This window comes from Colias eurytheme, chromosome 11 (assembly GCF_061535395.1).
Source record: "Colias eurytheme isolate Ceu_HAF_F1 chromosome 11, ilColEury1 Martin Lab GWU primary, whole genome shotgun sequence".
Taxonomy (NCBI): domain Eukaryota; kingdom Metazoa; phylum Arthropoda; class Insecta; order Lepidoptera; family Pieridae; genus Colias; species Colias eurytheme.
Window position 1 is genome coordinate 9853381 of NC_142990.1, and position 72089 is coordinate 9925469.

Here is a 72089-nt window from a genome sequence, read left to right on the forward strand (position 1 = left end):
TACCAACTGATTAAATTATTGTTACTAACAAACGACTGGAACGAAGCTAGAATACCAAATCCCATTACGAAAAATCAGATTTTTAAACAAAAAAGATTTTATTTCCATAGGGAAATAGAAAACGCATTCACATTTTGATCAATGTTTGATTTAGGGCTTTCATGATACACGAAAAATGGCATCCATTTAAAATAGTATCACTGTATTTTGACGACTTTTCAAATAGGTATTGATGATTTAACTATTGGTTCGGTAGAAAAAGTTTTCATATCTATCGAAATATCAACAAAATTATGCTTATTTGGTAATGCACTTAGAATAAATAAAAGAGCAAAAAGAGATTTATAGCGTTTGAAATAGAAACACAGAGATAAACTATATCATTCAGGCTGGCATTCCAAAAAGGTAAGAGAGTATTTCATGATGAAAATAAGAGCATCGAGTATTCACACAATTTTTAAGCTATTGCATAGCTTCTATCGCGGGCCTTGAGCGTGGGGACCGAATCCAGAAATTCCGTAACGGAAAAACCTCACGCTCCCCACTCCGACGCACACGGAGGCTTGAGGAGGAGGCGGAAGCCACAGCTTGAAGGCATGCTATGCAATAGCTTAACCGCGGCAGTCCCCGAGTGCCACACGTCTTTTTTAATTATAGAAGGAACAGATATATTATGATAATGATATTATCTACCACTTTACTAGAGATAGTGGCCCTTCAAGAATAATTTATTACATTAACAGTTTTGACCATCACACTATTTATATGTATTGTTTTTTTAACTTCCTTATCTTCTGTTCGTTATGCTCCTAACGTATATAGCCACAATCCCACAAATCGTGGATTTGTCAAACATCTACATAGATAGTATATAGTCTAAATAAATGATCATTATCCATCAGCCGTACACAAGTCAGACATAGCTCGAATCGTTCATCTGCAAACCCGTGTCCATAAACAAGGCACCACTCTGCTCTGTCAAACGGGACCCGATGACGTCATATAACTCACTTGTGACGTTGAAATATCGGTGTTTACATTCGCAGGTAACACCGGTTGTGATTTAGAACCAATTGCGAACGTTTGGCTATTAGATGTAAGACTGTGTTTATTGAAACTTGACTTACGGCCTTTTTCCCGAAGGCTGAAGGTATGCAAGAGCATTCTCCACTTTCAAAAATTGTGTTTATAATATAAAAATGTGCGTGTATGTTTCTATGATAAAGTAGGCTAGTGTAGCCAATAGACAGATGTACATGCAATGGTAAAGATTTTGTCGATCAAAATCGTGTAAATAGGCTATACTTCCTACCAGCGCTTCCGTTGGTAAAGATTATGTCATTGGATCTACGATTAGAAGAAGTAAAATTAGTGGGATACTCAAACACATGTGTTTTTATAACTTTTAATCAATACCAGGATCTTATTATTTTGTTAGTAAAAATATAGAGTTTCTTCATAGAGATAAACAAACAATTCAAAATATCGTCGCCATTTTGCAAATCAAACAATGTGTCTTTATTTTACATGCCAAAGATCTGTTGACAGGTATATAATACAATTTACCTTCACCTTTGACCTTTTTTCTATAAATAGTCACAATTCAGTGTGAAACAGCATTTGTATTTTTTGTTTTCATTACCTATGTTATTATGCCTCGCGAGTTTTTAGCCCGCAAATCAACAAAGCAGTGAGTATATAAAAACCGAATATACATAAAAGAGCTAAATCTTAGATTAAGGATTGGTCTCCGCGCGCGCGCTACGACTAGATACCGCCCCACCTAAAAACAATAGCTCTGTGAGTGCGGCAACTCATTTCTGTAGTGTGTGTTAGGCAATTTGTAAAGACGCTAGTGTGTGTGAAGAATTGGGCTGCCAGCTACATAAATTTTACCTCATAAATGGGAAATCTGCCACCTTGGAAAGAAGTTTGAAAAATATTTTTTTTCATCCTGACCTGGCCGGGAATCGAATCCATGAACGATTTGAGTCGCATGACTCAAATCCACTTGCGACGCTACTATACTATAGTCACAAACTCACAAAGGTTGTTTAAAAGTAAAAAAGCGGAAATAAAAAAATAACATATTATATGAGTCAGTTAAACATGGTTAAACAGAAATAAATTATTGTTATTATACTTTTTTATACATATTGTGTTAGTAATAGTATTGAAAAAAAAAGTTCAAATTATTGCTAAAAGATTTCCTCAACCACGTGTAATTTTTTGGATATGCAGTACGGCAACACCGAATGGCGTCGTATTTTCGTAGAAAAAATTTTCGAAGTAAAGGAGAAATTTCGAATAATACGATACTTAGTGATGGTACGTGATCCCTGTGTCTTTCTTATTTTTTGTTGTATTATTTTTAAATAGTTTTATGACACAAATAGGCATTTTACTTCAGATTTTGTTCAAAATCTTTATAAACTATCGGTTCGCCCTCTCCACACAATGCTTGTGACACGACTGGCTTGGGTACGCCGAATTCGGCGTACTATTAGTTGCCGCATTTTTCAAGTACGCCGGCGGTATCTAGTCGTAGCGCGCGCGCGGAGACCAATCCTTAATCTAAGAGCTAAATGATAAACATACATATATAATTACATAGATGCTGGATTTTGGACACAAGTTTATGAAACAGTGTTGGATACAATGCGGCTTTACGTTTGTATTGAGAGATTGATTAGAATTAAGTAAAAACATATATTTATAGAGCTATATTAATAGCCAATTTATAGACTATACCAATATTTTTGTATACAGTATACTACTAAGGTGAATAAAATTGTAATAAGACCTCTTTTATTGGAAGAATGAGTATCATATGCAAATGAATCCACAAACATTCACACCAACAAACCAATCAAATATCACCAATCATCACCATCAACCACCATCCATCACCATCACAATATTTTACCATTTTCCCATAGCAATTCAATAACGTAGAAATAAAAACAACAAAAGTATTTCACAATCATTATATTGTATACACAAAACAGTACATAATATAACTGTCAACAATAATACAATCATGTAACAATATCACTCTGGAACCTCCGATAGAATATCACAAACAAGATATCAATAAAGAATATGAGATTACAATATATCAGTTTCCTGTATATGTATCAAAGTTTACTTACATCACTCCAACAATATCTGTTTTATTTTAAACTAGCGGTCCGCCCCGGCTTCGCCCGTGGTACATGTTTACGTTTTCTCTACATAAGAACCATCCTCGTACTTCAAGGAATATAATAAAAAAAGAATTATCGAAATCGGTTCAGCCGTTCTCGAGTTATGCGCTTACCAACACATTTTGCGATTCATTTTTATATATAAGAAGACTAGCTTACCGCCCGTGGCTTCGCCCGCTTTGTCTAAAACCCAATAAATTATATGTACCCAAACCTTCCTCATGAATCACTCTATCTATTAAAAAAACCGCATCCAAATCCGTTGCGTAGTTTTAAAGATTTAAGCATACAAAGGGACATAGGGACAGAGAAAGCGATTTTGTTTTATACTATGTAGTGATTTAAATATACACGTGACAAATACCATCTTATGTTATCAATACTTTTCAATTACATTTATTTACATATTTTTAACTATGAAAAATGTGCATCTACGTGAAAGAATGCATATTTAAACGTAAAGAAGACGAGTTTTTATAATGAAAATGTTAACTATAACAATCACTATTTTGTGCATTAGTCATAGTGTTTAATAATTAAACTACATTTACGTATAATAATGAGATTTATTTAGAAAAATTAGCAATATGTCTATACTTGTTCAGTTTTTAAAGTGAAACTTTTATTACATCGTCTCAAACTTTTTGGTCTGTGTAGCGCATGTCGCGTGACGGTCGGCTGCCGAGTAGGTATAAAGCAGTGTTCGGAAAGTTTCACTTTTACCGTGGTTTCATAAAACCACACAACATTTTTTTTTGTCATGGCGTAAAATACGCAACTATGAGTATGTATTTTAAACAAATTTAAATCCGTTATTTTCCACAATTCAGTCATGTCTAATTGAATGGATACAATTTTAAAGCAGTGATAATATTAAAATTTATTATCACTGAGAAGTTTTTCCCACTTACAGATAATAATTTGTATGAATCTGTCGATTTATTTTTTGAAGCTTTATGAGACAGATTAATCAGTATGAACCAGGTTACTATACATAAATTCGATCTATTTAAATAGCTATTTGATAGCATAGACAACTTAAAAACCAATAGTTTCTTTTCCTTATTCCCTTGAAATAAAATTAAATCTACGTAGTAACGACTTCAGGTGCAGTGGGCGGTGGCGCTGACGGTACGTTGGGAACTTCGAGTCGTTTTTGCTTTGCGTCCTCTTTGTGTTGGTGGTAGAACCATCTGGAATATAATATGAACCATTAATATGATTGTTCTTAACTGTTTGTAAATTTAAAACTATTACCTACTTACTACCTACTTGCTTAGATCGATTGGTTACTGATATTTGACTTTTTCATTCGATATTTATACATCACAAAGGGTAAATAAACTATAAAATATATACAAGAATATGAGCGATCTCGACTTAAAGACAAATATTTCCTTTAACACCCCGTATGATTAAAATAATTATTTTTAATAGTTAAATAAAATAATATTCATCCCATTGTTGAAAGATTCATCCATTTCAGGAAGCCCCTTTGGCTGCATCTTTTTAATTACTCAAGCTGTTCAATTTAACCTATTATAGACATATACCATATACGCAACTAATATTAGATGCTCCCAAATATCCTACAGTATTGTTAACTTAGTCAATAATAAGGAAAAAGGCGGAAGAAAACAGGAAAACATTAACGTCTTACCCTTGTGTTTTAGACATGTTTAATCATGTCTCCAAATGGACATAAGAGCAGACTTAGGTAAGGGAATTACACCTTTATGCCCTTTACATATAGGTTATAATTAAGTATGCATTTTCTACGAGAAGCAGATGGTAAATGACAAACACAGATTAACGGCGATTCTGGAAGTGTTATCACTTCCTGAATTTCAGTAATAGTTCTAAAATGCTGACTAGATTATATTAACATTGTATATGCATAATTTGCTACCTATTTTTCTATACATGTCTGGGATACATGGATGAAAAATGTCAAAAAATATATAGCTAATAAACTAAAAAACGCCCTTTAACCCAAAGGAGTCGGTTATATACAAACATACAAGTGAAGATAATAAAAGCGTTTTTATAAAAGACAACGTCTGAACCAGATTCTACATCATGTCAAAATATGAATTCAATTGACGGATATTTTTTTTACGATTTCCCATAAATAAAGATGTATACAACTTTCAGTAAATTACGCCATTGAAACTTACCCAAATATACATAATGCGGGTATAGTAGCCAGCACGCTTAAAAGAAACACGGCTCCGGGCAGAACATGCAACGTCATGATGTAGACCCGGGAGTATAAAGGAGCAAATATAAGTGGCATCATTGTTTCTGCTACACCGAAGAGCGAAAATACTTTGCCTGTAAAGGAAAACATGATTAATTTACATGTAATACATAATGATTCAACTTTCGAATTTAATTAAACATGAAGACAGGTTAAATATTATACATTTATAGGCCAATCTCTACCAATATTACATTTTTGTTGAATGAATTTTCTTGGCTTTTTACCACTGATACCCTAAATCTTGAAACTTTAAACTTTTAAAGAGTAGATTAAAACTTGCGCCTCGGTTATCCTGCTTCTTCAGTGCTACATTTTTTGCGCAGAATTCATAATTAGTGCTCTAAAAAGGCTGAATATTTACCCAATTCTTGGTGAGAGACCAGCTTCGACGCTATCGACCTCAGAGCGATGGTTGTCGTCCCATTTAATATCTCAACGAGCGGAGCTAGAGACAAACAAAATAATAAGAATTTATGTTCGACAACTTCACAGATAATTTTAATTACAAACTAACTTGGAAACTACTTTGGCAAAGATCAAACGATCGTTACGTTTCTTTGATAAATTTTCTAGCATTTCTTTTAATTGACGCGAAGTTTGTTAAGATAATAAATTGGAGGCAAACTTGTTTTCTATTTATGGGTGCTCTTTTTATTCAATATTTTGATAAGTGTCACTGATTTGACTGGATTAGCTGAAATTAACTTTTTGTTATTTTTGGATGGAGGTTCAAAATAGAGTGTTGTGAAGGAAAACGCAAAAATAATTTTGTGACAATATTTAACATCCATTTATGATCCTCCTACGCAGTTAAGCCGCTGTCGTTTTAAATTATATCTATTCACCTCTGAAGTAATTTCAAGAAAAATTCAACATAATATATAAAATGTTTGTCTCTTAACATAATCGTAACGTAACCGTAAATATCATAGGTGGGTATGATACAACAAATCTTTGAAATCAAAATATTATAATATTAAATTTCAAGTTACAAACAAAAGGACATAAGAGCATCCGATTGATAACATAATATTGTCTCACCAACAATCAATACTATTTTCATTAAAATCCGTTCAGTCGTTTCAGCGTGATTGAGTAACGAACTTCCAAAGTTTTGCATGTATAATATTACCACATTAAACCTCAAACCTAATGGTCTGGCGGCTGGCTGATGACACTGCTGTAATCTTACTCATGTAGATAGTTCTTATTACTGCATTCGGACATAGTTGATATATTACGTTCCACGCATGAACTTGCGCTTAACTTCAGCCCATCCAAAAATATTTAAGAGTACAAATAAAGTCCATACATACCTACATACACCTCGTAATCATTTCTAGCAAAAGCCAATACCAGCGCTCCAGCTATTTTGCTAGAAGTCGATATCATCCCCAATACTGAATCATCAGCTCTTAACTTCTTGCTGAATATCGTTATAGAGAACATTGTACCTGGTAAAAAGAAAATACATTAAAAAATAAAATATAATAATTTGAATACTGAGAATTTTTCAGTTGGAATTCTACATAACCCAGGGCCCTAGGGCACGGAATGGCTTGGTATGTGTAAACTCATTTAAAATTCGTGAAAACATAACTATCACAGTGCATTTACATCAAACGAGCAAATGCTCATTCTAACCCTCCCATGACAAATTATTTTAGTGTAAAGAGGCGTAGAGCATTCTTTCGTTATTCTTAGTGCGTTCAAAAAGATTCTATACAATGTTCTAAAACTTAACAACACTGAATACGAGTTTTCGTTTACACTAATAGATCACAAAAGCTCTTTATTTGATGTAAATGCACCGTTTAAACAAATGTTCAATATTTTATTCAATATAGTGTGACTCACAAACATAGTTATTTGAATGGTTCTCGAACATTCTCAACTGTCACTTGTAATACAAGTTAATTTCGAAAATTTTCATAAACACGCAAACCAAGGCGCAGAATTAAACCTGAATAGGTATTATATAAGTCATAAACAATCACATTTTAATTAACTTTATGATAGTTCAGAAGCGCGCTTTTATAAATTTATCTTTAGCTACTAGCATAGTGGTATGTTATCTATTCTCTAGCTATGTTTGAGTCAAATGTAATAGCTACCTAACTTCTAACCTCATAGGTATCTCTAGTAACAATCTGACCAAATGCAATCTTCCGAATAACCCAATGAAACAATGACCGAGCTGAGTACGACAACAAAGACATACAGTTGTATTTTGGCACACCACATAGAAGAGGTTTTCAAAACGGTATGTAGACATGAATATTCCGAATAGGAAGTTGCTATTTACTACAATAATTAGTAAATAGCAACTTAATAGATAGATTTATCTCAATAGATAGATTGACTTCATCTACCTACACGTTAATTATAAAAATACAATTTAAAATGATGGTATATTTAGCAAACAGCAAAGGTACTGCTATTTAAAGATCCAATAAAACTGGTTTACTTTTTAAAAACGGATAATTTGAATACTGATTTTATTATTAATATTATTCCAGTCCCCACTTTTTTATTGCTTATTTATTACTGTTTACAAAAAAAAAATGCTGCATCATATTATGCAATGTTCTACGTTATAGATTTTGCCAGAAAAATACATTAGTGGAAACAACCTAACATGCTACTGTTTTATAAACAAAGTCGATGTAAAACCATCCACACTTCAAGTGTTTACTAACTCACAAATAGTGTTTTAAAATTGATCAACGAACACAATGATGAAAAGAGTAAATATTTTCATACTTGTCCGGTTTTGATGAGTCATCATTATCACGTGTTATTTAAATTTTTCATTAAAAACTACAATGTGATTTTAAATAATTGCCGTTTTTGTGTGACGGTTCTAAATATTATATGGTCTTTATTCCTAATTTCCTTGTATTTATTAAATTTATTTTTAATAGGTTATTTGTGGTTGAAGATAAACCACTCATAGTGCTGTAACATTATTGTTCGTTTTATTTAATGAAGGCATTTAGAAACTATCTAAGGAAGTTTCATATAAAATTCACATATCTATGTCTCTACATAACAGAGAACCCAAAAGGAAGGGTTCAAATCACACACTACCTATATAGGTTAAAAAGAATTCACCAAATTACCATATTTATCTTTTATTATGAGTCCATCTAAGAAAAGGTCAAAGAGCTAGATTTAAAATGCAAATGCACTTTGTTTATCTTGATAATATTATGCTAGAAAAATCTGAAATACGCAAGGATTAAGTATTTTATAACAACAACAATAATAATTTAAGATTTCTTGAGAAATAAGGCCGTCAAAATATACATAGCTTTAGCTCTAGAAATTTCTCTATCGAAATTAAAAATAATCATGGAAATTGATTAAAAACCATGGAGCAATCAATGTTACACTTTTAAAAATATTACGAGTAGAGAATCTTCCGCTTTTTCAAGGCACTTCTTTTACTCATTAAAAAAGTTCTATATTATATTATTTTGTTGAATTTTAGCAATCGTTAATCATTATAGTTAATAAATAATAAATACATACCAATAGAATGTGTGACAAGACTGTACGTGGAGTAAATACTGTATTTCACTTCGTCCCAGTTGAAGCGGTATCGTGCGAATATGTACATTATACTCAGCTCCCCTGAAATAAAATACATATTAAATATTTCCTTTGCATATTATACTAATTTATATTAATACTGAAAATCACCACAGTTGTAAAGTATAATGTAATGAACTTTGTATGGTTCTAGCGGATAATCTTCAGAAGTACAGATTTGACGATGAAAATTAGTTCACAAACAGCAATTGTCACTATTCAGGAGTAACATAAAAAAACAGGCTATTTATGGGGTAGTTATATAGGTATGTATAATATGAACTACCTACTTCTGAATGCTTTTGGATACGGTTCGGCATTCACAAAAATAGAAGCTCAAAATATCCCCATATCCCCATAACATTAACCCTTTACAGATTAGGAAAAAAATATACGGAAAAACATTATTACAAATTAGGTGTTTTGTTGATGTAACAGGTATTGAAACCGGATGCGTCGTTCAACTTCAGTGCTTCTATAATCATGATCAGAAGCTATATAATATCACATAGACTATACAATATGTGACTTCAACCAGATCCTTATCCGCCATAAACTAACCAAAACCTATTTTACATATATGGAAGAGAGTTTAGGAAAGACTCTATCTTCGTCTTATTTATATCTGTCATGGATAATTGGCTAAATATAACTTCTTTTGTATACGCTAGAGCCTTATGATAAACTTTATGAAAAATCTTCGTACTACAAACCTCTTTAATTTTCAATTTAAATCCAACTATAGTAGTGCTCCAATTTTGATTGAATATTACGTCAATGTACATGATATTATGTTATTGTACTTGTTTCATCTTCTGACATAATAATATGAACACAAATATATTAATAAAATAATAAGGAGGTAAGTCAATATAAAATGTTATAGCCATGTCAACGGATACACGGTCACAGCACTCTAAAATGCATTATAACCCTTCAACGATATAACTTATCTGTTTATCTATTTCGCAATACAAACAATTCAAATTACATAACCGTGGTTATGTCCGCTGCCACTTGTCAAGTTTACTTGACAAGCAATAATGGACTTAATGCACTCGCATTTTGGACTAATTTATAGTGACACAAATTCAATAGCCAGTTTGTTACATAACTGTATTTTAAAGGGAAAGTTATTTGCATTTTACTGGCGTTTTCTCAAACACAATGCGTAATATTTCACAGTGCATTTAAATTTATAGTGACACCGTATAAAAACTATTTAGGGTAATCGCTTTTGTAATCATAATCACTTCAAACATTCATTTAATCAGTCTTCTATTAGAAGCTCTTCCGTCTACATAACTATTTATCATGTAATTATGACCTACACGGTCTATATATACGAACTCTTGTACGAAATATGAATGAAATCATTAATGATTGATATACTATTTTTGACCAATAACTTTGCATGCATACCTTACAAAATTACATGTCTTGACTGTTTTACAAACAAAATAATAGAGCTACAATATTTATGTACTTGTATCGGTTATCTTGAAGCCTTGATCGGTAGTCAGGCAAAGTATAGATTTCTAGGAACGTCTCGAATAGCAGGCTTTATTGTACATATATCCTCACTAAAGCATAAATATTGAGAAAATATATTACCAAAGAATAATGATATTTGAAGTATGCTCTTATATTAAAAATCTACTCTTTTAAACCACTACGCTACCGAAAATTTGTAAGAAACTATCTTTCCGCCCGCCATTTCACCTGCGTTGCCTAAAACCTCATTAATTATATGCTAAAATCTTCCTCAATAATTACTTTATGTATTTAAATAGAACATAGAGACAGACAGACAGCGACAGCGACTTTGTTTTATAGGTACTATGGGTGTGATTAATTGTTTACACGTGCCTACATCTTAATAACGATTTTTGATATTAGATATATCAATGGAATGAGTAGACGTACTTTAAAATGTTATAAAACTACTCTTATGATGAGAGTCTGTCTCGACAAATATTAGGCTTAACAAATGGTGAATGATACAGCTGGTAGATCGATCAAATTATTATCAAATTTACAAGCTAAATAAACTAATAATTTATTATTATTTAACATAAGTTTTCCTAATAAACGGGTAGACTTCTTTATATCTTATTCTTTTTTCTTTATCTTCTTACGAGAGCTTTGGCAATGATAAATTCTCACGCAAGCGGAACGCATTGTTGCTACTTAGTGACTTTTTAACAACTCTTTAGGAAATGTTAGTTTGTATTTTTTATGTACCTATTGAATTATAGCATGCAATAGCAATAATTATAGCATATATATAAGCACGATTGAACATATTATATAAATTTTGTAAGTTTGGTCTCGATTTTCAAGCTTTCGTGGAAATAAGGTAGTCCAAACATTATAGCAACCAATGTTCAATATTATCTTAAAATATTAAAAATATCATGTAAGACTTAAAAAAATAAGCCCAAAATTCAATCTACAATCTTTTAATGAATAATAAATGTATTCAGAAGTTATGTTTTATTTTACTCCATTCTACAAAAAACAAAAATAGCCTTCAACGTGTAGATCAAAATCTGCTTCATAGTCGTGACAAAGCGAAACATAATGATTGTTGATAATATTTATTATTTCATTTCAATAGCCTAGTTTTAAAACTCGATGTGTCTACGCGGCATTAAGCCTTTTTAACTAATTTATTTTAATATATTTTATATAATTTAAAGCTTTAGCATGTCAATGTCTACAACCCGTAAATTTTACACCTACATAAATAACTCAACATTTATATGAATAAAGTGAGAAGTTTTCGTTTAAGAAAATCTTCTTATATATATAAAATTCTCGTGTCACAATGTTAGTCTGCATACTCCTCCGAAACGGGTGGACCGATTCTCATGAAATTTTCTGTGCATATCGGGTAAGTCTGAGAATCGGCCAACATCTATTTTTCATATTATGTACCACGGGCGAAGCCGGGGCGGACCGCTAGTCTTTTATATTAGTATCAAATGTACATTCAAAAGTAACAGAATAAATCACATACCAAGTAATGTACCTAAAGATGCATATTATTTTTTTCTAAATGTATATCTTGAACAAAAATGTTAGAATTTTCGATGAAAACACTAGAATCATAATTCTATTAATAACAATGATATTTTATGTATAGATACGTTATATACTCACAATATATCCAAAAAAAATGCTTCATATGCAGTGTCAGGCACACACAAATACAATTTTCATTTTACTTAATTTATTACATTGACAGACTGTATAAGAGAGATGGCTCTAATAAAATGATATAAACAAAAAAGACAAAGATAGTTTGTCACTTCCGCGCAGGTGTAAGCAAAAGTCATAAGAATTCACCAATTAAATATAAATAAACAAATAGTTGCCATGGTAATTGGCATAGATTAACGACACAGAAGGTTCAATGTTAAAGATGTTAGGTTTCCTGCACAAGTAAATAAATGTGACAATTTCATTTACTATTTTATGATTATTATGGTGTCGTATTAAAATGAAAAAAAAATAAAAAACTTTTTTGGAGATATAACTGTATTAAGTATTTATTACTAGCTGTGGTGTTCGTTTTCGGTCATCATCATTTCACCCGATAATCACCCACTGCTGAGCATACTGCATATAGTCCTCCTTATGAACTCCATAAGGACCGATCTTACGCTATTCGTTTCAAGGCAGTTCCCGAAACCCGTACAAGGTCATCACTCCAACTTGTAGGATAATTATAATAATAGTGGTGCCTAGATGAAAAAAAAGGATGAAATAAAAGAAAGGATGAAGTATACTTAAGCCTTTTTTATCTAAAACACAAATAAAATTTATGTTCAATAGCTATTTACAGAAAAGCAAATAGCATTTTTCGTCAGTAGCGATAATCTTTTCTTCAATGTAACTATACGTATATTCAACATCATTTTTAAAAACAAACATTTTAGCCATCACGATTTCATTGTATATAATCTTATATATAAAAATGAATCCCAAAATGTGTTGGTAAGCGCATAACTTGAGAACGGCAGAACCGATTTCGTTAATTCTTTTTTTATTATATTCCTTGAAGTACGAGGATGGTTTTTATGTAGAGAAAACGTAAATATGTACCACGGGCGAAGCCGGGGCGGACTGCTAGTAAATAGATATATTTGTTAATTATATGCACTCCTCCTTAAGTTGATCGTATCCACATGATAATCTTTGAACACAGTGTACGGCTAGCTTTGTCATACTAGTGATTGAAGCAATGTTTTATCCCTTTCATTATTTCAATACACGTGTCAAGCAAGTGTCATTAATAAAGAATTGTAAATTGTTATTTTTACTCTTAAACTGTAATAATTTAATATATTTTGCTGTGATATGATATTCCTTTATCTTTCTTTATTTTTTTGCACGAATACGTGCACTTTCTGAACACACAGGAAGGCATTTTCGACAACTTTAATGTACCTATCGGCACATGCGCTCACTGGGACCGGTGACAATCTGACTGATTGCATTGGTCCCAAATAGGACCAATTCACGGAATCAGTTTTGGTGCGTTGATGACGTATCTACCTCTTGTTTCTATATATAATATCATTGATTAATAATTAATTATTGTCCTAACATTAATTAAAGGTCAACGAACTTTTGAATACGTCACACTTTTATTTATTTCTATAATCCTTACTTTATCCTTCCTGATACAAATAATAAATGAGAATATGTTTATTAGTCCTTCTTTCACGTCGCAACGGATCGATTTTATTATATGATTGCTTAGTCTGAAGATACTTAGGTGGCTAGAGAGCAATATGGGCCACTTTTTTACTTCACTAACACATCTTATTCCCATATTAATATCACGAGCAAAGCCGTGGGTGGAAAGCTAGTTAATTATAATAGATGGGTTCTAAATAAATTTACGGTTGTTAAAAAACCGCGTAGCAGGACTAACAATGGCCCTAATACATTGGCTTAACCTCAATTGTGGTAGGGCATTCAAAACCGTATTGTTAAAAAATTCAATTCAAACATTTTTATAATATTTTTGCACGTCACTGCGTAGGAGGGAAGATTACGCTGAATTATTGCAATCTGTTGTTGTAAAAACATTGTTCATACTGTTTACTTAATATACTTCCGTAAATTGATAGTCTACAATTGATATCTAATATCGTGTTCTGATATGTATACTAATATTATAAAGCTGAAGAGTTAGTTTGTTTGTTTGAACGCACTTATCTCGGGAACGACTGGTCCGATTTGAAAAATTCTTTCGGTGTTAGATAGCCCATTTATCGAACAAGGCTATAGTCTTTATATCATCTCGCTGAGTCCAACAGGAGCGGAGCACTGCGGGTAAAACCGCGGAGCACAGCTAGAGTATTACACATAAAGTTTTCTTAAAAGGTAGAAGTTGCTAACGGGCGACATGAAGCAGCAGCAGATGACGCGACGTGTCGCAGCGACACTACGAGTTTCTAAGTATTTCTTTGAAATATTATTTTGTCCTAATCTTGATTGAGTCTTTAAAACTTCCTTCCGAACCGATGGTACCTACTTGTATTATGGGAATACAAAAGTTCTTTCAAATAAGCTGAGTTACACATAATATAATAAAGAGTTACTCAATATTACATAACAATAAAGACTGGTTTAGAAAGCAGTTTCGACACAGAGAAATCTCCAATTTTTATTATTCAAGGTAGTTATATTAAAAAGGTATAAAAAAAAGGTAATAAAACCCTTAAGTACACAACATCGTTCCAACGGGCAAGGACAATGTAAAAAACACTGTATGCAAATATTGTTAACTACTGTATGCAAATATTGTAAACAATATTTTAACTAACTTTACAAAACACATTTTGTTCAGAATCTAATATTTTGTACAGAACAAAGTACTCAATCATTAATCTTGTTTGAGGCATAAGTAGACGGGTAGCTTTAACAACGTAAATTGAAAAATTGCCCATTAAATTGACGATAAGACAGATTTCGTTCATTCGAAGTGGGAGGTAGTAACTATAAGTATTTAGTAATCTGCGATTTCCCTAAGATAATGTTCTTGTGGTATTTCTTATCTATACTCTAATGAACTAAATAGTGCAATGGTTGAGACTGACTTTAGCCCAGAGGCTATGAATTTCGTTCGTCAATGCGTTATAAAATACTTTTTACATTCAAAAAGAAGTAAATAAGGATAAATATTGAAATAACATAATAATATATCGTTTTAGATACAATTATTAAATGAAATGTAACTTCTTTGCTATATTTTTTTTTTATCGCCAGAGTTAAAAGACTTGTTAGAGTTGAAACTATATAAAAAAATCAACGCAATTTTTTATAATAGATCTCTATAATTCGATCGATTTCTTTAAATTTTATTTATTTACTGGGTTTAGCTTCTAGAGCCCTATTTAGCTTTTTAAAATTTCAAAAAAAAAATGTTTAAAATCAATTCAAAAGGCAGTATCAAGTTCGAAATAGTACAAGATAGTACGTTTGAATGTATTTTGCATGTAACAGTTTATTCTGGCAACTTCTATCGGATATTGGGCGAATTTCTGCACGCAACTGAATAATGCAACTAACACTTAGAATCGGCCAGATGTCCGAATATTTGCTCTTTCTCTATACAAATATAGTACTTATAGTGAAATATAAGTACTATATAATATAAGTATATGTTAAGTTGCTAGTGACTTTTGATTTATTATAATAAATTTATTTTATTATTTTCAGCTTTAAAGAACAATCTCTCAAGCATTGTGATTTTGCAGTTGATTATTATTGAAATAGATTGTTCGTATTGTTTCTTACACATAGTTCTCACATGAAGAAGCCTATACTTAAGCCGGGATGAGAGCAAAAATAAAGAAAGAAAATTATTTCTTATGTTGGAAACAGAGTAAAGTTTTTAAAATAAAATAAATTGATGCATTTTACGAAATGTATTCAAAATATATATATTTTGCTATAATATTATGTATTCTAGAAAAAGCAAAGTCCCTCGCATCTATTAAAAGTGGGGATAACATACTGACTGACGGGGTCACTAACTTCTTCAATCTCCGTCATCCAATTCTATGACTCGAAACTTTATTCATTGCAACTGCATAAATTAGCTTTTTATTCAACAACCAAATTCAACGTATCTCCCACGATCCTATCTTCCTTCATGATTAGAATAATTTGCTTCTCTATCTAAAGGAGATATATTTATCTACCAGAAATTAATTTTCCTATGTAAGAAAATGCTGCCAATGCAAAATCAAGTCAAATCACATACATTACAAAATCCTTCACTCTACTTTGAGGAAAGAACAATGTTTTGTGTGAGTTGAATGTTATAAATTATGTAGCTATATTGATGTTTTTTAAATATTTAAAAATCTAATAGAACAAAAGATTGGCTTCAATCATACATCAACAAATGATTTGTTGTCCGTAGCCGACTCAAATAAGTAATGGCTGTGGTAATTACCATATCTATCTCCTGAATCTTTATCAATTCACATTGTATTGTTTAAAATATAAAGTTACAAAGAATTTACTTACCCCATAGTGGTCCAAAACTCAAGCATACAACGGTAAGAATGAGGCAGATTCTCAGTCTCCTCTTATTTGGTCCAGCCTTGAACGCGATCTGAATAGTTTCCTTTAAACTGTGGAAATCGAAGAACTCCAAGAAGAATCCACTACAGCCAGTCCGTAGTGTCTAAAATATAATAAATATTAATTTTTCTTCTATCTTAATATAATATAAATTTCGTGTCACAATGTTTGTCCTCAATGGACTCCTAAACCACTTAACCGATTGTAATAAAACTAGCTTACCGCCCGCGGCTTCGCGCGCTTGGTCTAAAACCTAATAAATTATATACTAAAACCTTCCTCTTAAATCACTCTATCTATTAAGAAAAACCGCATCAAAATCCGTTGCGTAGTTTTAAAGATTTAAGCATACAAATGGACATAAGGAAATAGCGACAGAGAAAGCGACTTTGTTTTATACTATGTAGTGATTCGCACACCATGTGCAGTTCGATCCAACTTGAGAGATAGGATAGTATAAACATGTAGGTACCACGGGCGAAGCCGGGGCGTACCGCTAGTATCTTATGCTACTTTCTTTCTTAATCTCTCTTCTAACATCTTAATTTATTTTTTAACAAAATTTAAAATTGTTAGAACGAAACCAAATTTAAATAGACCAATAGGAAGGAATGAGCTTTCAAATAAATCATGAGACTCATCAAAAACGGTTCACCCAGTCGAAAGTTTCGACGTATCAAACGGAAAAAAATATTATTTGAGAACCTCCTTTTTATGAAGTCAGTCAAGAATAAATCTAAATATCTTCAAGCTATTATTATAATTTATTCATAACGTGATAAAATGCAAAATAGTTGTCTATGAATGAGTTCAAACACGTATTTATTTTATGGACATAACCGCGTTTGTTTTTGATTTTATTATTCATTTATTTTTTAATTATTAGATACGCTTTCACAGACAATTATTAAATTATCTATTTTACCATATTATGGGGTCGTATGCCATATTATATAAATACCTAATTGATATTTTAATTTAGTATAAATAAACAATTTTAAATTGCATTCGCAAATCAAATTAAATTTAATGTGTATTAATAGGTAAGTAATTATCTGTAAAATTATTTTATAGTTAACTGACTCTTTAAAATAATATAAGTTGTAAACAGATCAAATCAGAGACTTTACAGTTATGGTTTGATCTCCTTTTGAAAATATTAAAGTTGGTATTACCGGACCGGTATATCTAGATTCTAGAGGTTTTTTTAAGAATGATCTGGAAATCCGAGGAAGCATGTTCTGTACCTATGGAGTATGCATTGATCTTAATTTTACTATATAATTCACAATTTAGAAACATTTTTGACTATTGTTAGAATGCAACTCCTAAATGTAGTATTAGTACACAATTAAATTATAATAATAATTAATTAGGTAATTAAAATAATACGATTATTACTTAAATTCTCTAAAATGGAAATCAAAACACCTTCGCTTCTAAAATTAAACCCAATCCATAATAATATGAGATACATAAACCATCAAAATATAATTTGTAACTCACGGAGTTATCGACTATCGTTGTTTGTAAACATTATTAAGTAGGTAATGTAATATTAGAAAAAGCGTTGCCATTTGGAAACCACGTCTTTGAACGTCGCTAAAAAGTGCATTTATTTTACTTTAAACTTGAAACCCTTGTAACTACGTTAATTTTAATTTTTTATTAATTCTTTACTTTTTCGAATTAAAAATTTTGTCAGTTGTGCCAACAATTAAGCGACCCTATTATAAAAGTGAACAAATCTAATACTTTTATCGTATAATAATTAATTTGATTATCTAGAAAAACTCTACATAAAACAAAAATATGTATATTTACTTATGAATTTCTCTTTCATCCACCAAACAAACTTTAATTAAAATCAGAATACGTTTATTGTTAATCATTGCGTAATTACCAAAGTTGTTAGAAAGATATCATAACATAAACAAATGCATTGATATCGATTTAAATTAATAAACGCAGTCGTCGTAGGTAGCTAGGTTAGGTAAATTTGTTTATTCGTGGTTAAATTAGATAAGTCGTGGCTATTTGATAATAATAATTTACTAAATAATATGTTGAAATATTGAACTAATAATTACACGATACTAACATAAATAGACAAATAAGAATGAAACAAACATGAATAAAATGTGAACTTGCCTTTTCTTTATTTTCGAGCCATCTGTGGTCGTCAATAGCGATCCAAACGTATGAGAAATTTATAAACTGGAACAACGCGGACGCACTGAAAACACCATAGTAACCCGCGTAACGCAATAGTACACCGCTCAGTCCCATTCCCACAGGGAAACCCACAGTCATGCACAAACTAAGTATCCCCATGCGGAAAGTCCTCGTTTCTTTAGACGTTATGTCCCCTAAGTAGCTAAACGCACCGAGAAACATCGTGTACCATCCGCCTGTCAGCGCTGGGAATATGACCTCCATAAATACAGTCAACTCCACAGGGACTTGATAGAAAAAGTATGTATTGATCATGTTAAGAATACAAGTCATGAATTCCCCGAAGATCGGCATCAACATGCAGATTTTCCGTCTCCCGGTTTTGTCGCTCCATGCGCCGATAAATAACATTAGGAGCGTCGGAACGGCCGTGTGGATTACACTTTTCCATCCCTGTACGGATGCGATAAGTTTCTGCACTTCATCCTCTTCAAATGTGTGGTTTGCTCGGTTTCTCAACCTCAGATCTGAGCACACTGTATCACTGAACTCCAGGTTGACTCTACAGGCCTTATCTAAGTTCAAATTCTGCGTCGCCAGCATTGCCAAAACACTAGGCATCACGAACAACGCCAGCACTGGTTCCACTGTTATATTTGATTTGATATATTTCAATCTCTCGAAAAAACCCATGTCCGAAAAGTCAATTATCACTTCCGACTTCAGCGGCAACTCCTCTATCTTCTCCGCAACTTTCGGCACTGCTTTTTCGACCGTCATTTTGATGTTGAATTGAATAAAAAGACACAATGCACTATAGAGGCCGGAAAACACGCGCGAACTATGTGTAATGTCCAATTACATTGTTATTGACTACGCTGGGAGATGAATAGGGCCTGTAATACGTTGAGCGTCAACGCTGCTACGCTGCTCGCGGACAATTGTTCGGGTATATGTAAGCAAACTCTTATGTTGCCATACCAGTATTTAATCCGTTCACAAATATTGGCCGCGGACAGAGATCGCATCGACTGTAGAATCAAACATTGACATTTCCTTTTGAGTCAATGGCAGATAATTAACCACCTGATGATTGTGCATCGTTTGCATAGACAGTGCATTGTGAGAGCATCTTATTTAATTACAAGTTCGTTAACTGCTTTATTTACTTGTAAGTACTTAGACACTAATGAACATTGTTTCGTATATTATATGACTATTTCTTGGTAAGTCTTTTATAAAGAAAACCGTATATAAACAAATGCAAGTGTAAAATTAATCTGGATGGCACAGAAAGGTCTAGTACGTTCTATTTGCCATTAAAATGGCAACGGTTTGCATACAAGGATAGAAAGGTTTATTTTTAGATAGGTACTTTACTCGTAAAATTTGCGTTATCTCAGCGTCACTTAGAATATTATAATTAGTAATGTGGGGACAATTTACATTTCTCTATTTTTAATCGATTACAAAGGCCTTGGCAAAGTATAGCTGAACGATTGTAAAAGAATCCTTTAAAAAATACTTTAAATTATTCAATAAATGTGCAAAAACTTAAAGGTAATGGAAAGTATCGGATTTTTTATACATATATAGGAACGGAACAGGTTTTAAGAGCATACAACATTTACTTAATATTTTACATGTATTTTTATTTAATTCACTATTAATACTATATACACGACAACATAATATAAGCTTGTATCCTGTATTTCCCCGGGTTGGTTATGTTATTAGTTACTTCCATGGAATTCAAACTCTCTTGCATCCTGGCCTCTGCCCGGATTACGAGCCCATATCACATGGGATTTAAACATAATCATTAAATTAGTAGATATATTTCACATAGAGCACATTTAAAAACAGTGATAGTTTTTCGAATTTGATTGCTAAATTCGAAGAAAAAAATAATCTATACATAAAAATGAAACCCGTATCGCGTTGTCACGGCATCACGTGTGAACGGCTGAACCGATTTGGATAATTCTTTTTTTATTATATTCCTTGAAGTACAAGGATGGTTCTTATGGAGAGAAAACGTAAATATGTACCGGACCGCTAGTAATTTATAATTTCGTAACATACATAACAATTTTAGGGTATATTGTAATACAAGCGTAAAACCAAACACAAAAAAATACAAATATTGGGGTATCAAAGTCAGACCTCTTATTATGAGGCTGGAAGGTGTAGAAGCCATTCTGGGACTACAGCGATCCTACAAAAAAAATGAGATTTGGTCTGTGGTAGTTACTGTATCTAGTAGGTAGTATGTACATTGTACATAAGAATTTCGTTAATACACGAAAAAAACAAATAAAAACGATAGAAATCAAGTAGGATGAAGTAAAAATGTGACTGCTATTAAATTGGTTACAAAATTTAACTCATTTATAGACTTAAACGTTTACGATGTACCAATTAAAATGTCTTCAGTTTATATTGAACTAATGGAGCAGCCAATGTTATTTGCTTTGAGTTTATATTTCGACTCTCTCATTCCCAATATACTTTGAGAGATAAACATTTCCGCGAAAAAACTAAAATTAAAGCTCAAAGTCTTTATTCGTTTTTGACGTACGTATGTTTTATATGTTGTAACAAATATTAAAGTAGCCATATCTTAAATAATATTTCATACTTATGAGTTATATTATTAATTATATTCCCTACAAATTTTTCATCTAAGGGTCGAATTTTCAATCCTTGGTTAAAACTTATCCGTCCAATAAAGTATAACACGATAATATTAAAATGTTACTTTTTAACTGTCAAATACGGACAATTAGAATACATTTTTGAAATGGTAATTTAATACGTTATTGAACGAATAAGTTTTCACCAAGGATTGGAAAATCTGCCCTAACGCCCGTAGCACACCTCCGCTGCGAAACCATGACCGCGGAACCGCTAGATGAATTCCGCTGTGATCAAGTGTAGTTTGAGTAGCGGAACCGGCATCGGCGAAACCTCATGCGAGTTAATATAATTTTCTCTACAAAGCTATATCTCTACAAATCTAGATGTAATTTAACATGATATTTCGATAACCATTCTTGATCCAGGCATTTAAAAGGTTTCACTCTTGTATAATAACTATTGAGTTACATTGAATATTATATTCATCAAGATACCAATCCTAGAGACAATAACATCTTATTAAATAAACCATTCTAATTGTCTGTAGGTACCATTAGCAATCATAACTAATTACCCAGAAGGTAATTACTCAGACATTATCGAGAATTACCTTAAAGATTAACTGTTAATGGACATTCTATAGATAAGCAGTTAAAATAAGTAATATTTCATTTATTTCATAGATTTAATGAAAAAGTCCTTTATGTGAAACTAGCTGTGTCCCGCGGTTATACCCGCATTGCTCCGCTCCTGTTGGTCTTAAGCGTGATAAAGGCTATATATTATCACGTCAATAAATAGCCTTCCTCGATAAATGAGCTATCTAACACCGAAAAAAATTTTCAAATCGGACCAGTAGTTCCTGAAATTAGCGCGTTCAAACGAACACACTCTTCAGCTTTATAATATTAGAATAGATTAAACAAAATCACCAATTAAGAGATAATTAAGGATAAAAAGAAAACAACAACACGAGATAATTAAATGTATTTATAAAGATACATTTTAGAATAAAAAGGAAACATTAAGTCAACTAAACTTCTTTATTTACACTTTCTTGTTCTTCGGCTTGTTTATTGTCTTCGCGTTGCTCGAAATACATCCACCTGCAAATAAACAAGAATTAAAGATAAAATAAATAAAAGAAAATAATAAGAAGTAATGAGTTTTAGTATAAATTCATCCCGCCTTTGTCTTAATTGCAATTGATTTTTTATTTCAAAGTTAAATTTAATTTATCAATTCCGTTTATGACTTTGGCTATTTAAATTGTAGCTAATAAAATAATATGAACGATTTGAAAGTTAATAATATGTTTTGAAAATAGGATCTAGTTGTTTTAGATGTTTGACATAACTTAATATTTAAGTAGCATACTATAATTATATACAGGCTGTCCTACTATTGGTATACTAAGTGCGAACTGGCTTGTAGTACCTATTGCATATACTAATCACGTAAAAAATTTTTTGCAAATTTTTCCTCAAAATCCATGCTTTCTTCTCTAGCTTTGCGCAGCCGGCATATATGGCTTCGCTAATGTGAGCATTTTGTCTATGAAAACATAATCTTAAACGATAGCTCACGTGCGGGTGGCAAAATTGGGCGGGTTGCTTGTTAGGGGTGTACACAGAGAGTTTCAAGAATTCATTTATTTGAAAAAAAATGCGTTTGGAATTTTATAAGCGTTTTTTACGTACTCCGCATATGAAAACTATAACCTCCTTTGAGCTTAGTATACCGACGCGACGGTGGGACACCCTGTACAGCAATTTAGGCCTTTCTTAACTCCTTTATAAGAAGTATTGTATAATTTATTTCCCATCAACTCTACAAAATATAAACGCTTCACAACTTCGTTAATCGTGTACAACCTGAATAAAAATAAATAAATTAAGTTTAATCGCGATTCTAAAAAAAGCTACAGTTCAAATATAAAACTAATTGAATACGTCACATCTTTTTTAAACGTGCAAAAAATGGCTTCAAATATTTTAACTTCTTTTGCACGTAGGTCATCGTTCAAGATCAAGTGAGCGGATAATTTGAGACAGGATTTAAATTGCAATGTACAATTGAATATGTTATTTATATATACAAAATATTCGGGCCGAATAAAGGCCAATATCGTGAAACAGACAGGGCCATATGTTTGACTATTTATAAAAAAAATATAGGTAATAAATAATAATATCGAGTTAAATAATTATAAATAAAAGATTTAATATTTTTTTTTAAAAATTAACTGAGAAACACAGAAAAACAATTCAGGCTGAGATTTTTGTCTAAAAAAAATTAGGAGTATAATTTATCCTGTCATCATCAAGTCATCATATATTAACTGTTGCAATTGAATTTAAGAATGAATTTAATTAATTAATTTGAATTTAAGGTCATGACAGAAAGTCTGAGACTTTTGCAGTAATTATAAAAAAATATAGAACGTACGTCTCTGAAGTCAACTTCTTATTAGTTATTAGATAAAATAGAAAGTTCAATACGGAAACGCCTGTACAGATGAAAACGTTGCAACTAATCAAAGTGGACAAAATAATTGTTTACACTTTACACATAACCTATAAATAAGGTTCTTAGTATTCACACATTTTGCGCAAACAAATTGTGCAAATGCTTTGTCATATTATGTTGAAGTGCTAAATTTTTCTCCGCTTTGTTTTTTTTAATTTTTTTAACATTATTCCAGGATCTTATTTAAGTGATAACAGAAATATCAATGATGATTATTAAGAAATATTGACACAGTATAAATTTACAAAAGATTTATAAATACCTTTAGGTATGTAAAATTTTCAACTATATTTAGATACCATATTAGTTTCTAAAGAAGAAATAATATAACTAGGTTAAAAACAATGGACTATTTAGCTGTTCAATAGATTCGAACTAATTCATTGTACAAGTACAAGATAAATACGTGCACTTATTAAACTTTTAGGAAATATTTACTGATTATTACAATTCCATAAATTTAAAATACATCGAGAAGCAAGAAAATTAAATTCAAATTCAAATTTAAAAACTTTGCTGGTGTATTGTGAAATTCTAAAATAGTGATGATGAATGACGTATTTAAGACGTTAGTAAATAGTTGCTTGCCATTTTACAATATTTAGAACTAAGTATTTATTTTAACATACATAATATTAAATAACATCCAAGAACGAGCAATATATCTACTACGTATGTGACATCAAATAGGTCAATATCATAGCTCAAAGCTAACAAAAATATATTGATTATTTACTTTACTCTATAACGTAACATACCTGATAGGTGCTAGTACAAATTAGTAGATCAGAAATTAAATAAAACAACATTATTTCTTCTTTGTAATGGTTCTATCTACTTCATTCTATTCAATCATTGAAACGGCTATGCATCGACACATGCAATCTCCCGACAGCCTTGGCACAAAATCACACGAGTTACAACATAATATTAGTAGCTTGATTCCTAGTAATTACCAAATGACATAAAGTCCTGCAATTATGTAGAGCAATCAACATTGCATTTGGACCACTTATATAACAAAATTCAATCTGCATAGGTTTTGTGTTATATAATAAATTATTTATAGTAGACCAAGGAAAATATCAGAGAAGAAAATAGCGTATAGAAATATTGAACAAAAAGTGGTCATCACTAACAGGATATCTCTACCAAATATAAGTACAGTCAGTCCCTCCCCTTTTTAAGACAGATGCGACTCATAATTTTTCTTAAGAGTTAGTAGGTGATCAGCCAAAAGGCATTCTTGCTCTGACAGATCGAGACTTCTTTACTTATCATCATCAGCCATCGAACACAGAACCCATTCGGTTCATCAATCATCCATTAACATACACGTCTGTATAAACTTTCTCCACACCACGACAAACGAAAGGTATGTCACCATTTTTTGTTTGAAATTTATCTATAAAGTACAATGGAATCGTTGGACGATTCCATTGTACTTTATAGAGTAAATTTCAAAACATTGTTATCGAAACCAAACTTCCGCAGGTCATTGTCCTGTTGAACTAATTGTTTCAGGGACAATAGATTTTAGTGTGATAATATTTCTATCGATAACATTGAATATTGACAGAACTTAACTTATTAGGTCGCCTTATGACCGGTTTTCACGGATAGTACTCGCTTAAATTTGGTGATTTACAAGATAATAATTACGTAATAATATTCTAATTATTCTTAATACGATAGATAAGATATTGTTGTAACAAACAATGCATATTATGCATAATTTTGTCCAAGTTTCTAATTGGTGGCAATTGGCAAATAATAAAATCACTATATATGTATAGTTTTTTCTTTAGTCGTCATGAATATGAAGCTATTCAATTTCAATTGTTTGGAATCCAAAAAAGATAGAATGACCTTATTAGCATGTACATTTTTTTTTTTAATTCGGATAGGTAGACATTTGACCACAGTCCCACCTGATGGAAAGCGGTGACGCGGTCTATGGTGGTAAATCATGTCTACCTAGAAAATGCCTATTTATTCGCCTCTTGAAGGAACCATTACATTGCACATACATGATATTTTAAAGATACAATTAAACGTAGTCTCTATAAATGTAGTTTTTACATTATTACATATTAAATACTTCTTATTTAACAACACAATTTTTTATGTAACTGTGGAATTTATATTAATAAAATATTTCTATATGTGAATTTAAATGTACGTCATTAATCCTATTTTACATCCATTTATAATCATTTTAAAATGTACATCTCAAGCAGTTATTTCTCATAAAATACATTAAATAGTTACTGACCTATTACAAGAAATCCATTAGTACATATTTTGAAATCGAGATGAAAATTTAATACAATCATGAAGTTAATAATTAGTCTTCTAAGTAATAGTATGGGAGATGATTAAAATTGTCTACATAATGTTGGTATAGAAATATGTGCGCACACGACTTTATAAAACACACGTCATATGAACACGTGATTACATTTGAAGAATTTACAATATGTTATATTTATTTATATTATATATGTGATAAGTATGTGATATGTTGAGAGCTTAGCCAAGTTTATGTTATTGTAAAAATGTACTCCTTTTGTTGTTCTTTAAACGAAAGAAATAATTATGATAATATTATATAGGTTTAATGTTGATAGACCGTTTTTAGTACTATAATGCGTAATGAAATATATAGGAGGTATGTTTAATTTCAACATCACATGACTCCATAACTCCGCTAATCTTTGCAAAAGAAGTGGTAAATATTTGCATTATTTAACACTCATAGTATTACTGATAAATGTTTTTATAAGCTTACATTGACTAAGATATATAAGATTTTCTAAATGTATTGGGAAAGAAGGTTTGGAATTTATTTTATGGAAAAGGATTGGTGTAGAAAAAGATTTATGCATTATAGTCAAAGCCACCGTCGCTGTCTGTATTGTCTTTAAAATTACGCAACGGATTTTGATGTGATTATTTTTCATAGATAGAGTGATCTTTTATAAAGATACTAGATTTCCGCCCGCGGCTTCGCCCGCGTTTTCAAAGGAAAACCCGCATAGTTCCCGTTCCCGTGGGATTTCCGAGATATAACCTATCCAATGTGTTATTCTGATGTATAAGCTATATTGTGGTAAAGTTTCATTCAAATCCATTCAGTAGTTTTTACGTGAAAGAGTAACAAACATCCATACATCCATACATCCATACTTACAAACTTTCGCCTTTATAATAGTAGTAGGATATAAGTAAACAAAATAAAGATATAATTTTGTTAACATTTCTACAAAGCGGGCGAAGCTACACGCGGAAAGCTAGTTGATTATCAAGCAACTCAGGTTCCCAAGACACAAGTATTTCACTTAGTTTGGGACCCACTGTCGTACATTGATTGTAAAAGATAAAATGGACCAATCAAGTTATTTCATTTCATTTCAATTATTAACATTACCCAAATATAGCGACAGCAGGCACAGTCATGGCAGCTCCTAGCAGGAACACAGCGCCAGGCAGCACGTTCAGGGTCGCCATGTACACCCTGGAGTACAGAGGACCGTACACCAGCGGCATCATAGCTTCAGCCAGACCGAAGAGAGAGTTCACTTTACCTGGTAACAATTAAATGTATGAAAAAGTGTGGTGAGAATTAGATGTGAAATGTTTGTATAGCTATTGGATATCGTGATTTGATAATATCATTGTAGTGTACACAAAAAAGTACACACATCGTGTGTACTTTTTTGCAACACGTTTATAAAATAAAATTATGAGAAAATATTGTATCGTTTTAAGAAGAAAGAACAGTACCTATAGGTTGTAGAAGTGATTTAGAAATCACAGATATAACAACAAATTAAGAATCTGATTATTCACTAGTCACTACCTATATCATGCTTTGTCCAATTAACAACGATTATAACACTTCAAAATCTTTCTTTCATATTATACGTCTGAATGTTTGTGCGAATTTATCGCCATTTGAGAAAGTTCGACACCTACAGAGCACATTTTTTTTTTGGTTCACTTTCATTGCAAATATTGCCATACATCTTAAATTTTATGGAAAGAATTTGGCGTCATCAATTTGGAAACACGTTAAGATAAAAGATAAAGAATGTAAGTGAACCCCTTACGGGTTCACTGGCATTGAGTACGACGACAGAATCTTCCAGAAACTTAAAAAAGTACGGTAGTACATACACAGCTTATGATATGCCTTTTGTTATACATATAAATAAAATTCAACACAGTCGTGAATTACCTTAATTAAAAATTATGTAGTTTATAAAATACTAGCAATGCCCTGCGGTTTCACCCGCATAGATAGCGATATCGTTACAGTGAAAAGTCTACTATAGGTCGGACTATAGGTTTAATTTTTAATCACATGAAAATCACCTTTACCCCGTCCCGCACTACGGCCTTTTTTTTTGTTTTAGTGGGGAAATCTTTCATAGATACCCTCGGCCTCCGGGGGAGGGGCCGTGGGTTTTGTCGGATTCCTACCGACCAAAACCCCACTGTGTTCCGTCAAGACGCATATTGGTAGAATTCCTCCGTGACCCCCGCACTACGGCCTGCAGGAACAGTATACCTACTATTTTCTGTAGAATGACACTTTAAAAAATTCGTTATATCTTTTGAATGGAATATCCAATTCTTTTCATTTAAAAAGTATTTTGCTGGTATTGAAACGGTCTATAGTAAAACATCATTTAATGGGATAAGGATTAATATAATATGTGTATGGATATCATGGTTTGATTACTGTCGGCACTTCTATTAACTTTGAAAACGTAAAAAAGTTGTTGTTAGTAACTTAACTACTGAAGATGGACACATGGTATCGCGGACTTTCTTGTAGATATTGATTCATTCTATAATACCGTAGAACATTTTTTTGTTCTATCTTCAATAGATTCCGCAGCGCACGCGATGACAGAAGTTTTATTGAGGATTTTTTTACACCTTGGGTTACATTATTGCATTTTTGGTAAGGATCTCTAATTTTTTTGAAAATGCAATATAGCCTATGTTGCTCAGTAAAGATGCAGCTTTCTAATGGTGAAAGAATTTTTGAAATCGGTCCAGTAGTTTATGCGTGAAAACCATACATACATACATACTTACATACATACTTACAAACTTTTCCTCTTTATAATATTAGTATAGATGACTATCTCAAACAGGGTTCAATGTATTTTGATTGATATAATATTAACTGCGGAACATGATATGAAAAGAGTGCAAGTCTTCACTTTTTGCTCTTATTATTACAATTATTATTTGATCTTGATTATCTCCTTTGTGCGATCGCGGTACAGCATATGTATTGATATTTAAGTTTTTTGCTTTCTTGTTTTTGTAATGTTATCATTGAAAACTGACATGTGCCGTTAATTTAACCAGTTTTAAAATCCTTTCTACATTATACGATGAATCATAAATTATGCTAAGTTAATATATTTATTTATTCTATGATACCATGTGATTTATCGGTCATTCAAAAAAATTACAAAAATATTTGGTATCAAATAATAATACAATGGCCCAATCTGAAGTCAACATAAACGCAAAATAAAATTAAATGCTATATAAAAATCAAAGCAATTACTAAAAATGGTCGAGTAATATGCTTAAAAAATTACTGTTTGTTTCACGCAAATAATGTAAAAAATTATATAAATAAAACCATATTATACAAAAATTGATATAAAATATATATATATAATTGATATATATAATGATAAAATTCAATGTATAGGAATACAATGTTTACGATGCTCTAGTTATCTGAAAGATTATCAAGCTCAGTAAATACATAATAATTTACTGAGCTTGATAATCTTTCAGATAACTATTACAAGTGCTATTGAGAAAATCTATTGAAGACGATAAAAAAAGAATAATATTAAGATTATGGTTGAATATAACAATAAAAACAAATGACTTGTAATCAAATCATTCATTGATATTTGTTCTTAGAATTCATTCGTTCAATTAACTTTTTATTAATTTCTCGCTCTCGAATAAAAATATTTGTTAAAAGACAATAATAATGCACCAATTTAACCTAAAGTAACATTTTGGAGCTGAGATAATAATATGATTTCATAATTGCAAACTTAGTAAAATATGACCAGAACTTTCTGTATTCACTAGATTAGATTAGTTTTCAAATATTTATAATTTTTGTGTAGTAATAAATGATTTTTTGCTCACCCACCTCAATCAAAATCTCTCCTTACGCATATACATACGGTAGCCTGGAAGAGATCGCTACCTAGCGATAAGGCCGCCGTTTGTACTGTATATATCTTTCTCTATTTTATATTCTTTCCTAGTATTCTGTATTTGTACTTTCTTATGTGTGTGCAATAAAGTATATAATAAATAAATAATAAATTATTACAATTTTAAAAATCAAGCGAACCGAATTGTTCAATTTACCTTAAAACTTTATTTTAGTGGGGTTAAATAAAAAAAAATCAGCTCGTGTTCCCGAGTCTTGGTGCAACATTTTGCGGGAGTTTACAAACAATAATTGCTCCTGTATTCCCTATTTTATGTGCCTGTAATATACCGTTAAGACTGTCCTTTATTAATATTAGAAGGATATTATGAAGAAACAATAAAGCCTACAATTATTTCATTACACGTCACACACACACACACAAATCGTCTGTTAGTCACATGATTAAAGATTCAAGTTGAAGGTATTACTTTATTGTCTACACAGATTGTCTAAGTGGCACAGATAATGAAAAATTAAAATAGATTCGATAGGAACTCATTGACTATGTAAGTGGGATGTTTGAGCTTCTTATCTATACTAATATTAAAAAGCTGAAGAGTTTATTTGTTTGAACGCGCTAATCTCGGGAACTACTGGTCCGATTTGTAAAATTCTTTTCGGTTTCGATAGCTCATTTATCGAGGAAGGCTATTATATATAATATCATCTCGGTGAGAATGCACTGCGGGTAAAACTGCGGAGCTCAGCTAGTCTTGTAAATATAACCATTACTACACGGTAGCTTATTTATCATATTTAATCGTCTTGTTAGTAAGTACGAAAAAAATGTCAGTACATAACAAGTCTCGGCCGGCCGAGAGCAATCCTTTTTCTCTTTTTCATGACCTTGGTATTGTAGTAGTGTCATTACCTTTTTACATATTTATTTTTCTTTTATATCCATCGATCCTTGTGAGTGTAAATAGTGTGTGTTTGTGTGTGAATGTATGTGCATATACTAGCTGTGCCAATGAAAAAATACTATTCTTATATCCTTCAAAAATACTTCTTAATATGGCTAGGTAAACATTGTATTTACGTCTCATTTACTATTTACTTTGGCCATTAAATATTTACTTATAATTCGTCTTCATAAAACCCACGAACTATGGGAATCCCCTGAAATCCGCGTGTTGTGATTATATTAAGGTTATGATATAAAAAACGTCCTTGTATTACAGGATTTAATATTAAAAAAAGATGGCAAACTAAAGATGTGTTTTTTGTGGTTGAAATATCAGGTATGTGCGAATGATGATAATCTTTAATAATTATTAATTACATTTTTATCAAATTATACTAATGAGGGAAGTCATATTACAGGATCTTAAACTGGTCGATATTTAAAAATAAAGTTGCGTTTTATTTTAGTTTAAGACTGATATGTAACTGGTAAGCGTGTGAATAGCCTTGATCCATTGCAATCCTTTATTTACAAAAATTGTATGAGTAAAAACAAGCAACTCATTAAAAAATAACTAATTGTATTAACCATAGTAATTACAGTAGTGATTACAGTTTAAATTATGCTTATCCATACATACACACATCGACACTAAAAATATCATTAAAGTGCGAGTAAATCTCGCGACACTGAGTGTTCCGTACAAATAAGCTAATGGGCCCATCATGCCCATGCCCATCAGCAAAAAACATTCACCCATTTAATTTATGAACGTGCCAAACTTTACCCCATTGAATCAGCATATGTTGTTATAGCAGCAACATCAATACATCATCACAATTTTTTTTCAGACAAAATGAATTTATCCTTTGCTTACGGAACCCAAAAGAGCCTACACAATCAACAAGAGCATCTATTAAGAAAACCTCATACTTGTAACACTGCACTTATCTGAACAGTTTGAGCACTCAGCTGCTAAGACCGTGTAAACTCCCTTAATACCCGATCCACACGTACCACCTTACCTGCACGTTCACTCGTACAAAGTTTACACAGAAGTACCGTTTGTACTACAAAGCTTGCAATTGAGATTTCTTATAGATTGATGAAGAATGAAGATCGTTTAAGATTTCTTATATTAGTGACTAGCTGTGCTCCGCTCCTGTTGGTCTAAGCGTGATAATATTATAGCCTCTAGCCTTCCTCGATAAATGGGCTATCGAACACTGAAAGAATTTTTCAAATCAGACCAGTAGTTCCTGAGATTAGCGCGTTCAAACAAACAAACTCTTCAGCTTTATAATATTAGTATATAGATTTTGATTTATTTTAGACAGACATATGCGTCGACCCCTTTGTGTCGCATATAGATTTCTTGGTGTCAATCTAATATAGATATTTTTTTAACAATTAATTTAGGTGTTTCGTATTAAAATAATTAGGTGCTCTATGTGATCAGCCAATACAGTTATTTAGAACTATAATACTTGTTATATATGATGCTTTTTACACAATCCTGTCGATGATATATACCTACATAAAATGATTTACAAGCTTCATCATGAACATTTTCATAGTATTAAACTGTTAGTAATATTAGTTATACAAATGTTTTAAAACTTACCCAATTCCTCGCTAGTCACAAGTTTCGAAGCAATCGATCGCATTGCTATGAAGGAGGTCCCGTTGAATATTTCCACTAAAGGAGCTGTAAGTAAAATATTTAATTATTTATGTTTTCCATGAGTTAAATTTCAGAAGTTGTAATTTCTAGTAAACAGTCTGACTTGGAATAAATGTCTAGGTAATTTGATTAGTGACTAAAATCCTAATCGATTCTTATAGTATTTTTTCCGTGCTTAATTATTCTGTATCTATATTCTATAACATGTAATCTTATAATCATAATTATGAAAGAAGCGGAAGCATCTTGCTTTGCTTCGCAATAAGTGGCAATAATCAATAAACCGTAGTTAGTTCTATAGATAGAATTGTTATAACAATGCATCACGTAACCAAGAAGTCGTGAGATGTTACAAAAGTTATGCAATACATAACGACTTCAAATAGTTTGATACAATAGGAACCTATGAGAACACTTCTAAACTGATTAAATGAAGCTTAGTGTTTCCAAATTTTAGTAAATAATGAACATTTGATAAAAATGGATAACGGTAAAATAAAAAGTAATAATAAAGACATTTTCCCAATCTATTCGGATTGTCTTATTTGCAATAGAATTGCAAATGCAAATGTCTTACTAAGTCGATTGAAAATCATAATAACAAACAACAGATTACGTAAAATGTTACATAATAAATAACCACTGAAACCACAAAGGTAATAAAGTGATTATGTTGTATGTATTATGTAACTTAAAGCTTATTTTCTGTTTTTAACACCTTTTTCAATTTATAAAAAATATTTTTTTCTAAAACCGGGAAGCGCAGTTAAAACCGGCTACTCGCGTACCTGCCGCAGGGGCAATATTAGAACAATCTCGGTTGCACAGCGGTCGGAGCTATTTCAGTTGTTCTCTAAATTGCCCCTACTTGCCTATACACATCAAAATTAAGGAGCCAATCAAGGGTGCAATTCCAATATTGCCCCCGCTGCAGGTGGGTGAGTAGACGAATTTATTCTACTTTAACTAAATAAATTAACTTTAGAAGGGAATGAATAACGAAGAGGATTTAAATTTTAATGTCAATACCTCTGATTACTTAAGACAAGATGACTTGCTATTCTAAATGAAACACATTCCTTTAATTGCTAAGAGGATATACATTCTTTGTTATTGCTATTTATATATTATAGATAACTATATGACTGATCTAAAATTGAAAAGCTCAGAAACTGTTGCGTCGAATGGAAAAATTCGTAATAATATGTTGATTATTGGATAGTCCACTTAGGAAGCCGATAGGGTGATATAAATATAATATAACATCAAGCTACGAAAAATGTACGAGAAATATTGCAAAAACGGATAAATATATCGATTGAGAGTAGACGACATTGTGTAGGTGAACTAGTAACATAGCTGCTAAGACATAGAAAAAACATACCCAGGTAAATTTCTGTGGTAGTGGTGGCGAAGGCAAAAATAAACGAGGCAAGTATCTTGCTGGTGCAAGAGATGATGCCAACTACTGAATCATCCAGCTTCATGAAGTCGCTGAAGATGCTTATTGAGAAGAGGGTACCTGGTAAAAATGTATATTGTTAGAATTTTTTATTGGATTAACATTTTGGTAGAAGAAAATCGCGTGAAATTTAAATTTAACTAAAAAAGCAGTCATAGGAATTATTAAATTGAGTGACTCTATCAATAGTTCTTATAACTGCTTGCTTTTTTATATAATTATTATTGTGGTTTCCTCTTTAACTGCGTTTAGCGACTTTTGCGTCGTATATTACCAAACTATGTAGTTATTGAGAAACTGTGGTTAAGAGCCAGTAAAAAGCATAACCCAATGCATAAAATACCGTGCATTGAAGATAAATATGAACATATATATTTAACACGTATTTCTTAACAGTAATTACCGACTGTTCATTTAAAACAGCATAAATCACTAAAGCACGAAAAAGCTAATCATACTTTCTAGTTGCAAAGTTTCGGCCCATCAGTTTTTAAGCTGTGAGCAATTTTAAAACACTAATTGCATTAATTTCCAAGTTAAATTTTCAGTTCGGTAGTCGCAATAAAGTTTTAAGTGTCATTTTTTACTCTATTTCATAACTACCCGCGTAAAATTGTATATGCAAAATAAGCTTTGATAAAGCTGTTCCATTTTTGAAATTTTATAAACGTATGTGAAATTTTTAACTGCCAAAATTGAAAATATTTTCTTCATTACTGGTTAAGTTGATTTAAAAAATAAAGTTTTCCACAACGGCGACATTTGGCGACATTACAGTAGAGCAGTGATTACATTTTGTTTCGTTTAACGTAATGAAAAAGTCAGTAAATACAATGGAAATAAAACTTAGTAATGCGTATTGCGATGTTCTTTTATTTTTACCAACCAACAGTCGGGATTCGGGAATCATATTATTTTGACTTGTCTAACCTTGTATAATAAAAAAATAATATATTCTTTCAACAATCAAAACCACTTCACTTAACTATTTGTAATATGGTTATGCTCATTGTTATACTTAATCTTTATTTAATTTATTTATTTTGCAAGATAATCGGTTTTGCATTATCATGAGATAATCAAACGCCACAAGAATAGATTGTATTTTATTAAGGCTTAAATTATTAGGTATACCAAAGCTTACTCAAGATGATTACAGAAGTAGCCTTATTGTTTATTACTTACCGACTAAATTAGTGATAATGCTGTAGGTGCAAAACATACTAAATTGTACTTCATCCCAGTTGAATCTGTACCTCATAAACAGATACAGTACATTCATCTCACCTGTAAACAAACATAACAAATTGGACAAACAACTCTTGCTAAAAACCTTTTTATAAACATTGCCCTTTTTCCATAAAAAATAACGTATGGGCTGTAAAATGAACCATTTAAAAGAGGGTTCATTATAAAAATAATCATTAGTCAAATTGCAACCTATAATAATTACAAGAAAAGTTATAACGGTATATTTTTAAAAGGCAGTTTGACGTTACTACTACGTTACTTACTCCTCATCAAACCTTTAAATTCTGCATCAATAACTTTAACTTACAGTATTCTTAAAACTGTTTTAATATATCAACATAATATTATATAATAATAATAATATTTTTTTAAGAAGAAAGAATTATTAGACTGGGACCAGTTTTATCGTTTTAGAATGGCTGCCAATCTTCTAAATACTGTATTAATAAAACTGCCTAATATTTATCAAATTTGCCACTTAGAAATGACTACCAGAGCTAGGTAAAGGACGGGAAGAGAAATCTTCTCATTTATTAGGTTAAGGACATAACAAGTGGTATGTTCCGCACTCCACACTCCAGCTAGACTTCCAGTGGCCTAATAAGATTAAATCGTCCTCATTTTTCAATTTTACGACTTTACCACCATAAGTCTTCTTGTTAACTGTTTAACAATTCAACCCTGTTGTGGGCTGTGAATTACGATGTTCGTGATGATGTGTGCTAGGTATATTTTTCGTGAGATTGCAGTATGAACATAATTTAAAATGAATTTTATCGTGTTTGATTGTACATTATACATAGAAATTAAAGATTTTTTAACTGATTTTTAACACGATTTCTGCATTATATTATTAACCCGATGTTACTTTAAAACGCTTAAAAATAACAAAACTTTTAACGGAATATAAACTGAAAAACAACTTCGGGAACGAAAATGAAGTTAATTTTTCGAATCAACCTTGAGTCATGTTTAAGACAACTCTGAACAGTTTACAAAACGTCCGATTACCCAATTTACTGGATAAGTCATGTTTTAAGTATTTAATTCCTAACTGCGTCTTATTTTTTTCAACAAGTCATCTTGCAAGGACCTTTATTTGTCATTCCACCACCGTTGAGTGTTATTTTATTTATTTACGTATTCATAAATTCTTTTCATCTAACCATTGTCAGGCAGATCATTTGTTGCATAACTATCAACACACAACACCTATTGTTGTGAAGCGTTTGTGGAATTATAATCTGTGTCACGTGTAAAAGTATATAATTAAATAGATCACATAGCAATTACGTGTTGTTAATGTGTTTGTCGATAACTAAGTGCTTGAAGCATATTGTGTTTGATCTTCTCTTGATCTCTAGGAACGAAAAGCTTCATTTCTAGTGAAATAATGCTCCCAAAGCTCCACTTCCCTTGAGTTTTAATAAAGATTTATACAAAATTGAATTCATTATATTTTTCACATCAACACTACACATGAAATTAGGAACAGGCCAATAACGCTCTTATTAATAACCAAATGTAAGGCAAAAGTCATAATTTCTCGATCTTACTTAATTTTAAAGTAGATTCATTTAATTAACTTGGTCGACATAGACATCGTACACTGGAGAAGTAAAAACTAAAAATAATTAATATGTAACATAGCTCTCGTCAACGCATAACGAGAGCATTTCTCTGCTTCTAAGCTCTAAAAGAGTAACCATACTAACCATGCAAAGGTCCGAATATAACGCAAACAACAACAATAAGCAAGGACACCCGGAGCCTCCGCCGCCGTGGCCCGCTTCTGAAGGCCACTGTGAGGGTCTCTCGCACGTGACCCGTATCGAAGAACGAGCAGATCCATCCCTTGCAGCCTACCGGTTGATGCTGAAAGCATTTATTGATTAATTTTATAATAAAAAGCCTTTTAGAAAGCCTTCTGAAGAGCCAATAAAAAGGTTCGTACAGTGCCCGACAATGTGTACGCTCATGGGCGACAAACTTTCAGAAAGTGAGGCGCCTACTGTTGTTGGTAACATAAAAAAAATAATACTTAGTGCAACAGTCTTTAAATATACATGTACATTAGAAAGTGTATGTGTTTGTTTATTTATCTTTCTGTCATGTCGCAATCGAGCGATTTTATGGTATGATATATGCATATGGGTACGGTATAGGCTACTTTTTATCGCAGTGAATCATCTCATTCCCATGGGAATGTCCTTTGGCTACGCAAAGCCGCGGAAAACATAACATAATATGAGTTATATTATGAAACTGCCCCTCGCCAACTTCAGCTTCGTTGCAGCGTCTATATGACTGTTTTTCTCTTGAATATATGGCTAATTTAACATCAAGTTAGTATGAAGACTCTTTTTAATATTTAAAATATTTTTTCTATTGTAGTCGACAAAAAATACTCCTGCGTAGTTCCATTACACACCATAAGCTGCGTATTTCCATCCCTTCTTCAAAGTAATAATAACAAAATTCTACTTCTTATTCTTCTTTCACAAAATATTGACTTATAAAATGTTAATACCTATTGATAAAACAACTAAACGGTGAGCTTACATAACAAATTGTTGGGGGAAATGCGCATAATCCGCATTCAACCTCCACTTTTCTATTTCGGCTGTCCTATAGCATTTCAATCGAATATAAATATAAGAAAACTTATCTTGGGTAATTATTATTATTATTAGAATTATTTGAGAAATATTAATATTTCCGGATGTTTTGTCAAGCTACAACTCTTAAAACATAGTTTGAATATTTTTATCTTAACTGATTATAATCTATTTTTAATTTAGTTATAAGTAGGTACTAAACCTAAACATATTGTATAATAACTAATATTAATACTTCCTGAAATCATTATTCACATTCAAGTAATAATGTATATAAAAAACCTTAGTAAAAATTGTCTCTTATTAAAAATCATTCCAAATATTATTATTCATAATTAACGTGAACACCATTCAGAAAATTTATCGCTAAATATTTGAACAAACGATAATTTGGCTTTAATCGCAGGCGATATTCAATTAAGGATCAATTTATTATCAACTCTTACATTCCGCCAATATTTATATCATTCATGTTATTTACATTTAATTAATGTGAAAATTTTCACTTCATATAATTTATTAATATCTCTTGTAATAACTTACTCAGGCCCCGGAATCACAGACACAATAGAAAATCTTGTGTCGTGGACCGATCGGGCCGTTCGGGGCTCAATGGGATATACGTTAAAAATAGAAAGAATGAAAAATTTATCTTAATCATAATATCAACAAAACAACTATCAACAGTATATTGTTATTGATATCAGAAGTATAAGAATGTTACGTAAGCATAACACAGTACACTCCACCCTACATAAGATCATTTTAAATCAGTTCTTCCCACAGCAGAATCAAGTTAGCAAGGATGTTCGCATAATGATATGCCAATCAAATCGGATAAGACATTACAAATGCAGACACCTATCTGAGCCTCGTGTCAAACCGATGCTACTCTCCCCTTCAATTTTGCGTAGTGTGCGAGCAATTTATCACTTAGACGTAGGACCGGGAGTGTAAGCGAATGATGAACGACCTCAAATGCTGTACCTAAGTCTACCGGTAACCCTAAGCTTCCTATTAACATTGTCTCACGATTGATTCCGTGTCAGTTTACTGACATACCTTGTTTAATGTTCAACAGTTATGGCGGCGGCGTCCTTGTTGTAGATTTGACCTTAACACTTTAAATTGTAACTGGCTTTCCGCCCGCAGCTTCGCCCGCGAAGTCAAAGGTAATTCCCATGAGAACGAGATATTTCAGCGCGGTAATAAGAAGTCCCTATTTAGCCTCCTAACATTGCAAACTCTCAAAATCATAGCATAAAATCGCTCCGTTGAGACGTCAAATGAGAACACACAAGCACAAAAACAAACAAACACAATTTCGAAAAACAACGGAAATTCGTACATACAGTTTACAATTCAATGTTTACATGTAGGTTTCTTCGGTTGACTTTGAGAATAAATTTACAGAAATTATCGTACTTTTAAATTAATGAACAGAAAATTTCTTAATTGTGGTAAATGTGGTTTGCGGTTAATTAAATAAAAAACATTTAAAAATTTACATTTAAAAATTACAAAAGGCGACCTAGCCGCTATTTAGCGATTTATGCCAGATAATAAATGGTAAGAAAACTAATCGGATAGAAAACTTTGTAGCTTTTTTGGAATGGGATTGATCATGGGACTAATTTAAAATATTACAAAAATCAGAATAGATAAATTTTCCTATATTTAATATATTCCTATATCTAATAATATTATTGTAACGCATGCTTAGAAGGTGTAATTATCATAAGAATATAAGAAGGAAAATATTCTTCATGATTTTAAGTATAAACATAGGTAACTAAACATAGCACTTTGGATCAAAGCACTATCGTATTCTTTTATTGATAAATAAACTTACACGTTGTCGCTCTGCAGATATTTCCGGATCTTTCAGTCGAATGTATCCATATATGAGACTTATTAGATACAAAAGATTAGATATCATGAAGATGCCATAGTATCCTATTTGCTGTAACAATATACCACTGAGTGACATTCCAATAGGAATTCCAAGCGACATGCATAAATTCGCTACTCCTACTCTAAATGTTCTCATCTCTTTAGTCGTCACATCGCCAATATAACTGAACACTCCGACGAAAACTGTTATCCAACCTCCGGTTAGTGACGGAAACAAATCAGATAGAGCTGTGACTTCCAGAGGCAATTCGTAGAAGAAATAGGTGTTTAGCATGAAACATGTACAACATAAAACCTCTCCAAATATCGGGAGAAGTATGCAAGCTTTGCGTTTGCCAGTTTTGTCGCTCCATGATCCCACAAACAACACTAAGATACAAGGGAATGCCGTCTGAACTATGTTTTTCCAAGCTTGTACTGATGCAGTCAACTTCTGCACCTCTGACTCTTCTGTGGTATAGTTTTCTGTCTGCCGCCTGTTCAACGCTGAACACACTTCATCACTGTAACCTAAATTTACTCGACATGCCTTTTCCAAATTTAAATTTTGAACAGCTAACCCCGAAAAGACACTGGACATAATATAACATGCAATGATCGGTTCTACTGTTATATTTGATCTTATTTGCAGGAGTTTTTCTTTGATACTCGACGCATTAAACTTTCTCTCCTTAACTTCTACTTCTATTGCAGGTTTATCAGCGTTAACACAATTTCCATTCATGATGGCAGTTTTAGGCGGCCGACAGTTTTAATCGGGGGTGCCTTCGATGTGTTTTGTTATTTTAGTATTATCCATGTTTAGTATGTCACTGCCTTAAATTATCCACAACATTTAAGCACTGTTTCTAGTTGAATCAAGTTTATATATGCAAACAAGCTGCGAACTTCCCTAAGCCAGAACACCGAGTAAATCTTCTTTTCTTAAGTTGATTGAACGGATACGCGTTCGAGTGGTGCCATTTACCAATTTGTTGATATAGTGTCAGCAGATCGAGAGAGCCCGCGGGACTGGGTGGACGATATCGTCGCAACCTTGTTCCGAGCTACCGTTTATCCCATTAGCCGATGCCTGTCATTATTGTACAACAGTACGTAGGTAGTACATTATTATGCACGGTCAAGGTACGCTCGATGTGGGCAGAACCGCGCTGTTTGTTAGGTGTAATCATGAACCTTATGTTGTGAGAATAAGCGTTACATATCTAGATCGACTATCTCATATTGTCCCAATTTAACGAGCCATACTTCAGACGATTGTTCGATTATAAGAATAGTATCGATACACAACAATCATCAGCTACATATCAATTTCACCTTATTTAAGTAACCCGAGGGGATTGCTTCCATTATACAACAATAACACTTTACATAAATAATACAGAGCAATAGCAAGTAATCCCGAAACTTTGCTAATGTTTATACTCAAATACATCCCTTGATATAGATTCAAAATGCATTTTGCAAGCAAGGTATAACTTCTTCTATCTTATAAACGCAAAGCGAAACATAGCACAGTAAAGCCGTCCTTCACAAACTATTAGTTAACTGTTTTCGCCTGACGAACTTTGGAATAAAGTTTGCCAATATTCCGAATATTACTGCACCTTCCCGCACATGCGGTATGTACCTTATATAACAAAGATGTAAATGTACATATTATAATTGTGTAATGTACATAGTCCACTGGATACTGATCATCTGATGCAACTAATGTTGAAGCAAATCATCACGATATTACTTTTCAGTTTATTTTCAAATAATATTTTACAATTATGTCCGCACTACGGAGTTTTTTTCTGAACTCGATTAGTTTGGTAAACCAGTTAATTAGTTAAATAATTATTTTTAATTTTTAGTGTAGTCATATGGATAGTGTCTTATTCAATCTACAAAAAATTTACTCCTGCTATGCTTATTTCTGCAATAACGTAGGTGAGTGGTTTTTCGCATATTTTTTACAAACAATGAAATAGACTATAAAAATCTGAGTAAGAATCAGATTCTAAACCATGTACAGTACTCCAAAATTAATAATGCGCATGCAGATCTTCTCTCATAATCGTATTTCCAGAAACACCCGAATCATTGAATCGTAAGTGCCCTAAACAATGCACTTGCATCTTGCACCTTGTTCGAAAGAAATAGGAGTCAATTCAGAGTCAAACACAAACGAAAACAATTCGGGCGATAGGTGACGGTAGCCTGTCAGTCAAAAAATTCAAAAATCCGTCAGTCGTATTTATATTATATTGGTGGTGACCGCACGTATTATCTCTGTATGGAATTATATAGAGCTGCTATTACATACCCTTCTTAGTTTTGTTTCAAAGTTGAATTTTCCGGTAAAATGATTATCCCACCAAAAACATTTTCATGTAAAATGTTGCCAAGACGAGCCCATATGACTCGCACTGTCAAAAAGTTATCAGATCTCATGTAGAGCCAAGCTTCTAACACTACACGCCCTAACTCTACAAGGCCTAACTTCACAAACTCTACACCTTAGTCAAAATATGTGGCTTGGCCATTTCGCTACATTCACATCGGCGTAAGGTGAAAAATTAATTCACTGTTCATTACTTTTGTGTTATACAATAGTTCTTGTAGTAACGAACGGCCAAGCCACATATTGTTGATTGTTGATTTCATTTATTTTTGTAAGTTGTTTGTAACAATTTTTTTTTTATTTTTTTCTTAACAATCGGAATCATGATAGGTTTCCCCATTATCGGCACAAGTATACAATTGTAGTTCATCCCAGTGGTTTACAACATATCGCACAATAGCAGTCCTGACTTGCAACGCCACTTCAAAGTCTATTTCTTCACACATTAAATATGTCAAGGAATGAAAGAGGCAGGAACCATCTCCCGGCATATGAACCCCATGATGATGGCAAGGTCCAAGATTTACTTCAAGTGAAACTATTTCACAATCCATGTTCAGTTTTAAATCAGTAGCAAAATTGACAACGTTCAAACTAACGAAAATTCTCAACGAATACTGGATTAAATGCAATGCAACAACTTTTTGTCAACTATATCTAAGCATATAAGATGTATATCTAGACAATCGACAATCAAAAAAACAAGACAATCGACAATCGACGCGCTGGCTGTCAAGGACAATTTTTATTTTATTTTTAGCTACTGTGTGGACGTAAGAGGCAGGAGACGTTCGCAACACTTCTATTCATTCATATTTATATGATCTGATCTGTGATGATACTAGCTTACATACAAAATTTCAGCTTTCTAGGACATTAGGAAATACCTTAGGCGCGGGTCAAACACAAGCGGCGCGGGCGCGGGCGTGCCATAAGCGCACCTCTTGAATCTGTTTTGCACCACGTCCTTCTTGTACATTTTGTATGAAAGAATTTTGGACAGGCGTCGAGACGGCACGCCACGGTTGTGCCACGGTTGCGCCGCCTTTCCAAAATTATTTCATACAAAATGGCAATAGCGCACCCGATGCACGCCGGCAGCGCGCCCGATGCGCGCCCGATGCACGCCCGCAGTGCGCCCGATGCGCGCCGCGCCGCTTGTATATGACCCGCGCCTTAAGAATTTTGATGATCATCAGTGAGTCAGTGACGAAATTAGCGTTTTTTACGAACACGAACACGAACACGAACACGAACACGAACACGAACACGAACACGAACACGAACACGAACACGAACACGAACACGAACACGAACACGAACACGAACACGAACACGAACACGAACACGAACACAAACACAAACACAAACACAAACACAAACACAAACACAAACAGCGAACAGCGAACAGCGAACAGCGAACAGCGAACAGCGAACAGCGAACAGCGAACAGCGAACAGCGAACAGCGAACAGCGAACAGCGAACAGCGAACAGCGAACAGCGAACAGCGAACAGCGAACAGCGAACAGCGAACAGCGAACAGCGAACAGCGAACAGCGAACAGCGAACAGCGAACAGCGAACAGCGAAAAGCGAAGAGCGAACAGCGAACAGCGAACAGCGAACAGCGAACAGCGAACAGCGAACAGCGAACAGCGAACAACGGACAACGAACAACTGTGAATGTGATTGTGAATGTGAATGTGAATGTTGAATGTGAATGTGAATGTTGGAATGTGAATGTGAATGTTGAATGTGAATGTGAATGTGAATGTGAATGTGAATGTGAATGTGAATGTGAATGTGAATGTGAATGTGAATGTGAATGTGAATGTGAATGTGAATGTGAATGTGAATGTGAATGTGAATGTGAATGTGAATGTGAATGTGAATGTGAATGTGAATGTGAATGTGAATGTGAATGTGAATGTGAATGTGAATGTGAATGTGAATGTGAATGTGAATGTGAATGTGAATGTGAATGTGAATGTGAATGTGAATGTGAATGTGAATGTGAATGTGAATGTGAATGTGAATGTGAATGTGAATGTGAATGTGAATGTGAATGTGAATGTGAATGTGAATGTGAATGTGAATGTGAATGTGAATGTGAATGTGAATGTGAATGTGAATGTGAATGTGAATGTGAATGTGAATGTGAATGTGAATGTGAATGTGAATGTGAATGTGAATGTGAATGTGAATGTGAATATACACAAACACAAACACGAACACGAAAACGAACAGCGAACAGCGAACAGCGAACAGCGAACAGCGAACAGCGAACAGCGAATAGCGAACAGCGAACAGCGAACTCGAATTTTAATTCGAACACAAACACAAACACAAACACGAACAACGAACAACGAACAACGAACAACGAACAACGAACAACGAATAACGAACAACGAACAACGAACAACGAACAACGAACAACGAACAACGAACAACGAACAACGAACAACGAACAACGAACAACGAACAACGAACAACGAACAACGAACAACGAACAACGAACAACGAACAATGTGAAAGTGAATGTGAATGTGAATGTGAATGTGAATGTGAATGTGAATGTGAATGTGAACATACACAAACACAAACACAAACACGAACACGAAAACGAACAGCGAATAGCGAACAGCGAACAGCGAACAGCGAACAGCGAACAACGAACAGCGAACAGCGAACAGCGAACAGCGAACAGCGAACAGCGAACAGCGAACAGCGAACAGCGAACAGCGAACAGAGAACAGCGAACAGCGAACAGCGAACAGCGAACAGCGAACAGCGAACAGCGAATAGCGAACAGCGAACAGCGAACAGCGAACAGCGAACAGCGAACAGCGAACAGCGAACAGCGAACAGCGAACAGCGAACAGCGAACAGCGAACAGCGACAGCGACAGCGAACAGCGAACAGCGAACAGCGAACAGCGAACAGCGAACAGCGAACAGCGAACAGCGAACAGCTAACAGCGAACAGCGAACAGCGAACAGCGAACAGCGAACAGCGAACAGCAAACAGCGACAGCGACTGCAAACAGCGAACAGCGAACAGCGAACAGCGAACAGCGAACAGCGAACAGCGAACAGCGAACAGCGAACAGCGAACAGCGAACAGCGAACAGCGAACAACGAACAACGAACAACGAACAACGAACAACGAACAATGTGAAAGTGAATGTGAATGTGAATGTGAATGTGAATGTGAACATACACAAACACAAACACAAACACGAACACGAAAACGAACAACGAACAGCGAACAGCGAACGGCGAACGACGAACGGCGAACGGCGAACGGCGAACGGCGAACGGCGAACGGCGAACGGCGAACGGCGAACGGCGAACGGCGAACGGCGAACGGCGAACGGCGAACGGCGAACGGCGAACGGCGAACGGCGAACGGCGAACGGCGAACGGCGAACGGCGAACGGCGAACGGCGAACGGCGAACGGCGAACGGCGAACGGCGAACGGCGAACGGCGAACGGCGAACGGCGAACGGCGAACGGCGAACGGCGAACGGCGAACGGCGAACGGCGAACGGCGAACGGCGAACAGCGAACAGCGGACAGCGACTGCAAACAGCGAACAGCGAACAGCGAACTCGAATTTTAATTCGAACACAAACACAAACACGAACAACGAACATCGAACAACGAACAACGAACAACGAACAACGAACAACGAACAGCGAACAGCGAACAGCGAACAGCGAACAGCGAACAGCGAACAGCGAACAGCGAACAGCGAACAGCGAACAGCGAACAGCGAACAGCGAACAGCGAACAGCGAACAGCGAACAGCGAACAGCGAACAGCGAACAGCGAACAGCGAACAGCGAACAGCGAACAGCGACAGCGACTGCAAACAGCGAACAGCGAACAGCGAACAGCGAACAGCGAACAGCGAACAGCGAACAGCGAACAGCGAACAGACAAACACAAACACAAACACAAACACAAACACAAACACAAACACAAACACAAACACAAAGTCAAACACAAACTCGAATTTTAATTCGAACACAAACACAAACACAAACACGAACAACGAACATCGAACAACGAACAACGAACAACGAACAACGAACAACGAACAACGAACAACGAACAACGAACAGCGAACAGCGAACAGCGAACAGCGAACAGCGAACAGCGAACAGCGTACAGCGAACAGCGAACAGCGAACAGCGAACATTGAACAGCGAACAGCGAACAGAGAACAGCGTACAGCGAACAGCGAACAGCGAACAGCGAACTCGAATTTTAATTCGAACACAAACACAAACACAAACACGAGAAACGAACAACGAACAACGAACAGCGAACAGCGAACAGCGAACAGCGAACAGCGAACAGCGAACAGCGAACAGCGAACAGCGAACAGCGAACAGCGAACAGTGAACAGCGAACAGCGACAGCGACTGTACCTATTGTCTGTACGATTACCTAATCGTACAGACAATAGGTACATGTTCCCGGAATGCAATGCGTCGATGGTGCATATTTTATTATATTGTATTAATTATTATTTTAAGTTCTAACACACAGTTCAGTTCGCCATCGGATTCCGCACCGGGCGGAGTGGATCTCCGCCCGGTGCGTCATAAAACCCCATCCCAAGCTCATCCCATTAAAGTTAATAATAAATATCTCTTTATCCCAATCTCATATCTTATCTTTTACCCCAAAACTCCCCCTTACACTGGTCCTTCGAGCAAACGGTGAATTGCGGGACCGGGACAAAAAGTGTGCATAAAGTTTGTGCTGTGTTTGTGTGCGTGGTTCTGGTTTCCGTGATCACATCGCGACCTCGGTGCTTTTGGAAGGCACCACACATATCTCCACATCTCTACCCTGGTGTCTTGGGGGGACACCACACCTCGACCTCGGTGCTTTTGGAAGGCACCACACATATCTCCACATCTCTACCCTGGTGTCTTGGGGGGACACCACACCTCAACCTCGGTGCTTTAGGAAGGCACCACACATCTTCATATCTCAACATTGGTGCCCTGGAAAGGCATCGCATCTCTACACATCGACGGAATAATTCACATCTCGGCGCGGCGTAAGCGTAACTTGAAGCTAACCAAGTAAGGTTTCTTATTTTATCTCTTATTTTGAAACATGTCGATGGAGGATATTTTAGCTACCCAAGAGCAATTAATAGATGCATTGGATAAGCTACATATAAACTTTAAAAAGGATGGAGCGGAGCGAAAGACTTCCGATTATATACGACGAAGACTAGAAACGCTAGAACAATATTTTGTAGACTTCCACAACAACCATATGATACTTCTATCTTTTAACGATCACTCTCATGAGTATTTTGCATTCAATAGATATGATCAAATTAAGAAAAAATACAATAACATAAAGACAGCCTTGCAAAATTATAAATCTTTAGAAAACCCTGAATTACAACCTCCAACCTTTCAAACCCCGTCAACCTCTCATGAATATCAAGAAAAACCTCCCAACAATATCTCCAATATAAATAAAACGGAAGAGCTTATGAAAAAACAAACAACTAATTTTAAGGCTTTTTTGCGAACTGTTTCAAACATAAATCTTGATCTTATGTCGGAAAAGTGGGAATTTGAGGATATCCTAAAGTCCTTGCAAATCCGCTGGTCGGCAATTGATACCTTGCATTGGGAATTAGAAAACGAATTGAGCGGAACGAACGCAGAATATGAAGAACAATTTACTAATTATGAAAAACATTACTATAAGTTAAAAACAGATATTAATAAAAAGATGTATTCTCTATCTCATATAGAAAAATCAACCCCAAAAGTAGAGCTGCCTACATTCGAAGGAAATTACATGCAATGGGTTTCCTTTAAAGATCTATTTACGGAAACTATTCACAATAATCCGTCACTGTCTAATGCACAAAAGTTACAGTTTCTTAAGAGTAAAGTTAAGGGCGAGCCTGAAAAAATGATACAACATCTCCAAATCAGCTCCGACAATTATCTCATATCTTGGAATATCCTCAGTCATCGATATGATAATAAACGATTAATCTTTACATCTCATCTAAATAACCTCTTAAATATCCCTAATATTCAATATCAGTCGTATCAACATATTAAACGGATTCATGATGTTACATATGAGAGCATTAATGCAATTGAAAACCTTGGCATTAACGTATCATCTTGGGACCCCTTTCTTGTTTGTATATTATCTCAAAAGTTAGACACAGAAACATACAATGATTATATGCAATCTTTAAAGTCGCCCAGAGAAATACCTGTATTGCAAGACTTTCTACAGTATTTAGAAAACAAGTTTATGACGCTAGAGACCTCACGAAAAAAGCATGAAAGCTACACTACAAAAGCATTTAATCAACCATCAAATCAGCATACACATTTAAGAAACTATAATAATCAATCTTCATTTTCTAAAAGTTATAACAATAAATTTAAACAGAGTTTTAATAATCCATATTCTACAAATCATGCTATTTCGCAAGTAACTTATTCCAATAATATAACAAATGTAAAACGCAAGCGGTGTCCGATGTGCAATTCTAGCGAACATCGCCTTTATACATGTCCGACGTTATTACAAATGCATCCTTATGAGCGAAGAAAAACGGTTGAAAACATGAAACTTTGCCTCAACTGCCTACATTACCACAAAGGAATGAAATGCTTTTCACAGATATTGTGTAAGCAATGTAATAAAAATCATAATACCCTTTTACATGAATGTTTCGCGTCACAGAATATGACACCGGAAGCCTCACGTTCAAGGTTACACGGGGCTCATTCGAAACCTTTACGCCAGCAACAAGAAAATATGAACGCATTAGTATCCCTTCCATGTGACCCCAGCGAAATACCTATTACTAGCTACTGCAATTATCAAGGTTCAAGCAGCAGATGGATCTCCCCTTAACACGAGAGCGCTTCTAGATCAGGGCTCACAAATCTCAACTTTAAAAAATACCCCGTAAAAATGAATATATCAATGTAATCTTAATTTAAATAGCAACATCCAGCAGTTATGGGAAATGAAGGATGTACCTTACTCTAAATCTTACTTTAAATCTATCTCAGGAAGACCTTTAAAAGAAAATTTCGAAGAAAAATTGGGTGCGTCAAAATCTTAAATGTATCGCCTAATTTATGCAATTAGAAAAGAAATTAATAAAACAACGTCAATTAGCACGCGAGAATAAGCTATTCATATCGGAATACAAAGAACTCAGATATATGATACCCTGTGTGTCGCACGCCGACTTAAGGCCAAGACCTACCGCGCACCTTACGCGCGGAGTCATCAACTAGTCTTGCGAGTTGTGTTCGAAGCATCCTCGAAAACTTTAAATAAATTAACCCTTAATGATCTCATGTATAGAGCGCCTAATCTGCAATAAGACCTTCAAATCCTAATTTTTAGATGGCGCCAATTTAAGTACTTACGGGTTAACGGCGGAATTGATCTCAAATCCTACAAAGCGACAATTTTTGTCCGAAATATCGAAAATCTTTGATCCCTTTACAAGATGAGATTACATTATAAAATAATGTGATGATTATAATTATCTTACTATCTTCCTATGAAACGATCTGTTGTTAAGCTATCACTGTTACCTTCGTAAATACTATGATATAAATACTATTAATGATTTAAATACTATTAATGAATCTAAGGAAGAAATTAAAACCTCGAAAACATAGAATTCATATCTCAAAACAATATGTCCCATGATAAGACAACATTTAAACACAATACGGCGCTATAATATTACAGCGTGCGCACGAGTTCGGCGAAATGGAATATTATAATAACATTTTATTTATGAGTGATTCGTTTGATATGGGAGCTGTATGAGTATGTTTTAATTGAAATCCTGGTTGTTGTGGTTGTTTGTGGAAATAATAACGTTTTGGAAACAATTGCTTCGTCGACGAGCTTCAGCAGAGCCGGCGGTGGAGGCTGCGACCAGTGTCGCGGTCCCCGCCCGGCCACCTCCAACCCCAGTGAAAAGTGATTATGTGATAAGTGTTAGTGAAATAGTGAGTGTGATGTGCGCGTAAATAAACATGACTAAATCTTTCAAGTGTTTTCGCTTCCCAACTTAAGTGAATCTCTGTAACGCTATTATAAAAAACAATTGTAACATAATCTTGTAACCCTATTGTAAAGAACAAATGTTTCTTAATCTTATAATTATTGTATCTTCATCTTGTGATCATAACTAACACAATCATTTAGTAAATAGACACAAAATTGTAATATCACCTTGTTAGTTTTAAGTTCATCTTTCATCAAGTTACTAACCTTCACCTTTTTCTCCCCCGGGAACATGTACGATTACCTAATCGTACAGACAATAGGTACATGTTCCCGGAATGCAATGCGTCGATGGTGCATATTTTATTATATTGTATTAATTATTATTTTAAGTTTTAACACACAGTTCAGTTCGCCATCGGATTCCGCACCGGGCGGAGTGGATCTCCGCCCGGTGCGTCATAAAACCCCATCCCAAGCTCATCCCATTAAAGTTAATAATAAATATCTCTTTATCCCAATCTCATATCTTATCTTTTACCCCATCTTACAACGAACATCGAACAACGAACAACGAACAACGAACAACGAACAACGAACAACGAACAACGAACAGCGAACAGCGAACAGCGAACAGCGAACAGCGAACAGCGAACAGCGAACAGCGTACAGCGAACAGCGAACAGCGAACAGCGAACATTGAACAGCGAACAGCGAACAGAGAACAGCGTACAGCGAACAGCGAACAGCGAACAGCGAACTCGAATTTTAATTCGAACACAAACACAAACACAAACACGAGAAACGAACAACGAACAACGAACAGCGAACAGCGAACAGCGAACAGCGAACAGCGAACAGCGAACAGCGAACAGCGAACAGCGAACAGCGAACAGTGAACAGCGAACAGCGACAGCGACTGCAAACAGCGAACAGCGAACAGCGAACAGCGAACTCGAATTTTAATTCGAACACAAACACAAACACAAACACGAACAACGAACATCGAACTACGAACAACGAACAACGAACAACGAACAACGAACAACGAACAACGAACAACGAACAACGAACAGCGAACAGCGAACAGCGAACAGAGAACAGCGAACAGCGAACAGCGAATAGCGAACAGCGAACAGCGAACAGCGAACAGCGAACAGCGAACAGCGAACAGTGAACAGCAAACAGCGACAGCGACTGCAAACAGCGAACAGCGAACAGCGAACTCGAATTTTAATTCGAACACAAACACAAACACAAACACGAACAACGAACATCGAACAACGAACAACGAACAACGAACAGCGAACAGCGAACAGCGAACAGCGAACAGCGAACAGCGAACAGCGAACAGCGAACAGCGAACAGCGAACAGCGAACAGCGAACAGCGAACAGCGAACAGCGAACAGCGAACAGCGAACAGCGAACAGCGAACAGCGAACAGCGAACAGCGAACAGCGAACAGCGAACAGCGACAGCGACTGCAAACAGCGAACAGCGAACAGCGAACAGCGAACAGCGAACAGCGAACAGCGAACAGCGAACAGCGAACAGCGAACAGCAGACTGCAAACAGTGAATGTGAATGTGAATGTGAATGTGAATGTGAATGTGAATGTGAATGTGAATGTGAATGTGAATGTGAATGTGAATGTGAATGTGAATGTGAATGTGAATGTGAATGTGAATGTGAATGTGAACATACACAAACACAAACACGGACAGCGAACAGCGAACAGCGTACAGCGAACAGCGAACAGCGAACAGCGAACAGCGAACAGCGAACAGCGAACAGCGAACAGCGAACAGCGAACAGCGAACAGCGAACAGCGAACAGCGAACAGCGAACAGCGAACAGCGAACAGAGAACAGCGAACAGCGAACAGCGAACAGCGAACAGCGAACAGCGAACAGCGAACAGCGAACAGCGAACAGCGAACAGCGAACAGCGAACAGCGAACAGCGAACAGCGAACAGCGAACAGCGAACAGCGAACAGCGAACAGCGACAGCGAACAGCGAACAGCGAACAGTGAACAGCGAACAGCGACAGCGATCAGCGACCAGCGAACAGCGAACAGCGAACAGCGAACAGCGAACAGCGAACAGCGAACAGCGAACAGCGAACAGCGAACAGCAAACAGCGAACAGCGACAGCGACAGCGAACAGCGAACAGCGAACAGCGAACAGCGAACAGCGAAGAGCGAACAGCGAACAGCGAACAGCGAACAGCGAACTGCGAACAGCTAACAGCTAACAGCGAACAGCGAACAGCGAACAGCGAACAGCGAACAGAGAACAGCGAACAGCGAACAGCGAACAGCGAACAGCGAACAGCGAACAGCGAACAGCGAACAACGAACAACGGTGAATGTGAATGTGATTGTGAATGTGAATGTGAATGTTGAATGTGAATGTTGAATGTGAATGTGAATGTGAATGTGAATGTGAATGTGAACATACACAAACACAAACACAAACACGAACACGAAAACGAACAACGAACAGCGAACAGCGAACAGCGAACAGCGAACAGCGAACAGCGAACAGCGAACAGCGAACAGCGAACAGCGAACAGCGAACAGCGAACAGCGAACAGCGAACAGCGAACAGCGAACAGCGAACAGCGACAGCGACTGCAAACAGCGAACAGCGAACAGCGAACAGCGAACAGCGAACAGCGAACAGCGAACAGCGAACAGCGAACAGCGAACAGCGAACAGCGAACAGCGACTGCAAACAGCGAACAGCGAACAGCGAACAGCGAACAGCGAACAGCGAACAGCGAACAGCGAACAGCGAACAGCGAACAGCGAACAGCGACAGCGACTGCAAACAGCGAACAGCGAACAGCGAACAGCGAACAGCGAACAGCGAACAGCGAACAGCGAACAGCGAACAGCGAACAGCGAACAGCGAACAGCGACAGCGACTGCAAACAGCGAACAGCGAACAGCGAACAGCGAACAACGAACAACGAACAACGAACAACGAACAACGAACAACGAACAACGAACAACGAACAGCGAACAGCGAACAGCGAACAGCGAACAGCGAACAGCGAACAGCGAACAGCGAACAGCGAACAGCGAACAGCGAACAGCGAACAGCGAACAGCGAACAGCGAACAGCGAACAGCGACAGCGACTGCAAACAGCGAACAGCGAACAGCGAACAGCGAACAGCGAACAGCGAACAGCGAACAGCGAACAGCGAACAGTGAACAGCAGACTGCAAACAGTGAATGTGAATGTGAATGTGAATGTGAATGTGAATGTGAATGTGAATGTGAATGTGAATGTGAATGTGAATGTGAATGTGAATGTGAATGTGAATGTGAATGTGAATGTGAATGTGAATGTGAACATACACAAACACAAACACGGACAGCGAACAGCGAACAGCGTACAGCGAACAGCGAACAGCGAACAGCGAACAGCGAACAGCGAACAGCGAACAGCGAACTGCGAACAGCGAACAGCGAACAGCGAACAGCGAACAGCGAACAGCGAACAGCGAACAGCGAACAGCGAACAGCGAACAGCGAACAGCGAACAGCGAACAGCGAACAGCGAACAGCGAACAGCGAACAGCGAACAGCGAACAGCGAACAGCGAACAGCGAACAGCGAACAGCGAACAGCGAACAGCGAACAGCGAACAGCGACAGCGAACAGCGAACAGCGAACAGCGAACAGCGAACAGCGACAGCGATCAGCGACCAGCGAACAGCGAACAGCGAACAGCGAACAGCGAACAGCGAACAGCGAACAGCGAACAGCGAACAGCGAACAGCGAACAGCGAACAGCGAACAGCGACAGCGACAGCGAACAGCGAACAGCGAACAGCGAACAGCGAACAGCGAAGAGCGAACAGCGAACAGCGAACAGCGAACAGCGAACTGCGAACAGCTAACAGCTAACAGCGAACAGCGAACAGCGAACAGCGAACAGCGAACAGAGAACAGCGAACAGCGAACAGCGAACAGCGAACAGCGAACAGCGAACAGCGAACAACGAACAACGAACAACGAACAACGGACAACGAACAACGGTGAATGTGAATGTGATTGTGAATGTGAATGTGAATGTTGAATGTGAATGTTGAATGTGAATGTGAATGTGAATGTGAATGTGAATGTGAACATACACAAACACAAACACAAACACGAACACGAAAACGAACAACGAACAGCGAACAGCGAACAGCGAACAGCGAACAGCGAACAGCGAACAGCGAACAGCGAACAGCGAACAGCGAACAGCGAACAGCGAACAGCGAACAGCGAACAGCGACAGCGACTGCAAACAGCGAACAGCGAACAGTGAACAGCGAACAGCGAACAGTGAACAGCGAACAGCGAACAGCGAACAGCGAACAGCGAACAGCGAACAGCGAACAGCGAACAGCGAACAGCGAACAGCGACTGCAAACAGCGAACAGCGAACAGCGAACAGCGAACAGCGAACAGCGAACAGCGAACAGCGAACAGCGAACAGCGAACAGCGAACAGCGAACAGCGAACAGCGAACAGCGAACAGCGAACAGCGAACAGCGACAGCGACTGCAAACAGCGAACAGCGAACAGCGAACAGCGAACAGCGAACAGCGAACAGCGAACAGCGAACAGCGAACAGCGAACAGCGAACAGCGAACAGCGAACAGCGAACAGCGAACAGCGAACAGCGAACAGCGACAGCGACTGCAAACAGCGAACAGCGAACAGCGAACAGCGAACAACGAACAACGAACAACGAACAACGAACAACGAACAACGAACAGCGAACAGCGAACAGCGAACAGCGAACAGCGAACAGCGAACAGCGAACAGCGAACAGCGAACAGCGAACAGCGAACAGCGAACAGCGAACAGCGAACAGCGAACAGCGAACAGCGAACAGCGAACAGCGAACAGCGAACAGCGAACAGCGAACAGCGAACAGCGAACAGCGAACAGCGAACAGCAGACTGCAAACAGTGAATGTGAATGTGAATGTGAATGTGAATGTGAATGTGAATGTGAATGTGAATGTGAATGTGAATGTGAATGTGAATGTGAATGTGAATGTGAATGTGAATGTGAATGTGAATGTGAATGTGAATGTGAATGTGAATGTGAATGTGAATGTGAATGTGAATGTGAATGTGAATGTGAATGTGAATGTGAATGTGAATGTGAATGTGAATGTGAATGTGAATGTGAATGTGAATGTGAATGTGAATGTGAATGTGAATGTGAATGTGAATGTGAATGTGAATGTGAATGTGAATGTGAATGTGAATGTGAATGTGAATGTGAATGTGAATGTGAATGTGAATGTGAATGTGAATGTGAATGTGAATGTGAATGTGAATGTGAATGTGAACATACACAAACACAAACACGGACAGCGAACAGCGAACAGCGTACAGCGAACAGCGAACAGCGAACAGCGAACAGCGAACAGCGAACAGCGAACAGCGAACAGCGAACAGCGAACAGCGAACAGCGAACAGCGAACAGCGAACAGCGAACAGCGAACAGCGACAGCGACTGCAAACAGCGAACAGCGAACAGCGAACAGCGAACAGCGAACAGCGACAGCGACTGCAAACAGCGAACAGCGAACAGCGAACAGCGAACAGCGAACAACGAACAACGAACAACGAACAACGAACAACGAACAACGAACAGCGAACAGCGAACAGCGAACAGCGAACAGCGAACAGCGAACAGCGAACAGCGAACAGCGAACAGCGAACAGCGAACAGCGAACAGCGAACAGCGAACAGCGAACAGCGAACAGCGAACAGCGAACAGCGAACAGCGAACAGCGAACAGCGAACAGCAGACTGCAAACAGTGAATGTGAATGTGAATGTGAATGTGAATGTGAATGTGAATGTGAATGTGAATGTGAATGTGAATGTGAATGTGAATGTGAATGTGAATGTGAATGTGAATGTGAATGTGAATGTGAATGTGAATGTGAATGTGAATGTGAATGTGAATGTGAATGTGAATGTGAATGTGAATGTGAATGTGAATGTGAATGTGAATGTGAATGTGAATGTGAATGTGAATGTGAATGTGAATGTGAATGTGAATGTGAATGTGAATGTGAATGTGAATGTGAATGTGAATGTGAATGTGAATGTGAATGTGAATGTGAATGTGAATGTGAATGTGAATGTGAATGTGAATGTGAATGTGAATGTGAATGTGAATGTGAATGTGAATGTGAATGTGAATGTGAACATACACAAACACAAACACGGACAGCGAACAGCGAACAGCGAACAGCGAACAGCGAACAGCGAACAGCGAACAGCGAACAGCGAACAGCGAACAGCGAACAGCGAACAGCGACAGCGAACAGCGAACAGCGAACAGCGAACAGCGAACAGCGACAGCGATCAGCGACCAGCGAACAGCGAACAGCGAACAGCGAACAGCGAACAGCGAACAGCGAACAGCGAACAGCGAACAGCGAACAGCGAACAGCGAACAGCGACAGCGACAGCGAACAGCGAACAGCGAACAGCGAACAGCGAACAGCGAAGAGCGAACAGCGAACAGCGAACAGCGAACAGGGAACTGCGAACAGCTAACAGCTAACAGCGAACAGCGAACAGCGAACAGCGAACAGAGAACAGCGAACAGCGAACAGCGAACAGCGAACAGCGAACAGCGAACAGCGAACAACGAACAACGAACAACGAACAACGGACAACGAACAACGGTGAATGTGAATGTGATTGTGAATGTGAATGTGAATGTTGAATGTGAATGTTGAATGTGAATGTGAATGTGAATGTGAATGTGAACATACACAAACACAAACACAAACACGAACACGAAAACGAACAACGAACAGCGAACAGCGAACAGCGGCCAGCGAACAGCGAACAGCGAACAGCTAACAGCGAACAGCGAACAGCGAACAGCGAACAGCGAACAGCGAACAGCGAACAGCGAACAGCGAAAAGCGAACAGCGAACAGCGAACAGCGAACAACGGACAACGAACAACGGTGAACTTTTAACACTTCCACATTCTCTTCATGCTTTTACTGCAATTATTAATACATCTCTCTCTTCTTCACTTTTCCCATCGCTGTGGAAGACAGCCCTGGTGCGGCCCATACCAAAAAACAACAATCCCACTGCCCTCAAGGACCTTAGGCCAATCAGTTTCTTCCTTACCTCTCCAAGATCTTAGAGCGAGTTGTCTACAACCAAGTCACAAAGTACTGGGAATCAAATAATATCTTACCGGAGTACCAGTAAGGTTTTAGAAAACTTCGTAGTACCTGCACTGCATTGATTGATGTTGTGGATAATTTGCTCTCTGCACGCGACAATTCAATTACTCAAACTCAAACTCGAACTCAAACTCAAACTCAATCTCAAACTCAAACTCAAATTAAAACTCAAACTCAAACTCAACCTCAATCTCAAACTCGAACTCGAACACGAACACGATCACGATGTAAGGGATCCTCGGGAGAGGATTGAAACTAGGACTGCTGAATGAATACTGTATATTTGAAATAAAACATGCCTTTTTTAATAGCTACAAAACTAGGTTACACGCTTGTTACACGTGTATTATAGTTAATAATATTAAGATGTTTGTTAAAAAAAGTTAAGTTTTGCTTCTGATTTTTATAGCATTTGCATTCAATAAAACTAAAAATGAAAAATAAACATTAATTCGTATTAATCTATATATTTGACTATTTTACTCCTGACAACACTGACATCTCTGCTTGATAAAGACCGGTACTCGGTAGTGAACGATTTATCTTTTTTTTCAAAGATTTGTTTTCCCATAGAATCAGAAGTCAATATTTTACAAATAATTATTAAAATTAACATAATGAATCCATACTAATATTTTAAATGCGAAAGTAACTCTGTCTGTCTGTCTGTTACTCAATCACGCCTTAACTATTGAACCAATATACTTAAATTATCCCGGGAAATAGGATAGGTTTTATCCCGGAAATCCCACAGGAACGGGAACTATGCGGGTTTTTCTTTGACTGCGCGGGCGAAGCTGCGGGTGGAAAGCTAGTTTTAAATATATGTATTATGATTTCTGTAACAGTTAGGCCCAGTTTCGCCATTCTCCTTTCAGTCTTTAGCTTTTTCTTATAATTGAGAAGAATCTTTTTTTTACATATTTTGTGCATTACAAAATTGATTTAGTATTTGGACAAAACTCTTTAGAAAGTTTAAGACTACTGGCCGATATTTCTTTCAATAATGAAAATCACATGTCACTTGACAGTACTGTTGTGGTACTGTTTAATTATTAGCCAAGGTTTTAGCTAGCTTTTAAGCACAAATTACGTATAATAGATATTTTATCCTTAAAATCTTGAAATATAAAAAAAAACAATGCCGCACTCAAGTTCGTCTATAGAACCAGAAGAACTTTCCATCCATGAGATGCTGGTACAGCCAGTATTTTCATCTTCTTCAGAGGAACCACCGAGAGAGGAATGGTCGTCCCTTATAGCCATTACTATTGAAGATCCTCCAAAAATGGCGCTATACAAAGATGGCCTTTATAACCCTGGTAGTGGAGAAATTTGCACCAAATATATACCGATGTCTGCGAGTTCAATTTTGATTCATCCTTACTACAATTACCCGGGAATTAAAGATCCTGGAGTTTTGCGGGCTTTACTCGATCCAGGTCAGTATTGTCCATTAAATGACTTGCTTTTTATTAAACTTTAGATGATAATACTCGTTTATACTTTACATTTTTGGCCGTCGCCTCCAACGCGTGAACGTAGAACCGAAGGATCCTGTCTAAGTCTGGCAGGAAACAGAAGGCTGATCATTAATCCATACTAATATTATAAATGCGAAAGTAACTCTGTCTGTCTGTCTGTTACTCAATCACGCCTAAACTACTGAACCAATTTTTATGAAATTTGGTATGGAGATATTTTGATACCCGAGAAAGGACATAGGCTACTTTTTATCCCGGGAAAATAACGCGATCCCGAAATCCCACGGGAACGGGAACTATGCGGGTTTTTCTTTGACTGCGCGGTTGAAGTCGCGGGCGGAAACCTAGTATGTCCATAAAGAAAAGCGATTAGTGAAACAGTTGCATCATACATCTGCCCCATACACGGTAATTCACATTTTTGAATGTTATATTATTTTTTATATATTGCAGAAGAACAAAAGTATTATCCAACCGATGGTCAAGAATTATATTTAGACGAATGTGAGAAAATGAAGGTTATCCCCGTGAGACCATTTTGGCGTGGATTACTGGAACGATCTATTGATTTAAAAGTTATTGATTCCCATATTATATTCATAACTAGCGGTCCGCCCCGGCTTCGCCCGTGGTACATGTTTACGTTTTCTCTACATAAGAACCATCCTCGTACTTCAAGGAATATAATAAAAAAAGAATTATCGAAATCGGTTCAGCCGTTCTCGAGTTATGCGCTTACCAACACATTTTGCGATTCATTTTTATATATAAAGAATGCAGAATATACTGGATATAGTTTGATATAATATTATGACCACCAAACCTTAATTTTTTGATTTGGAGTTACTTTATTTTTTATTTTTGGAATTTTCAGTTTTATCTGATGATCGATTTCTTGTGTTACAGATATTAAACATGCTTTACCTGTTATGACTAATATTAATTATATCTTTAGTATCTTCAAAATTAATCTCGTATTTGCATTTCTGAAAAAGCAATGAATTTCAGAAAGTATTTTTTCAATTGTAGTAGTATCTATTATGTTACTAAGAACTAAGTAATACCATAGATTTTTAATCTTTGTTAACTATTATTCTTAATCTTCATCTCTGTATTTTTATAGTATTATGGAGTGAATCCAATCGGTATGCGGGCGATGTGCAAGGCGCTATACTACAATAACAACGTGGTACGCCTGGATCTATCTTCAAATTTTCTGGACAATGATGCCTGCTACCACCTGGGTCAATTAATAGCTGAGAATACGGTTCTCCAGGAACTTGTGTTGTGTGGATGCAGGTAATTTTATTGCAATTCGAAGAACTTGAATATTGTATTTAGCTAGCAAACACCCACGATTTCGTCCACGTTATATCGGAGATGCAAATAATACTTAATATAATAATATATTGAAATCGCAGACGCAAAATCTATACATTTGTTCAATTATATTATACTTTATAAATGAAGATCAAATCCTGTGTTGGTAACCTAAGATAGGCACATGAAACAGCACAATTTGCCAAATATTTAATGGTTATATTCTTTTAATTTTTTGTTTTGTATTTTGCTGTGTGTACAAAACAAATCTTAGAATGAATTCCCTAATTTTTAACGCATATAAAAGAGATAGATAATAAATGTATAGATTTATGTGTAGTGCTGTTTTACTACTCTCAATATTTTGTTTATATCATAGGATACAATGTAGCGGAGTAAGAAGAATTGTTGCCAAGCTTTACGGTCGCAGTTTAGATTTGCTGGATTTATCTCGAAATCAACTTGGGGACAAAGGATTTGAATACGTTGCTGAGCAATTGTTTAAAGGAGCTGTGATTAAAAGGTTATTGATGTGTGATTAAAAGTGAGAGAACATAGCATACGCAATGAATATTATAGGTACATACAACAAAGGCAAAATTAGCTAACTTTGTTAAATAGTAATTTTAACAAAGTTAGTAAATTAGAATATTGAACGATTAAAGACTGCGATACAAGATTTCGATCAAATATTATTAATAGTATTGTAGTATATTAATGTGTATTAAAAGTATTGTAAGCTATTATTTACTTTTACTGTTTTCTTTATTTTCAATTTCTGATTAATGAGATCTTTTTCAGATTAAATTTGAGCTTTAATGAATTAGGAATGGAATCCGCTTTGTCATTCGCAAGAGCTATTGAAGGAAACAATACAATTAGCCATCTCGATTTATCCTGGAATCAATTATCCACTTTGAAAGGTTTTTGTTGAAATACTTATAAAAACTACATAGTTTTTTTGGTACTAACGTTATATTTATTTTTAATTGAATAAGACTAACATTTGTATCATCTGCTAAGACCATTACGCAAAAAAGTCAATGAAATCCTTCAATACGCATTCGAAAAAAACTAAAATCAACCTCTCCACGTTTTAAAAAGCAAAACATAAAAATCCTGACATAAATAGACAATAAACCACGAACACTCGCCAACTAAAAAAGCTCTTCAACTAGAATACGTCAGTTGGACTAACATTTAATAACTTGTATAGTGTATACGGAGCTCTTCAGCTCTTGTGTGGAAAATAAAGTCGGGAACGTTCCCGTAAATATTTATGTGGTATAGAATGAAATGGATGGTGCCACATCGCCTGGCTGTATTTAGGAAGCTCAAATAAAGAGGCTGAACGTACTGACATTAGCATTGTATTTTAGCTTGACCTAACAATGTGGTTCTTTTAAAATCAGGTTCAATGTATTTTCAAGTATATCTCTGGACGTACTTCAGTGCCATCTAGTTCTCTACTTACGCTTGGTTTATACTATGAAATATACTTCTTCAAGTATACCTTAAATATTTTCCGAATATATCGATATTTAAAACACTACATGATGTATTGAATACCCATAACTAGCAAAACTATATTAGCATTACTAGCATTTAGTAACCTCTACAGAATAATGTTCTTGGAAGACGGTCATCTTTTGTTTACGATTACCCTAAGCAATTCGACTTCTCAGACTATTACTTTACCCAATAACGTTTACCATTATATCATTATTATGAAACGATACATTGAAGAACGTTTTCAAGTCAATGGATATACTATGCACGTTGCTCTAACGCGTACACAAAGGGGACTAAACAATGTAATTATACTGGCATATGAAGCTTAGTATCAAAATACAGACGAGACAAGGGCCCGATATATTGTTAGATTAACGTCCCATGTTTGCAAAGACAAACGCGTAGGACACTTTGTTGTTAATATTATCTATACACAATAATAAAGATGTTCTAAATGGAATATATTATAACAGTGATAATGTAAATATGTGCAGATAAAATGAAAAATCAAGTAAATTTTTTAAACACTCACTTACAATCGAATCTCAAACTTTTGTTTTTAAGTTTTAGGCTTGAGTCAACTTATAACTTGTTAATAAAATTTCATAAATACTTTTTTCAGGTCCCACTGAGCTTATGGAAAAACTGGGGGAAAATAAATTTCTCGTTGAACTAAATGTCTCATGGAATGCCCTCAAAATCGCTAAACCCTTACGGAAACTCCTTTCCGCACCTTCTCTTAGGATACTTGATTTAAGTAATAACAAGTAAGGAAATCTTCACCAACTCATACCACTTGTTGTTATCAGCCTTTCGACTTTTAGATTCAAATCATTTATAAATTATATGTGCGCTAAAAAATATTTTCCTGTGAAAAATTGCAAACAATATTATTTTAATCATCGGGTCAAACCTCATATCCACCATTCAATACTTCCAATTACTTACCATTGCGCCGTTAGTACAATAATTGTAATTAAAATAATTTTATAAAAATTATTAAATCGCTTTTCTCATTACGTGAAAATTCAATTCAATAATGATCTCATTGGAGCGAACGACCACGAAAACAAAATATATATTTTTTTATTTAAACTTATATAATTTTTAGACTGCCACGAACTGCTCCCAAGTTATTAGGAGTATCTCTCGTTAAAGCAAGAAGGCTTGATACTCTCGATGTATCAAATAATCCCTTTACACCAGACGATGCGTTGACTCTTTTAAGAGCTTTGGAGAAGAAAAAAGTTCGACTAAACAATCTGATTATGGATAATATTGCTGTGGCCAAAGAGTTTGTAGAGGTGATGTTTATCTTGAAAATTTGTGTTCCTGAACTGAATTTATTCATTAGAATACTAAATAGACGCAGAGTTTTTTTATAAAGTTGTCCAATATAGCGGGGTTATTGAAAAATTGTTTGTTGCATAGTTTTTGTTTTTGTTTTTTTTACGTTATAAAAGAAATAACTTTGGATTAGCATTGTTTCATTTTCGCAATTGAACTCTACCATGTTTTTAATTTTCATCATATTTTTTTTAGGAATGTAAGAGAATTTTAAAACATGATTACCGGAAGAATACCAATATTACATACGGGAATATTTTGTACAACTATGCCTTATCAACTGCAGATATGAGACTTATCATTATGAAAAGACTGGACTTTCTCACAAAAAGACCGGGAAAGAAAGCAAAATTGGATATTGCGTTAGTTGTGTTAAAGTTTTTAACGTTCGTAACGCAGTATAATATAAATTTATCGAGACTTATTTATTTTCGAACTTTAAAATATTAATTAATAATATAAATTCATGAGTCTTAGCGCCGATTTTTCAATGCTTGGATAAAACTTATCCGTCCAATAAAGTATTACACGATAATATTAAAATGTCACGTAAACTGTCAAATACGGGCAATTAGAATACGTTTTTAAAATGGTAGTTTTATACATTATTCGACGAATAAGTTTTATCCAAGCATTGAAAAATTGGCCCTTAGACTCATTCCACATAATAAAATAATTAATCACATTAAATTTTCATTTTCATTAGATTGTACTTTCTTGAAAAACGAAAAACATTAGAAACAATGCAACCACGTGCAAATACTTCGTGATTTGAAAGCAGCTGGAGCTAATGTTGATGAAGACCTGATTAATCATTTGGCGGAGAGCTTTCCTGGGCCCATGACTGATAAAGGAGCTAATACTGTTAAACTGGATCGTAAGAAATTATTAATTATAGAATTATTGGATGAATACATTTTAAATGTGTAAAAATAGATAGTAAAAAAAGTTAGTTGCTAGTTTCGTGCACCAGTGTCCTGTCAAGTTAAAGAACCTTTAAAAAAAGGTTTATTTTTTTCTTTTGTACAAAAAACAATACTATTCCTAAGCGGCTAGTTATTAATTATCCATGTTTAATAGATTCTACTTTAAGTAACAAGCCAGCAAATATTAATTTTAATATCTATAAAAGGCAACAATGTAACTTCTAAAAACGGGTCACTTCATTATATTATGAGATAACTCATTAAATTCGAGGGGCAATTTTGACATAATTCACATCGAAACAAATTTAAACAATTAGGCGCAATAAAAACAACGAAACGAGGTCATTATTTTAGCAATTTTCACTTTATCGCAAATTCATTTCCATGAATAATAACGTGGACTTTTTATTAAATTACGTTTTTTGTTAGAGGCGTAATGCATGGGGTTTTTAATTTGTTATAACTTATGATACATGGTTTTATTTTACCGGCTAGACTATGTACATACAACTAATACAATAAATAACACGAGGAACGTTTAAGTTTTAGAATGTGGATACGATTCCATTATTAGAAAAGCTTTCGTGGTGTTAACATTTTGTTTTTTGTTTTATAATGGGATCGTATTATTGTGTGTATTTTAACTCTATTAATATAAATTATCAATCAGAATTTAAACGCAACAATAATTAAAATTCTCAACTTTCAGGTGTAGTTGACATGATTCAAAGACTTTGGCCAGATAGAAAATTACCCCCCACTCCACCCCCTGAACCAGAACAGCCTGAGGTGCTTAAAAAGAAGGGGAATAAAGGAAAAAAGAAGAAATAATATAAGACCAACGATGGCTGAAAATCGTACAGAAGAAAACGATTAGTGAAGATAGAAGATTTGTAAAAACTAATGGAATGGCAACTAGACTTTTTATTTTAACATTTCTTACTTCAGTACCTTCTTCAATATGAATAGGTATATTTTAAGTTTCATGTTTTTAACAAATAAGTTAAAAGAAATATACTAATTTCAAAATTATCTGTCTATTTCTGCTTTCATCCGTCACACGCTAAACATTTCAATATAAAATATACCCTTTAAAAAGATAGTATTTTATACAAACCAGCTACCAGACGGACTAATTTTCTGTGCACCACTTTACGGCGTTAACAAAAGTAAAACAAGAATTAATATAAGTGTATAAATTTTTAACGATTCACTATAAATGCTGGCAAGGAGTCGGGTACTGTAGGTAATTATACTGCAAAAAGTCGGACTAATCTGCAGCAGGCTTCAATTAGCAGAACGATGTTCTTGTTCTTAGAAGAGGGACATTTATACAGTTTTTGTGTCTGTAAATATGTAATTAGTTATCTTTGTAACACTGACCTGGTAAACGATGTTTTGCCTGGACAGTAAGGTGCATAAAAAATGTTTAATGAACATTTCATAGACCTACCGATAATTAAAATCATTGAGAAATCAGAACTCTATCATATGGACAGTTCATGAACTGTAATCAATGAATTTTTAGATTATTTAAAATGTCTGAATCCATAAGATTTAAATTCGTTTAATTCTAGATTGTAAAATATGTTCGTTAATGATTCGCTATAATAAAATTAACAATACGTCAAATTAGGGCGAATAATATTGTCTCTATATTAGTGTAATTCCCAAGTAATTCCCAAGTGTGTAATAATTTAGATGATCACATCACCACCTTCAATGTCTGCCTCACAAATATTAGGCATTTTGCAAGAAAAATAATTAAGTGGGTGATTCATTTAGATGTAGGGCAGAGGTAAATGGTTACATTCAAGCTACCACGTATCTACTTAATGAAAATGTAAAAAAACAAATCCGAATGCTATTATGAACGCAATCGTCAGTCTTTATTATTTTTAATGAGCACGCTTTTGAACAAAAGCGAGTCCATTTCACCCTTATGGTTGCCTATAATGAGTTGAAAATGCGATTTCGGCTATATTTTATTATATGCGACAGTAATTACGAAATATCGCGATGCAGACATTAAAGAGTTATGGTTACTTAATGCATTTTAATGGTACGTGCGCATCTGAGAAAATTAAAAAATAATATAGAGCTATTTTTAATATCAAATGAATATAGTTAAAAAAATAATGCATACCTACTTAAAAAATATTCAATTACGGATTTGCTTCATGACGTTGCAATAATTTTTCCCCCCGTTGCAATATTTCCCGTATCCATAGTACCTTTACAATTAACAAAATAATTAATAGTCTTCTTTTTTAATATTAGGTCATGGCGCATCATTTTCCATATCTTTCAAAGTGCACACACATTTCGATTAATAATTTTATAAAACAATATAAGATACAGTTGAGAAATTTTTAAAGTAAGTATAGACGTCTCTCGCTAGTTCGAATCCAGCTTCGTGATCGAAAATTTTCTATTCTTTAAAAATTTCTACTAGGTTGTAATGAGAAATTTTTACTAGGTTTCCGCCCGCGGCTTCGCCCGCGCAGTCAAAGAGAAACCCGCATAGTTCCCGTTCCCGTGGGATTTCCGGGATTGCGTTATTTTCCCGGGATAAAAAGTAGCCTATGTCCTTTCTCGGGTATCAAAATATCTCTATACCAAATTTCATGAAAATTGGTTCAGTAGTTTAGGCGTGATTGAGTAACAGACAGACAGACAGAGTTACTTTCGCATTTATACTATTAGTATGGATTTGAATGCCTTAAAACTAAGTATCAAAAATAAAATAGTTATTTAGCCATGCAGGTTAAAGAGTAAGCAAACAGACCTAAAAGTCCCTTTGGTCCACTACAAAGTTGGTGTGCAACCCTATTCAATGCTGTTCTGCCACAGTTCTGCGGGCTCCAGTGGAACCCGAGGCCATTGAACAACTTTTATTCACACATAAACAGTTTTCACTATATTTCTTATATGACACACCGTTACCGTGCTTTATTTCAAGTTCTTCGTACAAACTTTACGTTTTGTTGGTAATAAAAGTCGTGATACCTAGAGGTGCTTATAATACACGACAAAATGATACACGACAAAATTATTGATCGTTTTCAATAATAATGAAATTATTATTCGTTCTAGAATATCTTTTACTACGCCATATCCTGTATCTTTCTTTAATGGATCATTTTTGAAAGATCCTATATAGATAGATACTCTAACAAAAATACTTGAGTACCTGTATACTATGAGTATAGATGTTTATATCCACTTTGATGGAGCAATATCTAAGTGACATGTACCTAATCGCTATGCTTCATACCTCTTACAATATATTTTCATAATTATAGATTATGGAAACGGATACAGAATTAATTAATTTTTTATTGAATTTTTTACGAATTCAAAACCTCCTCCTTTTTTTTAATTTAGTTAAAAATGAATAAGTTAAAAATGAATTTCAACAGTCTTCTGACAAAATACAGAATACCTATTTAAAAAATACGATCCCCTGATTAAATATTGAAAACCGTTACAAAGAGCAGGTGACTTAGGATCATAACTTTGAAGACTCCATCGCCATAATTCGAGGATCAAATTGAATGAGGTATATTATGGGAAATGTTGTAAATTGTAACGCGGTGCGAACGGCGGTCATTGCTAGCACTTGGGTCACTTGACGATGGCCATAATGTAGATATTCCGAGATTTTAATATTCTACAAACTTATGAAAAACTTGCAGAAATTAATAAAATACTCGATGATGTAGGTACTATCATCTGTACTTTACAAAAATGTAATTATTCATTCATCTATCAATCAAACATAGAAATCTAAATAACAAGACACTAGAAGTCGTAAGCGTGCGTGACCTTGTCGCCACTCAGGTGATTTGCACATCACCAGTGCATTCGTCACTGTTCAGTTGCTCTGGAGACGTATGAGTGTATACATGGTGTGTTTCAGCAATTCCCATTGCGGAAATTCTTCCACAAGTTGTAATTATACTTATAAAGGAATAATATTTCATCGGAAAATATATTTTTTTAGAAATAATGCCGTTTTTCCTTAAAATTATAGAATATTTACAAGTATTACGAGTGTCACCATAGTAATCGAAATAACAATGAATGACACAGTCGACCATTCTTATTATCACGTTTGTTCGTATTGGAGCAAAAAGTCTCATATACTTAGGGATGTTATTCTAAAATAAACCGTAAATTCGTGCGTTAGGATACATATTCAAAAGCTTAATTTAATAGATAAGTTAGTTTTCACTAAAATCAAGCTGTCCAATAAAAGGCATAGTTTACTTGTGTGTACTGTTTAGCTTTCGGTTTGAATGTGTTGATTTTGGCGACAGCGGTTTTCATACGAATTATGACATTATAGCACTTCTATGTGTCTTGTTATTTAGATTTCTATGCAATCAAATCATAAGTAGCAAAATAAAATTATTTTCAAGATTAGGCATATAGTGTTGTAACTTGTAATAAAAATAATGATTAACATTCTAAATAAATTTTATGAAATTTCACTATTTATAATTAATAATTTCTTTGGTAAGTGAGTAACTATTAGACAACAACCTATGCAAAAGCTCTTTGATAGAAGTTTCCTTCAAACTGTCCACGTATGTTGCAAATTTTACAATGATACATTTTTAAAGTTCCATACTAATCTTTCGCGAACACCCGGGTTGAGATCGCCCAGTTTCATCCTGCCCCCGGCGGCCAACTGACATTATTTATGCCCCTGAGGCACCCTAACGTGACATATTTTAAAGCAACCGTTTTAATAAGTCGCCGTGAACCTGCGACTTTCGGACATAGATTACGTGAAGAGATAATGGAAATAATGCTAAGTTTTGTGATTTATGTAATTTAATTCTCTATGGATGAACCTTTTTATTTTGCAGATAGATGTGTCGTGTTGGAATGTTTTATCTATTGTTAAGATTGTAGACCACGGAGAAAAAAGACACAGTCTATAATATAAACCCAAGCAGAAGCGGCACCTGCAAACAAAATACATGCATATTTAATTTTGCAATCCATTCACGAATTAACAAGGCAATTTATCGATGTCATAATACTAAAAAAGTAACTGATTCATTTGTTGAGAATATATTAACATTAAAAGCAAATTTAATAAACCACACCAACTGGGCAAAACATTAAAAAAATCTTAAATAATAATTTACACAGATTCCAGTGCACTAATTCTTCGGCGATCCGTAACGTGGTTGCCATATAACTTGCGTGGATTAGCCGCACCTCCTAACACCTAGAGGCATCTGCTGCTAATTGATGTTACCTGCGGGGAATAAAAACTGCCCCATTATGTCTAACCTTTATTATCTTTAACATTATTACCGGAATTTTGGGATAAAACATACTTAGGTAATTTATTTGAGTAATTATGTACTTCCGGACTTGGGAGGATACGATACTTGAATAATATTTGGGTAAAGTGTATAAGAAAGTCATTTTCTAAATAAAGGGTATTTTAACGTAAAAACTGATAGTAAGCTTTTGTACAGCTTTTGTAACCAAATATGATTCATAAATTATAAATAAGTATTGTTGTACAAATAACACAAATATTTAAAATAATTGTTTCTGATTTGAGCTGTTATTCTTTTTGGTAAGAGATTTCATAGGAAAAAGAAAAAGTATTATTTACTTACATTATTTATATGAATCAATCACTCATGAACTTAAAATTATTTCCAGAATATAATGATTTTTATTTTATTAAACCATATTACAAAGCAGATTTATCCGCGTCCGATGTTTTCACGTCTTAAATCTCACGTAGATGTTCGCTCCATCAAAATTTAAATCTGGCCACAACTTTCGGAATTTTCAATTGAAGTAAAATGGAATTCCCATCTAAGTTACTTGTAATAGTTCACGATGCTATACAAACTATTTGTAAGAGTTACTCCCTTTGAGAGCTACTACATGTTATAAGATTAAAATGTATAGGATTAAAAAGAAAACATGTTCCTCCTGTTTGTCCTTTATCTCTTACGTTTTTTTCCATATTATTCAGTAATGCATTTTCATGTTAAACATTTGACAAAACAAAGACATGTAAATATTACCTATATTGGGCTTTTTTCGTGTAATCAAGTTCGACCAGGTGCAGGAGTTCTAAAGAAGGATAGTGTCGGTCTTGCGTATACAATTCTAAAATCACTTTCTTAATTTCTACCTCAGGATATAGACTGTGTTAGCCTGACGATTGTATTTTTTTTTTGTATTATTTTTTACCTACAATAAGCAATCTTTATTGGTGCTTAAAAAAATTACACAAAATAGAAAAATCCTTTATCGTATTCAAAACACCTATTATTCACATAAAATTTATCTGCCGTCTAAATCTGATAGGATAATAATTAAAATTATACCATCACCAGTTTTCATCAACAACAGCTCGTGTTGCTTACTGCATAATTTCCTATTTAAATCAAATCCCTTCGGCATTTACGGTATTTTATTTTCCCGTCCTTGAAGACCTTTAGGTCAAGTTTGTTCAGGACCACCGCAAATGGTAAATTGTTCCAAAGATAAGCCATACGCTTAAAATCATACAAAAACCCTACTCAAGTATATTCAGGAAGTGATTTACTTTCTCTTTTCCATAATCCTCTAAACGGTATGTTTAAAAATATAATTTATTTAATGATTTTATTTTGTAAATTTTTGCACTTACAAAATATTCCATATTAAGTGCGTTCTTAATTTCCAAGCGCCGCTCTTGAACAATGCATTCGTTCATATTCTCTAAATATAACGAAACATTTAATGAATTTGTTATAAACTGTTTGTATAACTTCTCTCCACAAATTCATAATCGTCTTAGCTTGCTGTATATTATAAAAATTAAATAAGTAAAGTCGCTAAGGATATTCATATCAGGAAAACATAAAACTCTATATTTTATAAAATATGCAAATCTTAGGCTACGGCCTCAAACATAAATAACGTTTATCGATGCTTTCGATACAAATTGATTCCATATTAAACCTTAAATCAAACTTAAATTATTAAAAAAATAATACCTTCCTATACCGACGTTCCCGAAAATTGGCAATATGGAGGTCTTCAAGAGTGAACAGGTACCTACATTCTAGGGCAGCGCGCTCCATCTTAGGCCACATCTCAGCTTACCATCAGGCGAGATCGTGGCCAAGCACTCCCCTATTGTACTGTAAAAACAATATCTTATTCCACTTTAAGCATTAGGATTGACCAACAATAATCGTATTCCACAGTAGGATTCCTTAAAAATGTAATTTGTAGAAATCTACGGGACTGGTACGAACTCCAGTTAACAAGTTACTATGACCAGGTGGTTACAAGTAATATTTTAAAGTATTTAATCCAAAGACAAAAGGTAGAATAGAACTTTTAAACTGATCTGTAACAAGTTCAAATGTTACAAAACCCTTAAGAAAAAGAAAGTATGAAAAGCGCGGACAAATTTATTAAAGTATTTTACACTATATTTTGCACTAAATCTAAGTAATGGCTGATAACGTTCGAGCGTGCTGGTGAAAAGTTATTAATTTCAACTTGGAAGAAATATTATGATTCTATTGTTGTTTTAAGTGCTGTTGTAATTTAAAAGTTGATCCTTTTATATCTAGGAAACTGTTGAATCTTGTCTTGTTTATCTTTTTCTAGATTACATTGAAAATGGGATCTGTAATCGACTTATAGGATTT

The 72089-nt window shown here is 34.8% G+C and overlaps 2 protein-coding genes and 1 pseudogene across 2 annotated transcripts; 1 reads left to right on the forward strand and 2 right to left on the reverse strand.

The window, feature by feature from the left end:
* Positions 1 to 4252: 4252 nt before the first annotated feature.
* On the reverse strand, positions 4253 to 19806 carry LOC149904808 (putative peptidoglycan muropeptide transporter SLC46). Its single transcript, XM_090107082.1, has 7 exons — positions 18826 to 19806; positions 16618 to 16777; positions 9004 to 9105; positions 6786 to 6923; positions 5831 to 5914; positions 5384 to 5540; positions 4253 to 4399 (listed from the first exon to the last, which is right to left on the reverse strand). Exons 1-7 carry the CDS (start codon positions 19627 to 19629, stop codon positions 4294 to 4296), a joined length of 1551 nt encoding a protein of 516 aa, XP_089963208.1. The 5' UTR covers positions 19630 to 19806; the 3' UTR covers positions 4253 to 4293.
* A 2654-nt stretch (positions 19807 to 22460) lies between these two features.
* On the reverse strand, positions 22461 to 41121 carry LOC149904809 (putative peptidoglycan muropeptide transporter SLC46). Its single transcript, XM_090107135.1, has 7 exons — positions 40064 to 41121; positions 37309 to 37468; positions 35528 to 35629; positions 34265 to 34402; positions 32821 to 32904; positions 27449 to 27605; positions 22461 to 22595 (listed from the first exon to the last, which is right to left on the reverse strand). Exons 1-7 carry the CDS (start codon positions 40847 to 40849, stop codon positions 22523 to 22525), a joined length of 1500 nt encoding a protein of 499 aa, XP_089963261.1. The 5' UTR covers positions 40850 to 41121; the 3' UTR covers positions 22461 to 22522.
* A 17826-nt stretch (positions 41122 to 58947) lies between these two features.
* On the forward strand, positions 58948 to 65226 carry LOC149904810 (uncharacterized; annotated as a pseudogene).
* Positions 65227 to 72089: the final 6863 nt, after the last annotated feature.

Bases quoted from the DNA above. Each gene is read 5' to 3' on its own strand.
- LOC149904809 (XM_090107135.1), bottom strand. From the start codon at position 40,849: ATGAATGGAAATTGTGTTAACGCTGATAAACCTGCAATAGAAGTAGAA. The intron at 37,469-40,063 runs GTAAGTTTATTT...AAATGCTTTCAG, and splicing joins TATCTGCAGAGCGACAACGT to CATCAACCGGTAGGCTGCAA. The intron at 35,630-37,308 runs GTTAGTATGGTT...GTTTGTTTACAG, and splicing joins TATATTCGGACCTTTGCATG to GTGAGATGAATGTACTGTAT.
- LOC149904808 (XM_090107082.1), bottom strand. From the start codon at position 19,629: ATGACGGTCGAAAAAGCAGTGCCGAAAGTTGCGGAGAAGATAGAGGAG. The intron at 16,778-18,825 runs GCAAGTTCACAT...ATTATATTTTAG, and splicing joins GGCTCGAAAATAAAGAAAAG to ACACTACGGACTGGCTGTAG. The intron at 4,400-5,383 runs GTAAGTTTCAAT...ATTATATTCCAG, and splicing joins CCCGCATTATGTATATTTGG to ATGGTTCTACCACCAACACA.